Here is a 52325-nt window from a genome sequence, read left to right as displayed (position 1 = left end):
CTGCAGCCGGCGCACCGCGCTGATCCTGGCAGGAGCCAGGAGCCAGGTGCTTTTCCTGGTCTCCCATGGGGTGCAGGGCCCAAGCACCTGGGCCATCCTCCACTGCACTCCCTGGCCATAGCAGAGAGCTGGCCTGGAAGAGGGGCAACCGGGACAGAATCCGGCGCCCCAACCGGGACTAGAACCCGGTGTGCCGGCGCCGCAAGGTGGAGGATTAGCCTATTGAGCCACGGCGCCGGCTACATCTTTCTTTTTTAAGACACAGACAGCTCCCGTCCACTAGTTCACTTCCCAAATACCTGCAATGGCTCGGGCGAGGCTAGGCCAGGCCCAGGCTGAAGCTGGAAACCAGAAACCAGTCCACGTCTCCAAGTAGGCAGCAAAGAATCAACCAATTGAGCCATCACCACTGCCTCCCAGGGTCTGCATTAACAGGAAGTTGCAATTAGAAGCTGGAACTGGGAATCAAACCCAGGCATCTGATTTGAGACGTAGGTATCCCAATCTGGGTGTTAAGTGCTAGGCAAAACACTGGCTCCACTTCTAAGGCTTTTCACCTAAAAAGTTCTTTTGCATACTTTTTGTTTATTATGCATTTTTTTGTATCTTTTCTCTTTCTCTTCTCCATTCATCCTCTAAGAGACATAGGTAGTTCCCAAAGAACAAGTGCTTTTTGAATTCTAAGGGTGATTTATAAGTACACAGAAAGTAATTTTAAGCCTAAAATGTCTACACAAAAAAGAATATAATTTCTCATACAATCTTGTGCTTATTGAAAGGCCAATAACTTTAATTCCATTGCATTTTTCAGAAATCTCAATCGTAATCCTCTGAAAAACGTTGAAGATTCGTATCTTTTTAAACTGCCAGCATTAAAATATCTGTAAGTATTAAACTAATTCTTTTTTATTTTCATCAAACATTAAATATTTGAGATTGAGGCTAAAAAGTCATGATTTTAAATTAGGTTACTGAAAAAAATAAATTAGGTTACTGAAAAAAAGTTATTGACTGAGGCAAGAACTGAGAAAGAATTTATCATGGGAAAGACAGCTGGCAGAGGGAGACAGTGTTACATGCAAATACATGTTAGGAATACCATCTATCCCAAGCAAAGAGGTATAGATGTAAATTTTTTAAAGAAAAAAATAAGAATTAAAAGAGGTCAATGTAGTATAAAATGAAAAATAAGACAATGGCAGAAAAAGGTGTAGGTTCCACTCTTCAATGCCAAGGTCATTAATCTGATGATGCAAATAGTAAAGTCATTTCAACCAGGGCTTTCTGGAACTGTCTCCATGACAAACTCTTGAGCTGTCTTGCTTTATAGAGAAGCCAAAACTGATGTAACCACATCTTCCTGAAACAACCTTTTTAAAGACAGATCTTTTTATTGAGGTCCATACCATGAATGTTTGGGCTTTCTCCTTCAGAGACTTGGGAACAACACAAGTACCACTTACCACAGTTGAGAACATCCTCATGATGACTCTTCAATTGGAAAACCTGTAAGTTATCTTTTTCTTAGGTTTATTTCCATGTAAGTCTGTAGACGTGTTTTCTTAAGTCAGGCTTATGGAGGTATAATTTTTATGTATTTCAATTCACACTGTAAAGTTTGCTGAGTTTTGGCAAACACGTGGTTATGTAACCACCACCAAATTCCTGATGTAGAACATTTCTATCAACCCAAAAAGGTCCCTCATGGTCCTTTCCAATCAATCGTCTCCTCCCATCCCCAGACCCAGGCCCTGCAAACCACTCATCCTGTTTCTATTCTTGTAGTTTTTCCTTCCACAGTGTCTTATAAGCAAAATCATGTAGTAAGTGTAGCCTCTTGTGTCTGGCTCCTTTACTCAGCATAATCCTTTAGAGATTAAACTACTATTCATGTTGCTGCCTCTACCTATTGCTAAGTAATATTCCAATTGTGTAGTTACACCAGTTTATCCATTTCATCAGCTTATAGAACTGTGTTTTCCAACTTTTTGCAATTATAAATAAAGCCACTAACAGCACTCACATGGAGGTCTGTGAGTGGATATGTGTCTTCATTTCTTTGGTGTAAAGATCTAGGGGTAGGACAGTTCATTACCTACTAAGTGTATATTGAACTGTTTAACACACAGCTAAACTGTTTGCCAAGTAGCTGCTGCAGTCTGCACTCTCACCAACAATGTTCGAGAGTGGCACTTGCAACATGTGTTGTCCCAGTCCTCAGATTTCAACTTTTTTAACAAACATTTAGAAACTGGACATTGTGGCACAGCATTAAGATACCACTTGGGGGGCCAGCACCATGGCTTACTTGGCTAATCCTCCACCTGTGGCACCGGCATCCCATATGGGCACCAGGTTCTAGTCCCAGCTGCTGCTCTTCCAATCTAGCTCTCTGCTGTGGCCCGGGAAGGCAGTGGAGGATGGCCCAAGTGCTTGGACCCTGCACCCGCATGGGAGACCAGGAGGAAGCACCTGGCTCCTGGCTTCAGTTCGGCGCAGCTCTGGCGGTAGCGGCCATTTGGGGGGTGATTGGGAGGTGAACCAATGGAAGGAAGACCTTTCTCTATGTCTCTCCCTCTCACTGTCTGACTCTACATGTCAAATAAATAAATAAATAAATAAATAAGATACCACTTGGGATGCCTACATCCCGTATCAGAGTGCCAAGTTTGAGTCCCAGCTACTCTGCTTCCAGCTAATGTGCACCCTGGGAGGTAGCCGATGGTAACTCAAGTATTCTGGTCTCTGCCACCCATGTAGGAGACCCACACATTGAGACCTATGTCCTTGGCATAGTCCTGGCCCAACCCTGGCTGTTATCAGCATTTGGGGAAGTGAACCAGCAGATGGAAGGTCAATCAATCAATCTCTTTCTCTCTCTCTCTCTCTCTCTCTCTCTCTCTCTCTCTCGTTCTTTCAAATAAGTTAAAAAATAAAACTTTTTTTAATGTAGCTCTTCTGCCAGTAGATAAACAGTGGAATCTCTATATGTTTTTTTAGTATTTAAAAATAGTTACTAGAGAGTCAATCAGTTCTCTCATCAAATGCCACCAAGACCAGCATTGGGCTGAAGCTGGAATTGACAGCTGGGAATTCAACCCAGATCTCCCATGTAGGTGGCAGGAACCCCAGTTACTCAACCAAAGAAAGGCAGAAGAACTATATTAGCAGGAAGCTGGAATCAGGAACCAGAGAGAAGAATCAAATGCAAGTGCTCAAATGCGGGACTCAGTCATCCTAACGCTGGCACCTTGGGTACACTCACTGCAGTTTAAACTTAGACTTCTCTAATAACTGACGATACTGTTGTGCAAATATCTTTACCAAGTGTCTATTCAAATCTGTTCCCATGTAGTAATTTGATGGTAATCTTAGGGAGTTTTAAGAGTGTTTTATATGCTCTGGGTATGAGTACTTTCTCTCAGATGTATGTTTAGTAAATATCTTCTCTCTGGTTGTGAGTTATCATTTCACTCTACTAAGTGTACCTTCTGAAGAGTAGAAGTTAATTTTTTTTAATGTTGATGAGCCTATAGCAACTTTTATCTTGTATGGTTTGTCCTTTTATTGTGCCTTTCCTGAAAAAAATCTTTCAAATAACCCATTGTCTAATCTAAAGTTACAGAGATTTTCTCCTGTTTTCTTGTAGAAACTGTAGAGTTACATTTAGGTCCATGATCCTTTCTAGTTAATTTTCATGCAGAGTTTGAAGTATCTCAAGTTTTGAAGTTTTAAAAAGGATTTCCTTAGAGCCCTATTCTGACATTTTACCATAAACTCACTGCAACTTCCATTGTGACCTCCCCCCTGCCAATTGGACAAGCTAAACAGAAACTATGATAAGGCTAGTTGAGCGGACTCCACAAGATAAGAATGGGGAAAGGCCTCTCACAGCATACCCTGCCCTAATCACTTCTGTCAGATCACCTCCTTGACTAACTTTCCCACATCATCAAGTCCACTGGTTTCTGCTCTAGCCTCCTCTTCCTCAACCTTGGGCAGCATCTGCCACAGTGGATCCTCCCAGGTCAGTGAGAGGCCTTCCTCTCCAAAGAGTCAAAGCTCTCATCATCAACAAGCTTTCTCAGTTAGCCAAGGCTGTGGTGTTCTAGCTGCTTTTTTCATACTTGACCATCAGTGGACAGGAAAAGTGCTAGCATTTTCTGGAGCCATGTGCAATCAAGGCTATAAAAACCTGAAAGCAATTGTTACACTGGAGTTCATTATTGGAAGTCCTCAGGAGTTTAGACAAAGCAGGCCAGCTCACTTGTGTCGTGACTCATAAGCGATGGTCCTTAATGCATTCTTAAAGACTTACTTATTTATTCGAAAGGCAGAAATACATGTAGGGTTTTTTTTTTTTTTTGCCAGAGTGTTTTGGCTTTCCATGCCTGTAATACTCTCATGGGCTTTTCAGCTAGATCCGTGTGCCTTAAGGGCTGATTCTGAGGCCAGAGTGCTGTTTAGGACATCTGCCATTCTATGGGTCTGCTGTGTATCTCACTTCCCATGCTGGATCGTTCTCTCCCTTTTTTATTCTATCAGCTAGTATTTGCAGACACTAGTCTTGTTTATGTGCTCCCTTTGGCTCTTAGTCCTATCATTATGCTCAATTTGAACAGAAATTGATCACCGGAACTAGTGAGATGGCATTGGTACATGCCACCTTGATGGGATTGAATTGGAATCCCCTGGTATGTTTCTATGTGGGTGCAAACTGTTGAAATCTTTACTTAATATATGCTAAACTGATCTTCTGTATATAAAGAGAATTGAAAATGAATCTTGATGTGAATGGAAGGGGGGAGGGAGAGGGAAAGGGGAGGGTTGCGGGTGGGAGGGAAGTTATGGGGGGGGAGCCATTGTAATCCATAAGCTGTACTTTGGAAATTTATATTCATTAAATAAAAGTTAAAAAAAAGAAGAAAAAAGAAATGCAGAAATACAGAGAGAGAGAAAGATCTTCCATCTGCTGGTTCCTAGCTCAAAAGACCACAACAGCCAGGGCTTGGCCAGGCCAAAGTCAGGAGTCGGAGCTTATTCTGAATCATGTGGGAGCAGGAGCCCAAGCACTTGGACCATCCTCTGCTGCTTTCCCAAGTGCATTAGCAGGGAGCTGGACCAGAAGCGGAGCAGCTGGGACTTGAACCAGTGCCTATAAGGGATGCTGACACTGCAGGTGAAGGCTTAACCTGCTACAGCACAGCGCTGGCCCCTTTATTGCATATTAATGTGCAATGGTCTTTAATACTTAAATATTATCTAGTAAGAATAAGTTATACCTCAGGTCATTAGCAATTTCAAAAGATTTTCCAATATTTTTTAAAATTTTATTTATTTATTTGACAGATAAGAGTTATAGACAGTGAGAGAGAGACACAGAGAAAAAAGCCTTCCGATGGTTCACTCCCCAAATGGCCACAATGGCTGGAGCTGCACTGATCGAAGCCAGGAGCCAGGTGCTTCTTTCCAGTCTCCCATGCGGGTGCAGGGCCCAAGGACTTGGGCCATCTTCCACTGCTTTCCCAGGCCATAGCAGAGAGCTGGATCAAAAGCAGAGCAGCTGGCACTAGAACCAGCGCCCATATGAGATGCCGGTGCTGCAGGTGAAGGATTAACCTACTGCACCATGGTGCCGGCCCCAGATTTGCCAATATTTTTGAAAATAATGATTTGGGGCCCAGCGCTGTGGTATAGTGGGCTGTCTCCACCTGCGGTGCCAGCATCCCATATGGGCACCAGATCCAGTCCTGGCTTCTCCTTTTCTGATCCATCTCTCTGCTATGGCCTGGGAAAGCAGTAGATGACCTAAGTGCTTGAGCTTCTGCACCTGCATGGGAGACCCGGAAGAAGCTCCTGGCTCCTGGCTTCAGATTGGCCCAGCTCTGGCCATTGAGGCCATTTGGGACGTGAACCAGCTTAAGATGGAAGATCTTTGTCTCTGTCTCTCCCTTTCTGTGTTTGTAACTCTACCTCTCAAGTAAATAAAAATCTTCTAAAAAATAAATATTTTATCACTGACATCATCCCTAGTGCATCCATTTTAGTAAGCAGCAAAACTACAACATTCTCTATGCAAGATGCAGTGTTCCTGCCAGAAATGGTCCCTAGTGGGGCTGGTGTTGTGGCATAAGGTGAAGTTGTCTGTGATGCTGGCATCCCATATGGGAGTGCCAGTTCAAGTCCCAGCTGCTCCACTTCCCATCCAGCTCCTTGCTAATGAACCTGGGAAAGCAGCACAGGATGACCAAAGTGCTTGACCCCCTGCCACCCAGGAGAGACCTGAATATAGTTCCTGGCTCCTGGCTCCTGGCTCCTGACTTCAACCCAGCCCAACCCCAGCTGCGGTGGCCATTTGGGGCATGAACCAGTGGCTGGAAGATTTATTCACGTTCATTCTTTCTCTCTCTCTCCCTCCCTCTCCCTCTCCCTCCACTCATTCTCTCTCTCTCCTGCACCCAACCATCACTCTGCCTTTCAAATAAATAAAACTTTTTAAAAAAAATCTTAGCCACTCAAAAAAATAAATGTTCCCTGGTGATTATATTCAGTATTGGTCTTAGAAGGATAAATTGAGGTGCATGCTGTAAAACAACTGATTTGAATGCCTCAAAAATCCCAATGCCATGAAACACTGCAAAAAAGGAACAGTTCTAAACTGAAGAAAATTAAAGAGCCATGAAAATAAAATGCAATGCCTGATTTAAAAGTAGCCAAGACATGTTTGGGACAACTGAGAGCACCTGCATGTGGACCACAATAGACGGTGATGTTAATGTTAAAGCTGACTGGGTGATAATAGTGTTGTGGATATGCAGGAGAATGCCTTTGTTCTTAGGAGACGCAGACTTCAGGTTTAGCAAGAAAAGGTCATCATATCTACAGCTCATTCTCAAATGGTTTGTCCAAGAAGTGCATAGAGACACACACGTGGAAAGTGAATGTGGCAAAATGTTAGCAACAGTTGAATCTAAGTGAGAGAACATGTAAACTCATGACACCAATCTTTCGGATATTTTTGTAGGCTTGAAAATTTTCAAAATACGAAGTTAGGGGTAGAAAGGACTTAACGAAAATTTCCTGTTAGAATTGAAGTCTAGTAAAACACTAGCTTAGCATTCTGAGTGCATTCTTTCTTTTTTGTTTTGTTTTGTTTTGTTTTTAACTTTTATTTAATGAATATAAATTTCCAAAGTACGATTTATGGATTACAATGGCTTCCCCCCCATACCGTCCCTCCCACCCACAACCCTCCCCTTTCCCACTCCCTCTCCCCTTCCATTCACATCAAGATTCATTTTCGAATATCTTAATATACAGAAGATCAGCTTAGTATACATTAAGTAAGGATTTCAGCAGTTTGCTCCCACACAGAAACATAAAGTGAAAAATAATAGATGATTTTTTTAAATGATGATGAAATCAGATCAGACCTATTGTCATGTTTAATCCCAGTGAGAGTCAAGTTGGGAGTTGATAATTTCTTTTTTTTTTTTTTCTTTCTATATGAAGCTTTCCCTGGACCCAAAGAAGTAACATTAGTCATCTGTAACAACTCAACCATTGGTTATTCTATTGGTTAGAAAGAGCCTGGCCCACTACGTGTAACCTACCATAGTTTATCTATTCACCTATTTGTGAACACTTAGGTTGTTCCAATTTGGGGGTATTAGAAATGAAGCTGTTTGCACTTACCCCCCCCTGTAGGAACTCTGTCCTTAATGAGCTGTACTATGAGAATTAACTGCAAAACTTGTTCTCAAACAGTACTTTTTATGTTGTGGGGTGGGGGGTTGGTGCAAAGTGTTGAAATCTTTACTTAGTATAGAGTTGCTCTTTTGTATATAAAGTCAATCAAAAGTGAATCTTAATGAAGAATGGGATGGGAGAGGGAGTAGGAGGTAGGACGGGAGTGGGGGTGGGAGGGCAGGTATGGAGGAAAAAACACTATATTCCTAAAGTTGTACCTATGAAATTGGCATTCATTACATAAAAGCTTTAAAAAATAAAACAAATAAAAATTAAACTGTTTACGATGGCAGGCATTTGGTGCAGCCGTTAAGCCACTACCTGGGATACTCCAATCCCACATCAGAATGCCTGGATCCAAGTCCCGGCTCTGCTCCACCCTAGCTTCCTGCTAACATGTACCCTGGAAGGCAGTGGGTGATGCCCCAAGGACTTGAGTTCTTGCTCCTCACATGGAAAACCAAACTAGTTTCTGAGCTCCTGGCTTTGGCCTGGCCCAGCCCTGCATGTCGCAGACATTTGGGGAGTAAACTACCTAATGAAAACATGTGGTCGGCACCGTGGCTCAATAGGCTAATCTTCCGCCTTGCGGCGCTGGCACACTGGGTTCTAGTCCTGGTCAGGGCGCCGGATTCTGTCCCAGTTGCCCCTCTTCCAGGCCAGCTCTCTGGTATGGCCCGGGAGTGCAGTGGAGGATGGCCCAAGTCCTTGGGCCCTGCACCCGCATGGGAGACCAGGAAAAGCACCTGGCTTCTGGCTTTGGATCAACACGATGCGCCGGCCACGGCGGCCATTGGAGGGTGAACCAATGGCAAAAGGAAGACCTTTCTCTCTGTTTCTGTCTCTCACTGTCCACTCTGCCTGTCAAAAAGAAAAAAAAAAAGAAAAGATGTGTTTGTGTGTGTTTCTCTCTCTTCCTTCCACAGAAACTTTCGAAATGATACATTTGAAAAAAAAATATAATGAAAATAGACTGACAGTTTCTTAAAAACACACACCTACCATAAGTTGCAGTCTTTCCATTTCTGGGTATTTAGGGAAGCACCACCTGACACATCCCAGGGCACTCCCTGGCAGGAAACAGGGATCAGAAATGGAGCCAGGCACTCCAGAAGTGGATGTGCTTGTCCCAAGCAGCATCTTCATGGCTGGGCTAAACACCTGCCTGGTCAAATTACTTTCACTCACCCATCAGTGAGCGAGTGTTCCTTTTTCTCCACATCTTTTCCAACAATTACTGCAGTCAGTCATTTTTCTGGGACCAGAGTAGTTTCTAATAGTGAACACTTCCAACAGGGATGGAGAAGAGTACTCCAGAGGTTGGGGGAAGTCCTCCTGTGCACTCCCAACCCACAATGAGACTTGTGAACTGGAAGGAGACACCCCTGAGTCAAACGACAGATCCATGGTGCCCAATGCTCACCCTGTTGACTTTATTTTGGATACACCACACCCACTTCCATGCCTATGCCTCCTTGGGCCACCTCTCCCTCCTTCCTTTATTCTCATATTCAAGACCAACAATTGGCCACCAGGCTCCTACCCAAATGTCCTGGCCACATACCTCAAGAACTCCTTTGCTGGCACCTTGGCTCACCTGTTTGACCCACCCAAGGAACCCCTTTACAGGTAACTTAATTCTCTGTCTCTATTCATAGGATCTTACCTAGCCATATGGCCTGCTGCCTCTGCCAATTTAAACATACTATCGAGGTTGTCTGCAACACCGTCAAGCTTCACTGTGACAATGAATGCCTGCCAAATACGACACATTGCCGTGAGTCGGAACTTCCTGAGGATCTTTTTTTAATTTTTATTTGTTTGAAATTTCTTATTTTAAAATTTTAGGGTCAAGTTTAAAGTAACAATGTAATTAATTGCTGAATTTTTATTCATTCATTCAGATTTAAACTCCCTAAATTGCTACACTGCTCCCTTGCTGAAAGTCAGGTTTGCAATCACCGCTATGTAATTTAATAACATAGTTACCGCTATGTAATTTACATATGCACAAAGGATCATGGAAAAGAGGTGGAAGGGGAAGGAAGCAATGTTGGGAACCACACACGTGGTGTTCTGTGCTCTTGGGTGCTTTGCTTTTCAATGATAACTCATTTGCACACAGTCTATAAACTGGTTTTCTATGTGTTGGGCCTCAAGGGCCCTCTGTCTTATAGAACAGGTCTACACTGCTCACCGCGGTTGTTTGTTTTTGCACTTGTATAAAAGAGTACAAGTGATGCTGTTTTATTTGGAGCCGGGGAGTTTCTGGTTCCATAACCAGAAATGGCTGCCTGACTCCTCTGATGGAGTCGGAAGGCTCCTCCATGCACTTGTAGACTGTCCAACTCTGAACCTGCTCTGAGTCTCACGCTTTTCTATCCACAGAACACTCGGGTAATTTTAAGTATCCTTCTGTAGATGAGGGCTATTACCACTGATGTCGTGACTTCCAAAATGTGACCGCTTTCTTCCTTAGACAGCTTGAATTCGGATCTCAGTCAGGGATCTGAGGCATTAGCACAGTGATAACTGTATACCCATCTACACAGTGTTGCTCACCTTCCAGACCAGTTTCCTACCAATTATATTATTCCCTTCGTCTCAAGAGGTGAGAAGGACAAGCATTGTTAATCTCCCTTTACAAGGGTGGGAAAGAACACACTGAGGTGAGGAGCAAGGCCCCTTGGCTTGACCACCTCTGCCCTCACTCCCCTTACATGCCTATCTCTTGCCATGGACACCTGTGATGGTAGCAAGAACACAGGGCCACAGGGAGGGAGGGAGGGAAGGAGGAAGCCTGTGCTCCCTCAGCATGAGGCAGGACTGTAGAATGATGTGGCTGAGAAGCAGGGGCAGAGCCACAGAAGGGGCAGCTGGGTGGGGCCATTTGTCCTCCAGCCTTATTCTAAGCCTGGAGTGGTTGGTCATTGGAAACCAATGAAATAATACTGATCATAGTTACTGCATTTTAACACTGCGAACTCTTTGAATGCCACTCTCAAAAATATCTTTTTCTCCTTTGTTGTTGCCATTTCATAGGTTTGAGTTTGGTTTTACTTTTCTCTCTAAAGTCTCAATGGTACCCCAAATATTGGATTTGACTCCTAATTTAATTGATCAGAGTGTAGGGCTGTGGACTGACATAAAGCTGTCCCATCAGTCTTCTGTGCCTAAAAGCAGTCTCTTCTTTTTTTGACAGTTGAAGAAGCATCTATAGGGAACCCAAAGGGGGCATTCATGAAGATATTGCAAGCCCGGAAGAACAACACCAGCAAGCAGCTGACTATTGAGCCAGGGAACCCAGTATCAGAGAGAAACAGTGTGGACTTCCCAGGCCGCATGAGTGAACAGCGGGACTTCAACAATGAAAGTGACATTATTAGTGCACTGAATTATATATTGCCTTATTTCTCAGAGGAAAATCTACAAAATGTAGAATCAACATTATTGCCATTCATTACACTGCTTTTTTCAAATGTGCAAGATAGAGATAAGTCCCTGAGCTACGTGAAAACCCACATAAGAAGGCCCTCTCATCCTTACAGAAATAAGTTGAGAAAGCTCTATTTTCTGGAGAATTTGTTACATGAAGTAATTCAAGAAAAAAATCGATAAGGTTAAGAAGGAAGAAAAGGCCATGCTTATGCAGCCTATCCTGTTAGGTCATCAATTTAACCCTCAAATCCTCCAAAAGAAATCAGAAACTGCCCCGTCACAGGAGAACAGCCTGGCAACCATGCCAAGTGTGGGGTACAGGCTGCAGAGAGTGAAAAAAGTCATCAAGGGGCCAAAGGGCTTACGGGAAAGGCACCTCCAGGAGATGAGGAAGAGCCTCGGGAGGAGACGGGGCACCTGGCCCTTTGCGGAGAGCATTGGGGGAAGAAGGCTTGGGAGAGCAGGCTCCAGGGAGCTGAAGGAGCTTCAAGTGGCTCAGAGGCCCAGGCAGGTGGCCGGAAACTCCTTGCACACGGAGCCCTTGCTCACAAAGGAACATGAGGCTGCAGCCTCCTCTTTCCTGAAGAAACACATCCTGGGCAGGCCTTCTACCTCCCCTGCAAAATCTCTCTCTGAGATCAACAACAAAGGAGGACTTAACCTACACCATTTTTGTCTTAGAAGATGCAAATGCTAGAGCCAAAAATAAGGCGGCAGGGAAACCAATCTGGCATTCCAGACAGAATTACCGCTTTCATAAAACTTGCTCTCACCTGGTCCTCCGAACCCCCAAGGCCAAACTGAGTCGAAAGTTCAGAAGGAAAAATTCCCTCAACAGGCTGACGGCTGGGAAGAGGCCTCCGTTCCCTGCACTGCGGAGTCTCATAAACTCCCCCTCCGGAGAGGCTTTCTCATCCCCTGGAGGCCTGCATTCTCAGGGGAGTCCTCCTCTGAGAGAACCTTCTATAGAAGACACTAGGGAGGAAAACCATTCCGGAGGGCGTGTTTTCGAAGAAAATGTTTTGACAGAAAACACCACTGCACATGAAGAAACGCTCCCTGGCGACAAAATGCACACAGATCCTTCAGCTACAGATTCTGCTGGGACCGAGTTCGACCTAATGCCGACTGTGGACCAAACCAAGGAAACACAGTGGGAATACCCCAGCGAGGGCACTGAAGCCCCCACCACGCCCGCAGGCTTCACCTACCCCGTGATGCTGTCCCAGGGGCAACAGTTTGAAATTCAGCTGAATCAGCAGCTACAGTCCCTCATCCCCAACACTGACGTGAGAAGGCTCATTTCTCACGTCATCCGCACTCTGAAAATGGACTGCTCTGAGGCCCAGGTGCAACTGCCCTGTGCCAAGCTCATCTCCAAAACAGGCATCCTGATGAAGCTCCTCAGTGAGCAGCAGGAAGAAAAGATAGCCAAGAAAGAATGGGACACAGAGCAGTGGAGGACCGAGACCTATATCAATGAGAGTACAGAAGCCCCGAGTGGACAGAAAGAGCAGGAGTCGAGTAAGGTGAGGACAGGAGACCTGCACTTTCCCATCACTTAGGAGACCCCACGCGGGAAGACCAGGGGCTCCCAGTCCAGATCCCTTGGCTCTCTGAGCCCTGGTCTTCCCACTCCTTGAATGTCCCACCTGAATCGCCTGACTCGCTCACACCCATGGCAGACCCTGGCGGCTTTGATGACCTGGGGTCTTCTGCTCCCTCCCGGGTGCTGGCCTCGCCTCAAGAGTCCACTGTGAGTTTGCTTCCTTTTTCTGGAACTGCCCCCAGAGCCAGAACAGCTTGCTGGTCCTGGTCCGTACCAGTATTTCAATAGGTTTCCTCAACAACAGAGGCTACCAGAGGCGATTCCCGTGCTAGACGGGGATCAGGATCAGCCTCCGGCTCTGCCTCCTCGACTGGAAGGAAATGCTCACCAGTCATTGGAAGCACTCGTTCCGCCTCTAGACAGTCAGAGTTCACAAGGAAACAAGTTGATTGTTTCACCCCTGACCCCCAAGAAAGATCTAGCTTGGCGTCGACGGCTTCCTAAGGTTGGTGTTGGAACTCCAGACAAAGCGGCCAAGCTTCAGGGTCAAAATCAAGTTTTGCCGGCTGACTATGGGGTCTATCCTGGTGGTTTTCCTACAGAATCCCAGGAGAACCCAGGAGAACCTGCACAGCCCTCTGAGCAGGCTGAACCATCTCAATTCCTGATGGAAGGCCAGACTCAAAATCCAGAGACTCAGGAGCCCATCCAATCCTCCTCTGCACAGCAAGAAGAACAAGTTCCGCCTCCACAGCCCGTTGAACCAGATGAACTTTCTTCACCCCAGCAAGAGGGCCCAGGTGCAGACCTGCAGCAGCCCGAGGAAGAAGCATCTCCGTTGCAGCAGGAGGCCCCCGCTCAGAATCCATTTGCTACTGCAGAAGTAGTAGGTCAGGCATCAGTGAATCACAATCTTAACACTCCATCCTCACCTCAGATTGTAGCTCTCCAAGCAAACTTCCCCAGCGTCACACTGAAACCTGCAGACATGGAGCTGACAGAAGCCTCAGGGGTAGGTGAGGAAGTTCAGTCTACTCCAAGCACGGAGCAGGCTCCAGCTCAGCCTCTGGGGCATGCTGAGGGAGTGGGACTCCCCTCAGCCCAACAAGAGGCCCCAGTGCAGACTCCGGAATTCCCTGGGAGGGTGGAATCTTGGACTCAAGAGGGTCTAGCTCAGACCTCAGATCTCCCTGAGGAGACTGGACCTTTCTCTACCCAAAACGATGCCACAGCTCAGCCCTCAGAGTATGCTGAGGAAGTCAGCCCATCTGTAGACCAGCAGGGGGCCCCAGCTCAGCCTCCAGGCCTGCCTGTGAACACTGAATATTCCTCCAGCAATCAGAAACAGCCTGCTCAGCCTTCTGAGTCTCCAGAGATCGAACCTTCTAGAAGCCAACTGGAAGCCCCGGAGAAGCCTTCGGCACTCCCTGTGGAAGTCAAATCTCCAGTACAGCAAGATCCCCGAGCTCAAGCGCTAGAATCTCCTGAAGAGACTATCATAGCTCAGACTCCACAGATGCAGAAGGGGACGGACTGGTCTCCAGATCAGAATCAAGTTCACCGTTATAACCTGCCCAATGTTACCATCAAGCCTGCAGATGTGGTGCTGACCATAACTCCGGAGCCCACCATGGAGCGGGACTCTTCTCCAGTGCAGCAGGAGGGCTCTGCTCAGACTCCGGGCCCTTCTGTGGAGACAGAACCCTATATTAGTGATCAGGAGCAGCCCACTCAGTATGTTGAGTCTTCTGTAGAGAACAAACCCTCTCCAGCCCAGCAGGAGACCCCATATCAAACTCTGGGCCCTTCCCTGGAGACAGAAGCTTCTCCAGCCCAGCAGGAACCCCCAGAGCCGACTCCGGTCCCTTCTGCAGAGACGGAACCTTCCCCATTCCAGCAGGCACCCAGAGCTCACACTGCACGCCCTTCCGTGGAGGCAGAACCTTCTCCCCGTGAACAGGAGCAGATAGCTCAGTATGCGGAGGCTCTGGTGGAGACTCAGCCTCCTCCAGGCCCTCCCGTGGAGACAGAGCCTTCTCTCAGAGAACAGCAGCAGATTGCTCAGTACGCGGAGGCCCTGGTGGAGACTCAAGCTCCTCCAGGCCAGCTGGAGGCCCTAGCTCTGACTCCAGTCCCTCCTATGGAGACCGAACCTTATATCAGTGAGCAGGAGCAACCAAGGCAGCCCTCTGAGTCTTCTGAGGAGGTTGAATCTTCTGGAAAGAAGACAGAAGTCCCAGCCCAGCCTCCAAGTCATCACACAGTGACCACTTTACCTCCCGGTCACCATCAAGTTCAGCAGTACGACTTGCCCAATGTGACTACTAAACCTCCAGACCTGCAGCTGACCCTAACACCAAAACCTGCAGCAGAAGTGGAAACATTTCCAGTCAGCCACGAGGTCACAACAACTCAGGCCTCAGTCCCAGCTCTGCCTCCAACGCCTCTTGAAGAGGTTGAACCACTGCCAATTCAATCTCCAGAAGTTATGCAGGATGAGAAACCCTCTATGACCCAGCAGGAGGAAACAGCTGAAATTTTACAGGCCCCCGAAGAGGCTGCACCTTCTCCAATCCATCAGGAAGCCCAAGCTCATGCCTCAGTGTTCCCTACGGAGCATGAGCCTTTGAAAGACCAGGAGGCAGACACAGCTCAGCAGCCAAAGCCCCCAGAAGAGGATGAGCACTCCCCACTTCCAGGGGTCCCAGCTCAGCCTGAACAACTGAAGGAACCTTCACCAAGCCAGCAGGGGATTTCCGTTCCACCTCTAGAGCGCCCCGTGAGTGCTTACCAATTACCACTCCAACAGGGAAACACAAACCAGCCTTCAGATATCTTCCCAGAGATGAGTGATGCTATCCCAATGAATATGACATTTTCACCTCATATTCCAGAAGAAATACTCAGAACTCAGCATTTAAGGATGTCTAAAACCAAACCAAAACATGTGGATATTGACCTTACCAGAACCCTAAAGCCCACTCCAGAAGTTTATCCTTACTGGAGTCAGCAGGAAGGACCTGCCCAGCCTACAGTTCCCACCAAGCAAGTTGAATTTTCTCCAACCCAGCTTGGGCCTCCTCTTGCCAAGCCTCCAGCACTGCCTGAAAAGATGGAACTTTCTCCAGCTGAGCCTCTAGAGCCCCTCAAGAATGCAGAACAAGCTCCAGTGCAAAATGTAGCCCCAGCCAAGCCACAAGACTTCCCTGACACTCAATCATCTGTAACCCAGCAGGAGCTTCAAACTCAGCAACCAAACCTGACCAAAGTCACAGGTCAACCTTTGGATGTGGAACTCACCATAACTACACAACCTGGAATGGAAGGCGGACTTTCTCCAATCATGCAGGAGGCCCCAGTTCAGCTTCCAGGGCCATCTAAGGAAGGTATAGCTCAACCCCCAGGATATCAGGGGGTGACAGTTCCAACACCAGCTCAGGATCAAGCTCCGTTTCCAAAATCACCCCGCATCACATTTCAACCTTTTGATCTGGCACTTACAATAACTCCACAGCCCATTACAGAGGCTGAACTTGCCACAAATGTGCAGGAGACTCCACCTAAAGAATCTGTAGCTCAGCCACCAGTGCATCATGAGGGTCAAAATCAACCTCCACTATCACCCAGTGTCACAAATCAACTTTTAGACCTGGCACTTACCATTACTACAGAACCTACTACAGAGGCTGAGCATCCTGCAGACCTGAGCAAGACTACAGCTCCATCTCCAAACCTGACTCCAGTCACAACTCAACATCTGGACCTGGGACTTACCATAACTCCAGAAACCAGCAGTATGGTGACTGAACCCTCTACAGACATGCAGGAGACCTCCAGTCAACCTCCCATGGAGGGTGTAACCCAATCTCCAATACATCAAGAGGTGACAGTTCCAACACTGGGTCATAATCAAGCTCAATATCCAACATTGCCTCACATCACAGTTCAGCCTTTGGACACAGTGCTTACCATAAATGCAAAGCGTACCAGGAAGGCTGAACATTCTACAGCCCTGAAGAAGACTAAAGTACCTCCCGTGCTCCATGAGGGGGTACTTTCACAACCAGACCAGGTTCAGGCTCAGCATCCAACCCTGACAGAAGTCACAGTTCAACCTTTTGATGTAGAACTTACCCTAACTCCAGAATCCATTGTGGAGGGTGAACCACTCCCAACCATGCAGGAGACTTCAGGGCAGCCCCCAGGGCCACATAATGAAGTGGTCTATCAGCCTCCAGTTTATTATGAGATGGTAGTTCCAAAACCAAGTCAAGATCAAACTCCGCATCCAATGTCACCCAGTGGCACAGCTGAACCTTCGAAGTTAGAGTCAACCATAACTCAGGTACCCACTACACAGGATGAACATTCTACAGCCTTCAAGTCTATATCTCCTCCTCCTTATCCAATGTACCCTGAGGTGACATTTTCACCTCCAGTCCAGATTCAGACTCAGTATACAAACCTGCCTCAAGTCACAGTCAAGCCTCTGGACCTGGAAATTACCCAAACTCCACAACGTACTACAGAGGCTACACCTTCTACTACCATGCAAATGACCCTAACTCAGTCTACAGAGCCACTAAAGGAGCTCGTAACTCAGTCCCCAGGGGACAATGAGATGACAGTTCCAACAGCAGGTCAGCATCAAGCTCAGCACCCAACATCACCCAGTGTCATAGCTCAGCCTTCCAAGATGGAGCTAACCATAACTCTGGTACCCACTGCAAAAGCTGGCCATTCTCCATCCCTGAAGAAGACTACAGATCTACATCCAGGCCAGGTTCAGACTCAGCACTCAACCCTAACTGAAGTCACAGATCAACCCCTGAATGCAGCTGCCACCATAAATGTCTGTGAGCTCTGCACCTGCAAAGATGAGACACTTTCATGCACTGGCCTCAGCCCAGTGCAGAAGCTTCACAGAGTTCCTGTACCAGAGCCCAACAGCTACAATGGCACCTTCAGCATATTGTAAGAATCTCCCTTCCTCATGGTTCCCTACAGCCTGCCTGTCTCAGCAGCTTTTACCCAAGATCTTCTGAGCCCTCCTCAAGTCCCCACCTTATGTTGACTCTGTGTGTGTGTATGTGTGTGTTTTGGCAGACAGAGTAGGACAGTGAGAGACAGAGAGAAAGGTCTTCCTTTTTCCGTTGGTTCACCCCCAAGTGGCCACTTTGCTTGAGAGCTTTCCTGATCCTCCTTCTCTTATTCTCTTCTGTCTCTTCTACAGTCTCATGTGATTGCCCTTACTGCTTTTCCTGATTCATTATTTATTGACATTCACCATGTTATTACCTCATTGCTTTAATCCCACTCTTCAACACAGCCCTCATCCCGACTTATTAGAGATGATACAACAGATTTAAGGATAGATTCTGGAGCCAGGTTGCCTGGCTTTGAACACAGGTCTCCCAGTGATTAGCTTTGTGACTTTGGACAAGTTATTTAGCTTGGATTCAATATCCTCATCTGTAAAGCTGGCTTAAATAACTGTGTGATGGATTGTAACAGAAAATAAAAATGCGTGACTCCACAGTCTTTCCCTGGATGACAGCGAGAATGATGGTGGTCTATAAGGCAGAAGCACAGCAGTCAGAAAGAAGAGCCCGTTAGTGGGAGATGTGTTCAGTGTTAGGCACTTTTTATTGATGAGCATAAAGTAACCCGAGAGGACATATCCACCAGGCAGGTGAGCATACAGGTATCTGTTTTATTGCTGCTCCTGCTTCCAGGAAAATGTGTACCTAAAACAAATAGGTTCATTGTTGCTGAGGAGTGAGGACAGAGTTAAAGCTAAGCACTCACAGCAATTCAAAGTTGAAGCTAAATATAAGTCATTTAACAGCTTCTTGTAAACAAGTATCGATTATGAGCACCTTTCCACTTTTTAAAAAGTGCACAGAATGTAGGATAAAATGTGAAAGTATGAACCCCCACACACCCTCATCATCCCCTGGTCCTCACTCTATTACCTGTAACCCAGGTGTGCGTCTTTCCTTCCAACCTCCTCTCTTTTTTTTTTTTTCCTATGGAGGTAATGCTTGGCTCCTGGCTCAGTGATCGGCACTTTTACCCTATGCTGTATTCCAAAAGGCTTTCCACATCAGCATATTAGTCCCTCTGATTTTAAATTGTCTGTATCCATTCAGTACTTGGAAAGATTTCAGCAGAGGGCGCTTGGCCAAAGCACTAGTATACCTGCATAGGTTTTCATTATTCTTATTGGTGACAATACATTTTGCCCATTTTTTCTTGAATAATTTATCCTTTTCTCACTGATTTATAGAAGTCAGTGTAGACACCTGAGTTATTTTGGTGAAAATACTTAATATTCAAAGTGATTGACTGTCTTTACTGTCAAAGAGACTGGACAGAGACGAAGTTAAGCTTCTGAGAGGATGCTTCATTGTTTATGTCAGTGGCCCCTCATTATTTATTGAGTGAGCAAACTGGGAAGCAGAGAGCTACGGAACATAAAAGCACTGGTATTTATTAGAAAGCTGATAATATTTCTGTATTTCAATACTCCCCCATGAGGGTGCCATGATTTTTTTCCTCATTCTGTTCATTCTTTTCCAACCCATTCAAGGATGTGAACTGTGTTCCTTTACAGAAATTTCCAAGGAAACTCGATTTCTTTCATTGATGAAAATGTATGGAAAGCATACCGCTGGGCTGAGACACTGTGAGTACACGCTCCCAAACATGAATACACAAAACTAACTGCATTGTAAGAGCTTTCTTGTTCTACTATTTTGAGGTCAGTATGTCAGAAAAAGTATTCCCTCTCCATGTCACAATCAGCATCTGTTGATTATAATTCTATGGTTGTTTTAACAAGGCACAGAATTTGAAATAAGAAACTACTTCTATTTATTTGCATTTTATCAGTAATACCATTACATTCTTAGTAGATAAAAAGTGATAGGGATAGTGAAGACCTTCATTGTGTCCTAACTCCCTACCTATGAGGTAATAATTACTGCTCTGAGTTTGGCATATATCCTTCCAAAAAATTACCTACAAACATATTTACATAGAGCATAATGGTTGTGTTGTGTGGTTTCTTTCTTTTTTTAACCTAAATAGTAACATCCTGCAACTTGGTTCTTTCACTTCATGGTTTCTTCTGGATTTCTTTCCCTCCTAGTACTCAGTCAGTTACCCTATTCATTTAACTCCTGCATGATATTCTATAGTATGGATGGCCATTTCACAGTTTACTTAATAATCCCTCTATTGATGGATTTTCGATTATGTCCACTTCTCATGTATTGCTGCAAGGAAAATCCTTGTGCACACTTGTGAACATGGACAAGCATTTTGCAAAATAGAAGTCTAGAAAGAAAATGGGGCAGCTAGCATTGTGGCATAGTGGGAAAAGCCTCCACCAGCCATGCCAGCATCCCATATGGGCGCTGGTTTGAGTCCTGGCTGCTCCACTTCTGATCCAGATCTCTGATATGGCCTGGGAAAGCAGTGGAAGATGGCCCAAGTGCTTGGGACCCCGCACCCATGTGGGAGACCTTGAAGAAGCTCCTGGCTCCTGGCTCCTGGCTTCGGATCAGCACAGCTCTGGCCATTGTGGCCAACTGGGGAGTGAGCCAGTGGATTGAAGACCTCTCTCTCTCTCTCTGCCTCTCTCTCTCTCTCTCTCTGCCTCTCCTTCTCTCTGTGTGTAACTTGACTTTCAAATAAATAAATAAATCTCAAAAAAAAAAAGAATGAAAATGGATGAAGACTACAGAAATAGGAAATTTTAATTGCCCTCAGAAAAGCTGTGCACACTTACTTACACTCCAGCTAACAGAATATAAGAACATTCATTTCCCTTCATCCTTTTTAAAAAGATGTATTTGTTTACTTGAACTATGGGAGTGGGGGGAGGGGGAGATGGAGCGAGAGCAAATGAGAGAGTGAGAGAAAGAGAGAATCTTCCATCCACTGCTTTATTCCCCAAATGCCCAAAACAGCCATGGCTGGGCCAGGCCAAAGCTAAGATCTAATACTTGATTCTGGGTCTCCCACAGGGATGACGAGGAATCAAGCACTTGGGCCATCATCTGCTGCCTCCTAGGTGCACTAGCAGGCATCTGGCTCAGAAGCAGAGGGCCCAAGACTTTAACCAGGCTCTCCAATATGGAATTTACGCTTCTCAAGTGACGGCTTAGCCTGCTATGCCCCAACACTGACTCTTCCCTTCACCTTTTCACCTCGGGATGCTCTTTGTCTTTTTGCTAATGTGACTGGCAAATAAAAGGGTTCCCAGCTGAATCTGGATTTCTCTGATTACTCATAAATTTAAATGTCTTTATATACTTATTGAACATCTATGTTTCGTTGAGGTTTTGTCCACTGTCCATTTGTTGAATTATCTTTTCCTTACTGATTTTTGAAAGGAATCAGTTTAGACTCCCAATTTTGGGGGAGAATACTTAACATTCAAAGTAATTAACTAAAAATAAAAATCTATCATGTCACCTAGGCCAGTGAACTAGAAATTTTGAAGTGCTGAGTGTAACATAATAAAAAAAAGGAATTAATTGACATTTTTCACGACAGTTTGCGTGTTATATCACTGGGACAACTTGTACAGACATCATAAATTATTTCTGAATACAAACAAGACATATAACAGACAAAGGAGAAGGGTTATGATCACTTTAAGATAAATTTTCCCAGGGCCTGTGCAGTGCTGCAGTAGTGCAGTGGGCTAAGCTGCTACTTGCGGCGCTGGTATCCTGTACGGGCACCAGTTCTAGTCCCAGCTGCTCCACTTTAAATCCAACTCTCTGCTATGGCCTGAGAATGCAGTAGAGGATGGCCCAAGCACTTAGGTCTGTGCACCCATGTAGGAGACCCCAAAGAGGCTCATGGATCCTGGCTCCTGGCTTCCAATTGGCCCAGCTACAGCCATTGCAGCCATTTGGGGAGTGAACCAGTGGAGAGAAGACCTTTCTGTCTCTCCTTCTCTCCATCTGTAATTATAACTCTGAAACAAATAAATAAAATCTTTTTTAAAAAAGATAAAAGTTTCCCCTTAGCCTACTATCTCATTTCTGATGGGAAAATGCTAGAATCAGGCAGTTGTGACTTTTAATTTATGATGTTTCTTAAATACAATACACGCAGTTTGTATATATTTTGGTTATGCTTCATTTAAAGATGTCCCAAACTTGTAAGAAAAATCAAAGTCAGGGCTGGCACTGTGGCATAGTAGGTAAAGCCACCACCCACAGTGCCAGCATCCCATATGGGTGCCGGTTCGAGTCTCAGCTGCTCCACTTCCGATCCAGCTCTTTGCTATGGCCTGGGAAAGCAGTGGAAGATGGCCCAAGTCCTTGGGCCCCTGCACCCACATGGGAAGACCTGGAGGAAGCTCCTGGCTCCTCATTAGCACAGCTCCAGCCTTTGTGGCCAATTGGGGAGTGAACCAGCGGATGGAAGACCTTCCTCTCCCCTCTCCCCTCTCCCTTCTCCCCTCTCCTTCTCTCTGTGTGTAACTCTGACTTTCAAATAAATAAATAAATCTTTGGAAAAAGGAAAAATCAGAGTCATCTGACACAAAAGTAAATAACACTAGTTTCCTCTGAAGAGTGAAGACGGGAGTTGGAAAGGCTAAGGGATAAAGGGAAGGGGAAGAAAATTTAATTTTTCTTATTTGAGAGGCAAAGGCAGCATGCTATCATACACTGTTCACTCCCCAGATGCCTGTAGTGGTGAGACTGGGTCAGTCAAACTCAGGAACCTCAAACTCAGTCTTGTTCTCCTACATAGATGGCAGGGATTTAAATACTCAGCCATCATTACTGCCTCCCTGGTCAACCTTAACTTGTAGCCCCGGCATACCTCAAACATGGGGCTTCGGTAGTAGGGCTTGGGGAAAAAACAGAAGGAAATGGCAGTTCTGCCAATCTTGGTGCCTCCCAGTGTTAGGTTCTAACAGGGACATTGTGACCTACAGAGCAGACATTACATTTATGATTTGGTGGGAAGGACGGATAGGTGTATAGAGATGGACAAAAAAGGGAGAGTGGGAAAAATGGTTTAAATTAAAATACAACAGACATTGCCACCCTAGAAGTAAATTAGAATCTGGGTATTTAAACAGCACCATTACCAAAGTTTCCTCTACATACAGAGTTAGTCCTATGAAGCAAACAGCTGCAGTTGTCATTTTGATTCAGAAGTACCTCTTTCATTTTCCAGAATCCTCAGTGAAAATGACTTGACTGAATTACATAAGGACTCATTTGAAGGCCTGCTGTCCCTCCAACACTTGTAAGTCAGTTAATCATACTTATTTATGAGATTTTAGTTACATTATCTAGAAAACAAATATGGGTCCCAGCTGGATAATCTCCAAGGTTTCTTCTGGAAGTCTACACTGTAGGGTCTCATATCTCTAACATGGAATACCTACTATGTGCTTTGTGGTTTTTTTTTTTTTTTTGACAGGCAGAGTGGACAGTGAGAGAGAGAGAGAGAGAGACAGAGAGCAAGGTCTTCCTTTGCCATTGGTTCACCCTCCAATGGCCGCCGCGGCCAGTGCGCTGCGGCCGGAGCACCGCGCTGATCCGATGGCAGGAGCCAGGTGCTTCTCCTGGTCTCCCATGGGGTGCAGGGCTCAAGTAGCTGGGCCATCCTCCACTGCACTCCCTGGCCACAGCAGAGATGGCCTGGAGGAGGGGCAACCAGGACAGAATCCGGCGCCCAGGCCAGGACTAGAACCCGGTGTGCCGGCGCCGCAAGGCGGAGGATTAGCCTAGTGAGCCGCGGATTATATTTGTATTTAATTTACAAGCAATGGATGAAATTGGATCCAAGGTCTGTCTTCATACAGGTCCTAAGTTAAGAATGAGTTTTATATTTATAAAGGACTGTAAAGAGAAACAAAGAAACAAGAAAATACAACAGAGACAATATGTGGCCTACCAAGTCTCAAACATTTATCATCTGGCCTTTACAAACAAGGTTTGAACAAGTTGGTTTAATACAACAAAGGGAAGAAAACATAAACCAACAACATTAATTTGAATGCCATCAACTGAAAGTTGTTAGATGATCTAATCTTGAATAAGTTAACCTTTAGCCATTAAGTGACTTGCTAAACAGGTAAATTATATAAACAATATTATCAAGAATACTAAGCTACCAAGAGAACAGATTTGGCATTAATGATTTCCATTAAGGAACTATTATACCCATGTTGGAAATAGATAATTAAAACAATAGCTACATAGTATTGGGAAGTGTACATCATTAATCCTTATTAGGCTAATTACTGGGCCTCTTCAGCAAATAGATTCTTGTCTCAAAAGTACAAGGCTTAAGGAACATAGCATGTGATACTCACAACACTCCTTTGAATGATGATCAGAACTTCTAGGCCATACGGGGACAACCACATCTGCATGGTTCCTCTTGAGCACCTTTCCCATCTGGGCTCCGGAACCTTGCAAACATGGTTTGGAGAAAAACAAATGAGACTACTGCTGGTAGAATAGGCCCTTCATTGTTTCTGCTGGAAAATCCTTTGTAGCCTAATTAGTTTATGCTAGTGTATGTATTCACTTCATTTTCAAAATGCCAATCAATTGTCTAAAGCTGAAAGAGAAAGCCAAACACTTTGCCTAGTACTGGAGACACATAAATGAGTAAGACAGGATCCCACCTTCCCAAGAGCTCACAATCTTGCAGGGGAAACAAATACACAAGCTCAAACCAATACCCAATAAGCACTATGTAGCTGACAGAGTGCTGCAGAGGGACCAGGGAATAATAAAACCACACTGCTTTTTAAAAATTCACTTTTCCTTCTTCTACCTACTCAACCATTCCTTCATTTAATAAACACCTGAGTCTATTTCCATGAGTCAGTTTTAAACATAGTGGGCAATGTAGATGAGCAAGGCCAAATCCATGCTTTCAAGAAGTTTATGCTCTGGGGAAATGGAAGGCACAAGTAACGATATCAAAAGAAATGGATATAGAGTCCAGACGAGGGAGAAGACTTTGGGCTGGGTCAGGGACGATGGAACCAGGGAGCAATGCCAGTTGAACAGGACTTCCAAGGGGGCAGTGGGCATCATCAGACGTCTTGGAGAGAATATCGTGGGAGAAAGGGAAAACATGGAAGCTTCTGAGGCACAGAGATGCAGGGAAAGCTGGAGGGTGAAGCCAGGTCTTCCAGGCCTTTGAATGCTGAGCAAGAGTCACCACGGGGAACCATGCTGTCACAGCAGTGCTCTAAAACAGACTTGAGCTTGCACCACAGTTACCTGGGGCTCTGAACCCTACCCCCACAGTAACTGCCTGAGTCGGTCTAGAACAGGGCTGAGAATCTGCCTCTTCTGTAAGCACCTAGTGATGTTGGCCTCGGAGAGTCACTTAGGGCAAGTCCCACTGGTGACTGCGCGTGGGACAGGTGAGAGAAGGAGATTCTAGAGATGGAGCCACCAACAGATGAGTTGCAGGTGAAAAGTGAGGGTCAAATTGTAATCAGTGGAAGTAAGAGTCCTCTACCACCAAGAGTGTTTTCAAGTGGGAATCCAGTGTCGTGCTGTTTTCTGACGGTTCTATCATGGCTTTCATGGACTATCAAGCAACAAGCAACAAATAAATTTCCTTTAGTATGACAGAAAGTGTAATTCTGAATCAGTTCAAAATAATGAATTAATTAGAGAACCAATTTCATTTCAAATGATTCAAAAGGGCATCTTTTTTTCTGGTATTGAATGAAGTTAGAAAACTAGGACTAAACCAGGAAAGATGTGAAAATGTGAGTATTCTTTGGAATATTAGACATCAAAAATGGAGATGACAGCTTTGCTCCTTGTTTCAAATGGATGAAGACTATGAAAGTTCATCTAATCAATTCTGCACTCAGGAAAGTTTACCACCACAATCTATCAAGATCTATAGTTGTGTATGTCATTGATGAAGGTTCTAACAGTGAGACTGTTAGGAGAGGTTGTAAGAAGGAGTAGTATCTCCAGAGGGTCAAATACAAGTCCAAAGCTTTACAGTTTAGGTAAAAACTGCATATCCAACATTATCAAATGCAAATTTTATTATCCCCACTGACTATATAGGTAATAGCTAACCAAGGCAATGTTTTCCTTTTCCTAGAGATTTATCCTGCAATAAAATAGAGTTTATCGAAAGACGTGCATTTGAGTCACTCCCTTTTTTGCAGTCTATGTAAGTTACAATTTCATCACATTTGGAATTTTAATAAATCTTCACTGTTCACCTTGAAATAGGGTTAAGATTCTACTTTACATTTGTAGTAGAAGGTTGCTAAAATTCTGTAACAGGTCCTTTTCCTCTCTAGCAAAAATACTATCAGGTACAAAAGTCAGAGTGAATCCCACAGAGCAGGGCTTCTCAGCCAACATGATTTTGCATTCAGGTAACAGCTTGCAGCCCTGCACGTGCTGCTGACACTGCGTGAGCTAAGCCCAGCCTGCTGTTAAGCCACTTACTATGTACAGGACAAACCTCCACAAGAAAAGCATTATCGAGTCCAAAATGTCAATAGCATTCAAGTTGTGCAACTCTGTTCCAGAGAAGTAAAGATCACACAGTACAAGTATGTCATGTAATATGAAAATAATATGATGAAATTTAATGTAAATGTGCAAGTATAATTCAGAAACCAAATCTTCCAGTACCAGTAAATTCTTTAGTGTGTAGATAAAATGTGGAAGTATTGTTTCATCTATAAAAATTAGAATCACTCCTGAAAGAGGAGTATTCTGAAAATATTTCTTTTTTTCTTCTTCATTCTCTTTCACTCGTGTCTTTTTTTGTAGAAATCTTGGTTGCAATTTACTGACAGAACTGAGCTTTGGGACATTTCAGGCGTGGCATGGAATGCAGTTTTTGCACAATGTGTAAGTGCAATAGATGATGAATACATATTTAAAAACCATTTGTGTATAAAAATGGTATATAGTTATGCTTATCTGGGTATTAAGCCCTGTATATAAACTCTGCAAAGAAGGTCTTCATTTCCATTTTTTTTTTCCAAAAATCTAACACAAAGTACTCTGGGAGAAAAAGGTTCTGGTGCTTTCTCAGGGTTACCTGCTTTTAAATCCTAATGCAAAAATAATTCCTGGGACCCAGCCAAAGGGCACATCTCTCCCCATCACCCACCCAGATCATAAGCTTTTTCCAAAATGTATTTAGCTCTCAATTTATAAATTATCTGTGGATACTAATAACTTTTGAAATAGGAAGAAGTGGCATATATGTTAAACTGTAGTGTTAAAAAAATAAGAAAATACACTGCTCTAGCCTAATCCCACATATTTTGTCCTGACTAAACTGCAACAGAAAGTGAGTTTTATTCACTTTCAACTCAACAATTCTGTGATGTTCAATGGCCCAAGGGAATTTTAGATTCAAGATACAGATTCTCCACTAAACCTGATGTTGAAAGACTATCCACCTGTTCTGTGGTTCAGAATCCCAGCCAAACACAATTCATTCTGGTTATGAGGGAAGGTTTTAGGATGTGTTGGGGATGGACCAACAGTGCCTGCAGATCTTGAGGAAGAACACTGAGAGTCTGTTTTTACTTCACCCACACACCGGGAGCTGGTTCCTGGAGCCCCAACACCAAGTGGTTTTGGTAGCATCAGTAAAAATGGCCTCAACATATATCATTCCATTAGATTCCCTCCTAAGGGGCCGAGTTCCAGTACAGTTTTCTGTAGACAACACAGGGAGAAAATCTGTGGAATCACAGTGGATGAAAAGTAATGAATTCATTTAAGAACATTCACTGAGTGCCAGGCCCACCGAGTGCCAGGTGCTGTATTAAGTGCTGGGGGTACAAACTGGAGCAGGACAGAAGCTTTGTCTCCAGAGACTTTCATGCCAGCAGGGGGAAGTTGGACATTGATGGGAAAATGAGTGACAGCCATGCTAGCATCTGTGCAGCAAGGCCAGAGAGATGAGCTGAAAAAGTAGGAGCAGAGCTAGGGATGGCGCACAGTGCACGAGGCACCAGTTCATTTATCTCAAGTTTCTGTGTCCATCTTAAGCCAAAGAAAAAAAGCATTTGCTTCATGGTGATGCAAAAACCAGAGCTAGCTGGTATTGGAAACTAATCCTCTTATCATGCGATCTGAACATATCTAACTCATGGTTGCTTCAAAAATTGGCACAATGGCTGTAATACACCAAGTGTGTGTTGGGAGCGGGTCTCCTTTATTTGGGGACATATTCTTTTATTAGACAAAGCTAATCTGCTTCAAGGAAACTTTTGCTATCCCCGTTGCCCCAGGAAGACACCAGTGATCTTATGACCAAAGATGAGGGTTTTTAAAGTGAAAACAATGCTGTTCACTGCATTACAGAGTCCAGAAAAGAGTGCCAGCTGAGCTGGATTCATCATGAACTGGAGCCTAAGCTTCAAGGCTTTACGCTTGCACGTGCCCCTTCCAAGGTCCTGGGAGGGGCTGGAGCAATTTTTATATTCATAATTCTGCATGTTTCATTATAAGGGATTCCCCAAATTGGGTTAGGCTCATGCTCAGCAAAATCTGCATTCACCCTTACTTTGCATGTACTACATGCAGCCCAGTAAACATTCTTCTGAATGAAGTCTCTGTGTAAAACAGCAGTGTGGTAGGATCAATCTATTGTGAATATGAAATCTACCTCAAAGACATGCCAAGAGCTTACCAGTGACATAACATTCTTTGAATAGTAATACTCATCAAATCATTCAGTGAAATCAGAAATGAAATATATTATGGAAAATCAGCAGTAATTGATAATTCTAAACATTAAGTATACTTTATTTCTTCTGCTTCATTCATTTATGTCGCTCCCCCTCTTCGTGGAGGAACGACACAGGACCCTGCATTGTTCTTTCGTCTGCTCGGCCCTCCCCAGGTTTGCTGCTGGTTCTTCCCGGGTTGGCTACCGTCCCTTCCACCTCCGTGGAAGGGCAGTTCCCCCTGCCGCTTTCCCCACTTCTGCGGGGGAGCAGCACACCGCCGGCCGGCTCTCTCGGGGGCTGCACAGGTGTTCCTTCAGATAGATGTTCCTGGTGCATGTTGTCTCTCTCCTCCTTTATAGTCCTCTTCCACCAATCCCAACTCGGCTACCCACACGCCGAGTACGCTGCTCTCCTCCAATCAGGAGCAGCTCCTGCAGCTTGTCAAGTTGGTGAAAGGCAGCTGGGTAGAAGCTGTTTGCTCCTCTCCCAGCGCCATATTGTGGGAGAGCAGATGCATAGAATAAGTCTTAATTCCAGTAACTTAGTCTAGTCCGAGTTGCTCCCAGTTGCTCCCCACAGATCCCCCTTTCTTTTTATTTTTGGCGTTGATACGCGCCTGTCTTCGGTGCCCCGCAGCACACACACTGCTCTGCTTGCTAGAGTTGCCCACAGGTGCTTACAAGCCCTACCAATCAGGCAAACTGAATCCGGGTCCTCTCTTCGCCATGTTGTGAGGAGGTTTTTAGGCGCTGATGCGTGCCTGTGTTCGGTGCCCTGCAGCGCATGCTCTGCTCTGCTAGAACTGCCTGCAGGTGCTTACAAGCCCTACCAATCAGGCAAACCGAATCCAAGCCTTCTCATTGCCGTATTGTGGGGAGACTTATTGATGTTAATTCGTGCCTGTCTTCGGTGACCTGCAGCGCATAAGCTGCTAGCTGCCCGCAGGTGCTTATCGTCTTATTAATCAGGCAGACCGAATCCAAGCTCTCTCATTGCCGTGTTGTGGGGAGGCCTTATTTTTCTCTATTTCTCTACCTCCGGGCATTCCTATTTCTCCTATTTTACTTTTATCTGCCAGCATTCCTATTTCTCTCATTTTACTTCTAAACTTGTTTCTCTTATCCCCGCGGTTTCCCAGCGCCCGCCCCGTGGCTGTTTCTCGGCGTCTCCCCCGCGGTGGCTTCCCAGCTCTGTGCGGCTTCCCGGGGCCCGCCCTGCGGCGGCTTCCCGGCTCTGCGCAGCTTACCGGCTTCTATTCGCACCCCGTGCGCTCTCCCTGTTTGTGCCCCGCGCGCTCTCTCTGCGCGTGGCGGCTTCCGCGAGTCACACAGCCCAGCTCACGTTTCCGCCACCGGCATTCAGTCCAAGTTCCCCGGGCTAACCTGGTGAATTCAACCTAGCTCACATCTGCGCCCCCCAGTTTGGCTTCCCGTCTTTTGCTCCCCGGGCTAATCTGACGGATTCCAACCTGGCGGCCCACGTCTCTGCCTCTGGTTCCAGATTTTCGCCTTTTGCTCCCCGGGCTGACTTGAAGAATTCCAAGCTAGCTTACGTCTCCGCTTCAGCCTGCCCCCCCCCCGCGGCTTCATCCTCCCTAACATTTTTCTCTACCTGGTATGTTTCCTAACTTTTCTTCCAACAACAATCCCCTCTCATTTCTCCTGGCTTTTCCCCACAGTCCGTATCCGAGTCTAAGTTTCTTCTAGGTTTCACTTTCGCTTTCAACCTGCAGTCCATATCTGAGTCTAAGTTTCTTCTTGCTTTCACTTTAAATCCTAACTTCTTTCCCACAGTCCGTATCCGAGTCTATGCCTAGGCTTTCAATAGCTTCTTCCGGCACCTTTTCCATCTGGCTTTTCCCTAGGTTCTTTGCTAGTCTCTCTCTCCGGTATTTTCCCACTTCTTCCCGTTTCTTCCCTCTTCTTCCCTCCTAGGTTTCCTATCCGAGTCACGGCACCATTATGTCGCTCCCCCTCTTTGTGGAGGAACGACACAGGACCCTGCATTGTTCTTTCGTCTGCTCGGCCCTCCCCAGGTTTGCTGCTGGTTCTTCCCGGGTTGGCTACCGTCCCTTCCACCTCCGTGGAAGGGCGGTTCCCCCTGCCGCTTTCCCCACTTCTGCGGGGGAGCAGCACACCGCTGGCCGGCTCTCTCGGGGGCTGCACAGGTGTTCCTTCAGATAGATGTTCCTGGTGCATGTTGTCTCTCTCCTCCTTTATAGTCCTCTTCCACCAATCCCAACTCTGCTACCCACACGCCGAGTACGCTGCTCTCCTCCAATCAGGAGCAGCTCCTGCAGCTTGTCAAGTTGGTGAAAGGCAGCTGGGTAGAAGCTGTTTGCTCCTCTCCCAGCGCCATATTGTGGGAGAGCAGATGCATAGAATAAGTCTTAATTCCAGTAACTTAGTCTAGTCCGAGTTGCTCCCAGTTGCTCCCCACACATGTACATTAAGTCTTAACTCATTGGCTTCTTTCTAAAAATTGTTTTAGTCACTTCATTGGTCCTCACAAAACAAGTTTCATAGTTTAGTAGTGGAAGGACTCTAGAGTGTAGAGAGGGGCTCCCTTATCCAGACAGAGCACATCCACATGCTCACTCGTCTGTTACTCACAAGCACTGTGGGTGACTAGGAGGAGAGTCCAGGCTTTCTCCCTCCTCAGATATTCGCCCCACTGTTGACACTGTAGGTGAGCTGGGTGTGGTCGTACACTGAAGGTCAGCCATGGGCATAGCCTCCTTCAGGCAAGCTGTGGATACACCTGCATTTGCACACTGCTGGCACAGTCCTCCCTCTGTGGTGTGTCCTGGAATCCAAACAGCATCTCCCCAAACTCAGAGAGAGGCATAAACCTTACAGATGAAGAGAACAACTCAGGTCTGCCCTTTGGGGGTGTTTTGTAAGGGTTCACAAGTTTTCACATTGTCACTTCCTGCAACTATTACACTTTTCTTCTCATAATCTTTTCATCTGCACCATATTCTCATCTGTGTAGCAAGAGGTCTTCTTTTCTCTTAAGGTAATTCTTCCTCTGCACCGTATGCTTCTCTTAAAGTATTCTCTTCATTGGCTTTAGGGTTTTTTTGTTCTTTTACTTTTTTCTTTAAGATTTATTCATTTATTTGAAAGTCAGAGACACGGCTGGTGCTGTGGCACAGCAGATTAAAGCCCTGGCCTGAAGCGCCAGCATCCCATATAGGTGCCGGTTTGAGACCTGGATGCTCCACTTCCAATCCAGCTCTCTGCTATGGCCTGGGAAAGCAGTGGAAGAAGGCCCAAGATTCTGACAGCTCACTGGGATGCACTTTGGAGGAGCTCAGCTTCATTCTGCATGCTCATCTCCATTCATTTTCTTTTTTCTTTTTTTTTTTTTTACAGGCAGAGTGGACAGTGAGAGAGAGAGACAGAGAGAAACGTCTTCCTTTGCCGTTGGTTCACCCTCCAATGGCCGCCGCGGCCAGCGCGCTGTGGCCGGCGCACCGCGCTGATCCGGTGGCAGGAGCCAGGAGCCAGGTGCTTTTCCTGGTCTCTCATGGGGTGCAGGGCCCAAGCACCTGGGCCATCCTCCACTGCACTCCCTGGCCACAGCAGAGAGCTGGCCTGGAAGAGGGGCAACCGGGACAGAATCTGGCGCCCCGACCGGGACTAGAACCCGGTGTGCCGGCACCGCTAGGCAGAGGATTAGCCTAGTGAGCCATGGCGCCGGCCCTCATCTCCATTCATTTTCATTCTCTCTCTCTCTCTCTCTCTCTCTCTCTCTCTCTCCCCCCCTCCCTCCCTCCTTCCCTCCCTCTGTCCCTCTGTCCCTCTGTCCCTCTCCCTCACTCTCTCTGATACTGGGCATACAGGCTATTTTTTTTTTGGAGAGTTTGAGGTTTTTTTGTTGTTGTTGCTCATTTTACACATACTTCTCTTTTCTTATTATAATTCCTGATTTGGTTCAAATGTAGACAAAATAACTTAGACAAAGTTCAAACATTATCCAATATTCACATGGTTACATATGACTGTGAGTATGCAAGTAATACATCTCATAATTTTAAAAAATTTTGAGAAGCAACAAATTAAAAATAAAATTAATCCACAATCCAAAAACCTAAACCCAAATATTGCTAAGACATCAGTCTATTCCTAAAGCAGATGTTTCTTTTTTTTAACTTTTATTTAATAAATATACATTTCCAATGTACAACTTCTGGATTATAGTGGCTTTTTCCCCCCATAACCTCCCTCCCACCTGCAGTCATCCCATCTCCCATTCCCTTTCTCATCCCATTCTTCATCAAGATTCATTCTCAATTATCTTTATATACAGAAGATCAACTTAGTATATACTAAGTAAAGATTTCAGCAGTTCGCACCCACACAGAAACACAAAGTATAAAGTATTGTTTGAGTACTAGTTATACCATTAATTCACATAGTACCACACATTAAGGACAGAGATCCTACATGGGGAGTAAGTGCACAGTGACTCCTGTTGTTGATTTAACAATTGACACTCTTATTTATGACGTCAGTTATCACCCGAGGCTCTTGTCATAAGCTGCCAAGCCTATTTTTAAGGCTACCACTGAGCTTGCCAGGGAGGAACTGTCTAGGGCAAGTTAAATACACAAAACCCACACAAATCTCACTATTCTTAGAGAAAGTCAGCCAATTTTCTTGAGTAAATGCCCCACAGGTGGCTGCAAGCCTTTGGTTAAATTTCCAGAATTATCAAAAACTTGATTCTGACCACTTTTACCATTTTGTTGTTCCCTTTATGAAGGGATAAATTTTCAGATGTTCTCACTCCACTGTTTACATAGGTTTCCACTGATGTCACCTACAACATGCTGTTAAATCTCTAGTCTCAATGACTCTGAGCTAAATATCTAATTGTGGGATAAGATTAGGGAAAAGGAATAAAAAGAGAAACTAATTTTCATGAGCGCTATCCTGAGAAGGTTGATGAAATTTTCAAAGTACTTCTATATTTAGTCATCTCAAGCTTCAGATTAAAGTGACAAATATTTGGACCCTTTTCTGCACACATATTAGACACAGTCTGGGGCAGGACTGAGCTCCAGCTCCAGCTTTGCTTCTTACAAGTGCAGTGACCTACAACAAGTTACACAGCCTCTGTGACTCAGCACAATATATATCACAATAGGCTACTGGGGTACAATACCTATCACAGAGGTTATTGGGAACATCCAGTGTTGAATGCTGAACACAGATGCTTGGCAGCCCAATCAATATCATCTGTAAGAATTATTATTTTCACAGTCTGTAACAGTACAGTACGTTTTTGAGTAGAGTTAAACTAAAGGCAGTTTTTTTTTTACCTGTTTTTGTTTTTGTTTGCTTGCTTTAAAAACTTTAAAAATCTATTACAGCATTTAGGAATGAAATTTCCCACAACACGAATTTATTCATTGTATTGGTATGGAAACAAAATGTGATTTCTTTACTCAACAAATATTTATTAACCATGCAGTAAATTTCAGGCACTATGCCACACACAGGCATAACAAAGACAATAACATATGTTCCCTGCCCTCAAGGGGCTAACAGGCCAGGAGACTGACAGGCCAACAAGCAACGTAACAAAGACTGTGATGTGATGTGATGTGATGCAATGTGACGTGATGTGATGTGATGATCAGTGTGATGTGATGTGACGTGATGATGTGGTGTGATGTGATGTGATGTGATGTGATGTGATGTGACGTGACGTGATGATGTGGTGTGATGTGATGTGATGTGATGTGATGATGTGTGATGCGAAATGAGAACACCAGTGGAAGAACGTGACAAGAGTATGGCTTTGACGTGGGTTCTTTTTCCATCAACTAAATGAATTAAGTCATGGCTTGTTTAAAATTTCTAAAGATGAAAGGCAAGCACCTTGAATTATGGAGAACACAGGATTAGTGTTTCCTACACAAAAAAGGGCTTCCCTATCAGTGTGGTCACTTCTATACATCTTTCTTTTTTAAGACACAGACAGCTCCCGTCCACTAGTTCACTTCCCAAATACCTGCAATGGCTCAGGCGAGGCTAGGCCAGGCCCAGGCTGAAGCTGGAAACCAGAAACCAGTCCACGTCTCCAAGTAGGCAGCAAAGAATCAACCAATTGAGCCATCACCACTGCCTCCCAGGGTCTGCATTAACAGGAAGTTGCAATTAGAAGCTGGAACTGGGAATCAAACCCAGGCATCTGATTTGAGACGTAGGTATCCCAATCTGGGTGTTAAGTGCTAGGCAAAACACTGGCTCCACTTCTAAGGCTTTTCACCTAAAAAGTTCTTTTGCATACTTTTTGTTTATTATGCATTTTTTTGTATCTTTTCTCTTTCTCTTCTCCATTCATCCTCTAAGAGACATAGGTAGTTCCCAAAGAACAAGTGCTTTTTGAATTCTAAGGGTGATTTATAAGTACACAGAAAGTAATTTTAAGCCTAAAATGTCTACACAAAAAAGAATATAATTTCTCATACAATCTTGTGCTTATTGAAAGGCCAATAACTTTAATTCCATTGCATTTTTCAGAAATCTCAATCGTAATCCTCTGAAAAACGTTGAAGATTCGTATCTTTTTAAACTGCCAGCATTAAAATATCTGTAAGTATTAAACTAATTCTTTTTTATTTTCATCAAACATTAAATATTTGAGATTGAGGCTAAAAAGTCATGATTTTAAATTAGGTTACTGAAAAAAATAAATTAGGTTACTGAAAAAAAGTTATTGACTGAGGCAAGAACTGAGAAAGAATTTATCATGGGAAAGACAGCTGGCAGAGGGAGACAGTGTTACATGCAAATACATGTTAGGAATACCATCTATCCCAAGCAAAGAGGTATAGATGTAAATTTTTTAAAGAAAAAAATAAGAATTAAAAGAGGTCAATGTAGTATAAAATGAAAAATAAGACAATGGCAGAAAAAGGTGTAGGTTCCACTCTTCAATGCCAAGGTCATTAATCTGATGATGCAAATAGTAAAGTCATTTCAACCAGGGCTTTCTGGAACTGTCTCCATGACAAACTCTTGAGCTGTCTTGCTTTATAGAGAAGCCAAAACTGATGTAACCACATCTTCCTGAAACAACCTTTTTAAAGACAGATCTTTTTATTGAGGTCCATACCATGAATGTTTGGGCTTTCTCCTTCAGAGACTTGGGAACAACACAAGTACCACTTACCACAGTTGAGAACATCCTCATGATGACTCTTCAATTGGAAAACCTGTAAGTTATCTTTTTCTTAGGTTTATTTCCATGTAAGTCTGTAGACGTGTTTTCTTAAGTCAGGCTTATGGAGGTATAATTTTTATGTATTTCAATTCACACTGTAAAGTTTGCTGAGTTTTGGCAAACACGTGGTTATGTAACCACCACCAAATTCCTGATGTAGAACATTTCTATCAACCCAAAAAGGTCCCTCATGGTCCTTTCCAATCAATCGTCTCCTCCCATCCCCAGACCCAGGCCCTGCAAACCACTCATCCTGTTTCTATTCTTGTAGTTTTTCCTTCCACAGTGTCTTATAAGCAAAATCATGTAGTAAGTGTAGCCTCTTGTGTCTGGCTCCTTTACTCAGCATAATCCTTTAGAGATTAAACTACTATTCATGTTGCTGCCTCTACCTATTGCTAAGTAATATTCCAATTGTGTAGTTACACCAGTTTATCCATTTCATCAGCTTATAGAACTGTGTTTTCCAACTTTTTGCAATTATAAATAAAGCCACTAACAGCACTCACATGGAGGTCTGTGAGTGGATATGTGTCTTCATTTCTTTGGTGTAAAGATCTAGGGGTAGGACAGTTCATTACCTACTAAGTGTATATTGAACTGTTTAACACACAGCTAAACTGTTTGCCAAGTAGCTGCTGCAGTCTGCACTCTCACCAACAATGTTCGAGAGTGGCACTTGCAACATGTGTTGTCCCAGTCCTCAGATTTCAACTTTTTTAACAAACATTTAGAAACTGGACATTGTGGCACAGCATTAAGATACCACTTGGGGGGCCAGCACCATGGCTTACTTGGCTAATCCTCCACCTGTGGCACCGGCATCCCATATGGGCACCAGGTTCTAGTCCCAGCTGCTGCTCTTCCAATCTAGCTCTCTGCTGTGGCCCGGGAAGGCAGTGGAGGATGGCCCAAGTGCTTGGACCCTGCACCCGCATGGGAGACCAGGAGGAAGCACCTGGCTCCTGGCTTCAGTTCGGCGCAGCTCTGGCGGTAGCGGCCATTTGGGGGGTGATTGGGAGGTGAACCAATGGAAGGAAGACCTTTCTCTATGTCTCTCCCTCTCACTGTCTAACTCTACATGTTAAATAAATAAATAAATAAATAAATAAATAAATAAGATACCACTTGGGATGCCTACATCCCGTATCAGAGTGCCAAGTTTGAGTCCCAGCTACTCTGCTTCCAGCTAATGTGCACCCTGGGAGGTAGCCGATGGTAACTCAAGTATTCTGGTCTCTGCCACCCATGTAGGAGACCCACACATTGAGACCTATGTCCTTGGCATAGTCCTGGCCCAACCCTGGCTGTTATCAGCATTTGGGGAAGTGAACCAGCAGATGGAAGGTCAATCAATCAATCTCTTTCTCTCTCTCTCTCTCTCTCTCTCTCTCTCTCTCTCTCTCTCTCGTTCTTTCAAATAAGTTAAAAAATAAAACTTTTTTTAATGTAGCTCTTCTGCCAGTAGATAAACAGTGGAATCTCTATATGTTTTTTTAGTATTTAAAAATAGTTACTAGAGAGTCAATCAGTTCTCTCACCAAATGCCACCAAGACCAGCATTGGGCTGAAGCTGGAATTGACAGCTGGGAATTCAACCCAGATCTCCCATGTAGGTGGCAGGAACCCCAGTTACTCAACCAAAGAAAGGCAGAAGAACTATATTAGCAGGAAGCTGGAATCAGGAACCAGAGAGAAGAATCAAATGCAAGTGCTCAAATGCGGGACTCAGTCATCCTAACGCTGGCACCTTGGGTACACTCACTGCAGTTTAAACTTAGACTTCTCTAATAACTGACGATACTGTTGTGCAAATATCTTTACCAAGTGTCTATTCAAATCTGTTCCCATGTAGTAATTTGATGGTAATCTTAGGGAGTTTTAAGAGTGTTTTATATGCTCTGGGTATGAGTACTTTCTCTCAGATGTATGTTTAGTAAATATCTTCTCTCTGGTTGTGAGTTATCATTTCACTCTACTAAGTGTACCTTCTGAAGAGTAGAAGTTAATTTTTTTTAATGTTGATGAGCCTATAGCAACTTTTATCTTGTATGGTTTGTCCTTTTATTGTGCCTTTCCTGAAAAAAATCTTTCAAATAACCCATTGTCTAATCTAAAGTTACAGAGATTTTCTCCTGTTTTCTTGTAGAAACTGTAGAGTTACATTTAGGTCCATGATCCTTTCTAGTTAATTTTCATGCAGAGTTTGAAGTATCTCAAGTTTTGAAGTTTTAAAAAGGATTTCCTTAGAGCCCTATTCTGACATTTTACCATAAACTCACTGCAACTTCCATTGTGACCTCCCCCCTGCCAATTGGACAAGCTAAACAGAAACTATGATAAGGCTAGTTGAGCGGACTCCACAAGATAAGAATGGGGAAAGGCCTCTCACAGCATACCCTGCCCTAATCACTTCTGTCAGATCACCTCCTTGACTAACTTTCCCACATCATCAAGTCCACTGGTTTCTGCTCTAGCCTCCTCTTCCTCAACCTTGGGCAGCATCTGCCACAGTGGATCCTCCCAGGTCAGTGAGAGGCCTTCCTCTCCAAAGAGTCAAAGCTCTCATCATCAACAAGCTTTCTCAGTTAGCCAAGGCTGTGGTGTTCTAGCTGCTTTTTTCATACTTGACCATCAGTGGACAGGAAAAGTGCTAGCATTTTCTGGAGCCATGTGCAACCAAGGCTATAAAAACCTGAAAGCAATTGTTACACTGGAGTTCATTATTGGAAGTCCTCAGGAGTTTAGACAAAGCAGGCCAGCTCACTTGTGTCGTGACTCATAAGCGATGGTCCTTAATGCATTCTTAAAGACTTACTTATTTATTCGAAAGGCAGAAATACATGTAGGGTTTTTTTTTTTGCCAGAGTGTTTTGGCTTTCCATGCCTGTAATACTCTCATGGGCTTTTCAGCTAGATCCGTGTGCCTTAAGGGCTGATTCTGAGGCCAGAGTGCTGTTTAGGACATCTGCCATTCTATGGGTCTGCTGTGTATCTCACTTCCCATGCTGGATCATTCTCTCCCTTTTTTATTCTATCAGCTAGTATTTGCAGACACTAGTCTTGTTTATGTGCTCCCTTTGGCTCTTAGTCCTATCATTATGATCAATTTGAACAGAAATTGATCACTGGAACTAGTGAGATGGCATTGGTACATGCCACCTTGATGGGATTGAATTGGAATCCCCTGGTATGTTTCTATGTGGGTGCAAACTGTTGAAATCTTTACTTAATATATGCTAAACTGATCTTCTGTATATAAAGAGAATTGAAAATGAATCTTGATGTGAATGGAAGGGGGGAGGGAGAGGGAAAGGGGAGGGTTGCGGGTGGGAGGGAAGTTATGGGGGAGGAGCCATTGTAATCCATAAGCTGTACTTTGGAAATTTATATTCATTAAATAAAAGTTAAAAAAAGAAGAAAAAAGAAATGCAGAAATACAGAGAGAGAGAAAGATCTTCCATCTGCTGGTTCCTAGCTCAAAAGACCACAACAGCCAGGGCTTGGCCAGGCCAAAGTCAGGAGTCGGAGCTTATTCTGAATCATGTGGGAGCAGGAGCCCAAGCACTTGGACCATCCTCTGCTGCTTTCCCAAGTGCATTAGCAGGGAGCTGGACCAGAAGCGGAGCAGCTGGGACTTGAACCAGTGCCTATAAGGGATGCTGACACTGCAGGTGAAGGCTTAACCTGCTACAGCACAGCGCTGGCCCCTTTATTGCATATTAATGTGCAATGGTCTTTAATACTTAAATATTATCTAGTAAGAATAAGTTATACCTCAGGTCATTAGCAATTTCAAAAGATTTTCCAATATTTTTTAAAATTTTATTTATTTATTTGACAGATAAGAGTTATAGACAGTGAGAGAGAGACACAGAGAAAAAAGCCTTCCGATGGTTCACTCCCCAAATGGCCACAATGGCTGGAGCTGCACTGATCGAAGCCAGGAGCCAGGTGCTTCTTTCCAGTCTCCCATGCGGGTGCAGGGCCCAAGGACTTGGGCCATCTTCCACTGCTTTCCCAGGCCATAGCAGAGAGCTGGATCAAAAGCAGAGCAGCTGGCACTAGAACCAGCGCCCATATGAGATGCCGGTGCTGCAGGTGAAGGATTAACCTACTGCACCATGGTGCCGGCCCCAGATTTGCCAATATTTTTGAAAATAATGATTTGGGGCCCAGCGCTGTGGTATAGTGGGCTGTCTCCACCTGCGGTGCCAGCATCCCATATGGGCACCAGATCCAGTCCTGGCTTCTCCTTTTCTGATCCATCTCTCTGCTATGGCCTGGGAAAGCAGTAGATGACCTAAGTGCTTGAGCTTCTGCACCTGCATGGGAGACCCGGAAGAAGCTCCTGGCTCCTGGCTTCAGATTGGCCCAGCTCTGGCCATTGAGGCCATTTGGGACGTGAACCAGCTTAAGATGGAAGATCTTTGTCTCTGTCTCTCCCTTTCTGTGTTTGTAACTCTACCTCTCAAATAAATAAAAATCTTCTAAAAAATAAATATTTTATCACTGACATCATCCCTAGTGCATCCATTTTAGTAAGCAGCAAAACTACAACATTCTCTATGCAAGATGCAGTGTTCCTGCCAGAAATGGTCCCTAGTGGGGCTGGTGTTGTGGCATAAGGTGAAGTTGTCTGTGATGCTGGCATCCCATATGGGAGTGCCAGTTCAAGTCCCAGCTGCTCCACTTCCCATCCAGCTCCTTGCTAATGAACCTGGGAAAGCAGCACAGGATGACCAAAGTGCTTGACCCCCTGCCACCCAGGAGAGACCTGAATATAGTTCCTGGCTCCTGGATCCTGGCTCCTGACTTCAACCCAGCCCAACCCCAGCTGCGGTGGCCATTTGGGGCATGAACCAGTGGCTGGAAGATTTATTCACGTTCATTCTTTCTCTCTCTCTCCCTCCCTCTCCCTCTCCCTCCACTCATTCTCTCTCTCTCCTGCACCCAACCATCACTCTGCCTTTCAAATAAATAAAACTTTTTAAAAAAAATCTTAGCCACTCAAAAAAATAAATGTTCCCTGGTGATTATATTCAGTATTGGTCTTAGAAGGATAAATTGAGGTGCATGCTGTAAAACAACTGATTTGAATGCCTCAAAAATCCCAATGCCATGAAACACTGCAAAAAAGGAACAGTTCTAAACTGAAGAAAATTAAAGAGCCATGAAAATAAAATGCAATGCCTGATTTAAAAGTAGCCAAGACATGTTTGGGACAACTGAGAGCACCTGCATGTGGACCACAATAGACGGTGATGTTAATGTTAAAGCTGACTGGGTGATAATAGTGTTGTGGATATGCAGGAGAATGCCTTTGTTCTTAGGAGACGCAGACTTCAGGTTTAGCAAGAAAAGGTCATCATATCTACAGCTCATTCTCAAATGGTTTGTCCAAGAAGTGCATAGAGACACACACGTGGAAAGTGAATGTGGCAAAATGTTAGCAACAGTTGAATCTAAGTGAGAGAACATGTAAACTCATGACACCAATCTTTCGGATATTTTTGTAGGCTTGAAAATTTTCAAAATACGAAGTTAGGGGTAGAAAGGACTTAACAAAAATTTCCTGTTAGAATTGAAGTCTAGTAAAACACTAGCTTAGCATTCTGAGTGCATTCTTTCTTTTTTTTTTTTTTGTTTTGTTTTGTTTTTAACTTTTATTTAATGAATATAAATTTCCAAAGTACGATTTATGGATTACAATGGCTTCCCCCCATACTGTCCCTCCCACCCACAACCCTCCCCTTTCCCACTCCCTCTCCCCTTCCATTCACATCAAGATTCATTTTCGAATATCTTAATATACAGAAGATCAGCTTAGTATACATTAAGTAAGGATTTCAGCAGTTTGCTCCCACACAGAAACATAAAGTGAAAAATAATAGATGATTTTTTTAAATGATGATGAAATCAGATCAGACCTATTGTCATGTTTAATCCCAGTGAGAGTCAAGTTGGGAGTTGATAATTTCTTTTTTTTTTTTTTCTTTCTATATGAAGCTTTCCCTGGACCCAAAGAAGTAACATTAGTCATCTGTAACAACTCAACCATTGGTTATTCTATTGGTTAGAAAGAGCCTGGCCCACTACGTGTAACCTACCATAGTTTATCTATTCACCTATTTGTGAACACTTAGGTTGTTCCAATTTGGGGGTATTAGAAATGAAGCTGTTTGCACTTACCCCCCCCTGTAGGAACTCTGTCCTTAATGAGCTGTACTATGAGAATTAACTGCAAAACTTGTTCTCAAACAGTACTTTTTATGTTGTGGGGTGGGGGGTTGGTGCAAAGTGTTGAAATCTTTACTTAGTATAGAGTTGCTCTTTTGTATATAAAGTCAATCAAAAGTGAATCTTAATGAAGAATGGGATGGGAGAGGGAGTAGGAGGTAGGACGGGAGTGGGGGTGGGAGGGCAGGTATGGAGGAAAAAACACTATATTCCTAAAGTTGTACCTATGAAATTGGCATTCATTACATAAAAGCTTTAAAAAATAAAACAAATAAAAATTAAACTGTTTACGATGGCAGGCATTTGGTGCAGCCGTTAAGCCACTACCTGGGATACTCCAATCCCACATCAGAATGCCTGGATCCAAGTCCCGGCTCTGCTCCACCCTAGCTTCCTGCTAACATGTACCCTGGAAGGCAGTGGGTGATGCCCCAAGGACTTGAGTTCTTGCTCCTCACATGGAAAACCAAACTAGTTTCTGAGCTCCTGGCTTTGGCCTGGCCCAGCCCTGCATGTCGCAGACATTTGGGGAGTAAACTACCTAATGAAAACATGTGGTCGGCACCGTGGCTCAATAGGCTAATCTTCCGCCTTGCGGCGCTGGCACACTGGGTTCTAGTCCCGGTCAGGGCGCCGGATTCTGTCCCAGTTGCCCCTCTTCCAGGCCAGCTCTCTGGTATGGCCCGGGAGTGCAGTGGAGGATGGCCCAAGTCCTTGGGCCCTGCACCCACATGGGAGACCAGGAAAAGCACCTGGCTTCTGGCTTTGGATCAGCGCGATGCGCCGGCCACGGCGGCCATTGGAGGGTGAACCAATGGCAAAAGGAAGACCTTTCTCTCTGTCTCTGTCTCTCACTGTCCACTCTGCCTGTCAAAAAGAAAAAAAAAAGAAAAGATGTGTTTGTGTGTGTTTCTCTCTCTTCCTTCCACAGAAACTTTCGAAATGATACATTTGAAAAAAAAATATAATGAAAATAGACTGACAGTTTCTTAAAAACACACACCTACCATAAGTTGCAGTCTTTCCATTTCTGGGTATTTAGGGAAGCACCACCTGACACATCCCAGGGCACTCCCTGGCAGGAAACAGGGATCAGAAATGGAGCCAGGCACTCCAGAAGTGGATGTGCTTGTCCCAAGCAGCATCTTCATGGCTGGGCTAAACACCTGCCTGGTCAAATTACTTTCACTCACCCATCAGTGAGCGAGTGTTCCTTTTTCTCCACATCTTTTCCAACAATTACTGCAGTCAGTCATTTTTCTGGGACCAGAGTAGTTTCTAATAGTGAACACTTCCAACAGGGATGGAGAAGAGTACTCCAGAGGTTGGGGGAAGTCCTCCTGTGCACTCCCAACCCACAATGAGACTTGTGAACTGGAAGGAGACACCCCTGAGTCAAACGACAGATCCATGGTGCCCAATGCTCACCCTGTTGACTTTATTTTGGATACACCACACCCACTTCCATGCCTATGCCTCCTTGGGCCACCTCTCCCTCCTTCCTTTATTCTCATATTCAAGACCAACAATTGGCCACCAGGCTCCTACCCAAATGTCCTGGCCACATACCTCAAGAACTCCTTTGCTGGCACCTTGGCTCACCTGTTTGACCCACCCAAGGAACCCCTTTACAGGTAACTTAATTCTATGTCTCTATTCATAGGATCTTACCCAGCCATATGGCCTGCTGCCTCTGCCAATTTAAGCATACTATCGAGGTTGTCTGCAACACCGTCAAGCTTCACTGTGACAATGAATGCCTGCCAAATACGACACATTGCCGTGAGTCGGAACTTCCTGAGGATCTTTTTTTAATTTTTATTTGTTTGAAATTTCTTATTTTAAAATTTTAGGGTCAAGTTTAAAGTAACAATGGAATTAATTGCTGAATTTTTATTCATTCATTCAGATTTAAACTCCCTAAATTGCTACACTGCTCCCTTGCTGAAAGTCAGGTTCGCAATCACCGCTATGTAATTTAATAACATAGTTACCGCTATGTAATTTACATATGCACAAAGGATCATGGAAAAGAGGTGGAAGGGGAAGGAAGCAATGTTGGGAACCACACACGTGGTGTTCTGTGCTCTTGGGTGCTTTGCTTTTCAATGATAACTCATTTGCACACAGTCTATAAACTGGTTTTCTATGTGTTGGGCCTCAAGGGCCCTCTGTCTTATAGAACAGGTCTACACTGCTCACCGCGGTTGTTTGTTTTTGCACTTGTATAAAAGAGTACAAGTGATGCTGTTTTATTTGGAGCCGGGGAGTTTCTGGTTCCATAACCAGAAATGGCTGCCTGACTCCTCTGATGGAGTCGGAAGGCTCCTCCATGCACTTGTAGACTGTCCAACTCTGAACCTGCTCTGAGTCTCACGCTTTTCTATCCACAGAACACTCGGGTACTTTTAAGTATCCTTCTGTAGATGAGGGTTATTACCACTGATGTCGTGACTTCCAAAATGTGACCGCTTTCTTCCTTAGACAGCTTGAATTCAGATCTCAGTCAGGGATCTGAGGCATTAGCACAGTGATAACTGTATACCCATCTACACAGTGTTGCTCACCTTCCAGACCAGTTATATTATTCTACCAATTATATTATTCCCTTCATCTCAAGAGGTGAGAAGGACAAGCATTGTTAATCTCCCTTTACAAGGGTGGGAAAGAACACATTGAGGTGAGGAGCAAGGCCCCTTGGCTTGACCACCTCTGCCCTCACTCCCCTTACATGCCTATATTTTGCCATGGACACCTGTGATGGCAGCAAGAACATAGGGCCACAGGGAGGGAGGGAGGGAGGGAGGAAGCCTTGGGCTCCCTCAGCATGAGGCAGGACTGTGGAATGATGTGGCTGAGAAGCAGGGGCAGAGCCACAGAAGGGGCAGCTGGGTGGGGCCATTTGTCCTCCAGCCTTATTCTAAGCCTGGAGTGGTTGGTCATTGGAAACCAATGAAATAATACTGATCATAGTTACTGCTTTTTAACACTGCGAACTCTTCTGAATGCCACTCTCAAAAATATCTTTTTCTCCTTTGTTGTTGCCATTTCATAGGTTTGAGTTTGGTTTTACTTTTCTCTCTAAAGTCTCAATGGTACCCCAAATATTGGATTTGACTCCTAATTTAATTGATGAGAGTGTAGGGCTGTGGACTGACATAAAGCTGTCCCATCAGTCTTCCGTACCAAAAAGCAGTCTCTTCTTTTTTTGACAGTTGAAGAAGCATCTATAGGGAACCCAAAGGGGGCATTCATGAAGATATTGCAAGCCCGGAAGAACAACACCAGCAAGCAGCTGACTATTGAGCCAGGGAACCCAGTATCAGAGAGAAACAGCGTGGACTTCCCAGGCCGCATGAGTGAACAGCGGGACTTCAACAATGAAAGTGACATTATTAGTGCACTGAATTACATATTGCCTTATTTCTCAGAGGAAAATCTACAAAATGTAGAATCAACATTATTACCATTCATTACACTGCTTTTTTCAAATGTGCAAGATAGAGATAAGTCCCTGAGCTACGTGAAAACCCACATAAGAAGGCCCTCTCATCCTTACAGAAATAAGTTGAGAAAGCCCTATTTTCTACAGAATTTGTTAGATGAAGAAATTCAAGAAAAAATCGATGAGGTTAAGAAGGAAGAAAAGGCCATGCTTATGCAGCCTATCCTGTTAGGTCATCAATTTAACCCTCAAATCCTCCAAAAGAAATCAGAAACTGCCCCGTCACAGGAGAACAGCCTGGCAACCATGCCAAGTGTGGGGTACAGGCTGCAGAGAGTGAAAAAAGTCATCAAGGGGCCAAAGGGCTTACGGGAAAGGCACCTCCAGGAGATGAGGAAGAGCCTCGGGAGGAGACGGGGCACCTGGCCCTTTGCGGAGAGCATTGGGGGAAGAAGGCTTGGGAGAGCAGGCTCCAGGGAGCTGAAGGAGCTTCAAGTGGCTCAGAGGCCCAGGCAGGTGGCCGGAAACTCCTTGCACATGGAGCCCTTGCTCACAAAGGAACGTGAGGCTGCAGCCCCCTCTTTCCTGAAGAAACACATCCTGGGCAGGCCTTCTACCTCCCCTGCAAAATCTCTGAGATCAACAACAAAGGAAAAGACTTAACCTACACCATTTTTGTCTTAGAAGATGCCAATGCTAGAGCTAAAAATAAGGCGGCAGGGAAACCAATCTCGCATTCCAGACAAAATTACCGCTTTCACAAAACTCGCTCTCACCTGGTCCTCCGAACCCCCAAGGCCAAACTGAGTCGGAAGTTCAGAAGGAAAAATTCCCTCAACAGGCAGATGGCTGGGAAGAGGCCTCCGTTCCCTGCACTGCGGAGTCTCATAAACTCCCCCTCCGGAGAGGCTTTCTCATCCCCTGGAGGCCTGCATTCTCAGGGGAGTCCTCCTCTGAGAGAACCTTCTATAGAAGACACTAGGGAGGAAAACCATTCCAGAGGGCGTGTTTTCAAAGAAAATGTTTTGACAGAAAACACCACTGCACATGAAGAAACGCTCCCTGGCGACAAAATGCACACAGATCCTTCAGCTACAGATTCTGCTGGGACCGAGTTCAACCTAATGCCGACTGTGGACCAAACCAAGGAAACACAGTGGGAATACCCCAGCGAGGGCACTGAAGCCCCCACCATGCCCGTAGGCTTCACCTACCCTGTGATGCTGTCCCAGGGAGAACAGTTTGAAATTCAGCTGAATCAGCAGCTACAGTCCCTCATCCCCAACACTGACGTGAGAAGGCTCATTTCTCATGTCATCCGCACTCTGAAAATGGACTGCTCTGAGGCCCAGGTGCAACTGCCCTGTGCCAAGCTCATCTCCAGAACAGGCATCCTGATGAAGCTCCTCAGTGAGCAGCAGGAAGAAAAGATAGCCAAGGAAGAATGGGACACAGAGCAGTGGAGGACTGAGACCTATATCAATGAGAGTACAGAAGCCCCGAGTGGACAGAAAGAGCAGGAGTCGAGTAAGGTGAGGACAGGAGATCTGCACTTTCCCATCACTTAGGAGACCCCAAGCGGGAAGACCAGGGGCTCCCAGTCCAGATCTTGTCTCGGTAATGTAACTTTTGCCAAGACAGTGACACTTTGTTAGGAGGCAGACCTAACACACTGTAGAGAAAATGAGTAATACCAAGATTATATATAATACAGCAGATTTTGTATGGTCTTTTAAGATCTTTTACGCCACTCACCTGAAGAACGGGGTTCTGAATATTTAGCATCCATATTTTCCAGCTCTTTATTCTGTCTTTTTAAACTGTGCTCTTTCTTAGCTCGCAAAAGGAGCTCAAGAACACGGCTATCACAACAAGCTCATCGTGGCAATATCTGTGACGGCAGTGGTCACAATGCTGGTTATCATCTTCTGTCTCATTGAGGTAGGGACGACTCATTCAGGTTGCCAGAGTGCATCCTTCCTTTGTAATAGATTCGGAATCCACAGACTGTACATCAATGCCACTTTCCACGTACCACGAGCTGACCTTCCTCTTTAGTCACCAAGACCGAGATGCGCTTTACTCTTTCCCTTGAAAAGCACATTCCACAGATTTTTAAAGGAACCCCACTTGTGGGAAATCTCTGTGCAACTGGAACCGAGATAACAAGGGACTGGACATTTGGAGAGGTTAAGTGTAAGAAGGCCAGAGTAAAGTGGCAGAAGTTCTCCAAAATTGTGTCAGGGATTTGATGTACTCTCTTCTACCACTGATTTCTTTCCTCATTGCTGAAACAATGAGATTATATACTCTCCACCCTCGAGGAACTGTCTCTGCCCTTGGGAGAAAGGATGCAGCCAAAAGACAAAAGTATTGTCTTACAGAGTCATTAGATCTACGTAGCATCCCACTGCTCCAATGTCTAAGACTTTGTCTAAATGAGTTCAGCTGATGCACTGCAGCTGATTCCTGCATCAAGCTGCTCTAAGATGTGTTCCCTCCCTGGAGCTTGCCTGCACCCTCCCACACAGCCCAGTGTTTTCACAGTCCCACCACACAAGGCTCCCACAGCCACAAGCACCCAGCCCCCTGTCAATTCTCCCAGAGTCTGGCATCTCCTCTAGGTTGGTTTCTGGGTTCACGGTCACTAGCTGGAGCAGCTGTTACATATCTCCAAAATGGTGCCTGCCCTCTCTTGGCTAGTTACAGCATGCCAGTGCCTGAGGTCGGGCAGAGAGAAACGTGAACTCCCCCACTTTTTTTTGCTCTAGGTTGGCAGGTACATCATCCCCCACAGAGCTCCAAGCCAGACCCATGCCAGGCTTTTCCCACAACTTTATTGCCAGTGGCTTGAGCTGTTGCAGTATGGTCTTGCCTCATTCCAAAGCTGGTGCTGAGGCTCTCAGCTGCTGGGGTCTCAAACTGTGCAAGTCCACACCCTCCACATAGGTCCACAGCGTCCATCCAATTTGCATGGAGTTTCCTCTACCATTTTCTCCCTAAACCTTCCCTGAGATTGCACTCCTTCCACTTTTTTTTAACTATCCACCCCTAGACTAGAGCAGCAAGCTGCCTCCCTATGCCACCATCTTGAAAAATCCCTGAGATGTGATGATTTTAAATAGCCCTTGTGTGAACTGTTGAAGAACAGTGAATTTTTTTCTTCATACTAGTTGTTGAACATTTTACTTAGTGTAGGGTTAATCTTATGAGTATAATGTTAACTGAAAATAGATCTTCATAAAAAATAAGAATGGAAATAGGAGAGGGGGGAAGAATAAGGGATGGGAGTGTGGGCAGGAGGGAGGGTAAGGTGGAAAGTATCACTATGTTCCTGAATCTGTATACATGAAATCTGTCTATCTTCAATGAAAGTTTTTTAAAAGACATGTCTAGCCACAAGAAGTAAGTGATCACAGCATAGAGATGAGAAAGAGACCAGCATGGGCAGTGCCCACCCTAACACTACACAGTTTCAGTGTAGGGCAGCTCCTGCTTCATAAATTTAGTAGTTTTTATCATCTATTTTTTCCTAAAAGATGGCAGCTGGTCAGATTTTGTAAAAAGTTTTCTTGGGGTTTGAGTTAAGTTGCCTTGAATTTGTAGATTAATTTGAGAACTGACATCTTTATGATACCCTAGAAACATGACATTTTATGGACTTCAGAAGAGCATCCTAATCACATAAATCTTACACAACTTTCGTTGAGTTTATTCCAAGATAGTTTATTCCTTTCTATTGCTATTAAAGAAGGGCTCTGTACTCCATTTTCCCTCTAGTCACTGGTGGTGCACAACAAACAGGAGATTCACTGTACTACTCTCCTGACTCAGCACCTAGTCACCTCCCCGGACCCACATGTTACGTCCAACAAAATGTCAGCTGATTATCTTGGGCTTTTTTTTTTAGGTTGTCCACCATCTCCTATGCAAATGATGACAGTTTTGTCTCTTCCTTTGCAGTAATTATACCCCATTTATTTTTCTTATTGCACTAATTTCAGCCTTTTCAACAATGATGACTAGTAGCAGTCTAATAAGTATCCTACTCCTGTTCTTGCCTTTAAAACACCATTGTTTAGGTTTCTGGTCCATACTTTCAGCAGGTTAAGGGTGTTTCCTACTACTCCACTTTTTTTTCTTCCAGATTTTTTAAATTTTGTTTAAGGACTACAACTTCCATGTTCCCAAATTAGTATAGATTAAATGCATGACGCTGCACTCCCATTCCACTTTTAAGAGGACTCACTGATGACTGGCTGTCAATAGAATGTATTAAGTCCCAGAGGCATTCAAGACCAAGGACTGTGGAAGAGTGAGAACTATTAACAAGACAGAATTCCTGTCCTCAAAAAAGTTATCTTATTGGGCAGGCAAGGCTTTTAGAGAAAGAAAGGGAAGGTAAATGATTTGGAGATAGAATCATTATGGTGAATAATGATTGCTTTTCCTTACAAAAAAGATTTACTCTCATAGAGGAAGAGGAAGAGAAGACATAGAAAAATCTTCAACGTAAGTATCAGTCTGACAATTGTTAGAAAAATCTTCAACGTAAGTATCAGTCTGACAATTGTTACATTAGAATTTTAGAAGTAGAGGAGTACTGAGAACTCATCTATTTAAACCTGCTCATTTTAGAATGAGGACATTGCCAGAGGCAGAAGACTATCCATCTGAGTGTTTTGCCTGATTCCAGCAAATCTGGTCCCCAGCCATGGCTGGGGAGACGGCACCAGCACGGACACATGTGCTGTCAGTGGTCCTTCCGAGACACAGCAGCTAGGGAGGGGCTTTGTTTGTGCTGTTCCTGCTGCTGGTGGCATCTGGCCAGTTCAGAGGCCTTTCCAGAGGCTCGGAGAAGGGCTATGGAAAGACACATGACACTGGGGGAAGGGGGACAGTCGCCCTCAAGGCTGCTGGAGAGTAAAACGTATGAGGTGGCTGGAAAACTTACTGGTTTCCAGACCCCCACTGCCTATGCCTTTTATTCACACCTTCTCAGACCGTTTGTCTCTCCCTGTTATGGTAAGGATACAAGGAGAAAGGGACAATACTGGTCCCATAGTCACACTGCCAGTGAGTATTACAGAGAGGAAGGTTCCTCCCCAGCCAGGGACTTCTCCCTTGGTCATAGTGAGCTTGGGCTGTGTGCTACAATTTCTATTGCAAATCAATACCCACACGCTCTGTAGACACAAGCAGTTGCTGAAACAATGCACTCTTTTTCTGTTTTAATCATATTCAAAAAGGGTACCTTGTATTTCCACGCTGGTTTTGCCCTTTAAACTGGTTTCACAACTCAATCTTCCATCAGTGACAGACACCCTGCAGTGAGAAAAATCTTTGAGCTGGGTAACGTTGCTATTGGACTCGGGCATTGCTTCATAGGATTCAATTTATAGGGGACTAGAGCAGCTATGGAAACACAAGCATTTTCTCCCTACACCCCAGTGAATGATGCTTGTGAGGCTAAATCCTAAAGGGGCAGGTGTCAAATGCCTCTGGAGAGAGAAAATACTTCTGCCCCGTGTGGTGGTGCAGTGTGTCCCACTGCGCAAGCACACTTGGCTGAGAAAGGCACTGGGACTGACAACAGACAAAAGTCTCCCCAGAGACACTGCAGGTCTGTAGGGACAGAGGGCTCCTGGAAGCCCAGCGCCCTGGGTACTGCATCTGAGACCCCAGGCTTGTAGTGAGCACTCACTGCAGTGATGGCTGAGGTGCATGTGTCGTCCCAGGAAGACCGGAGATGCACACTGTGAGAAGTGAACAATGGCACTCATCTCTAATGGTCTTGTGTGTGTTTTTCCCCAAGGAGCTTTCACCAATCAGTGCCTAGAAAGTGTTCGGAAGATGAGACTCAGGTAAATGGGAGGAGGCTGCAGTGTGTGGCTGGAGACAGCAGGGAAAATGCTCAATTCACATGTCTTTTTGTCTTTCCTAGGGCTTCTTCCGGCTGAGGTGGCCACTCTGGCTGAGGCGTCTGCTCAGCCCTTTCGGTGGCACACGCAAGAAAGCCAAGGACTTGCCCCCAGACAAGGAGCCTTCCGTAAAGGAAGAGTTTCCTGACAAGGACGCAGGGTCCTTGACAGGGCCACTTCACCGTACTGAGTTTGGGGAGGCGGGGAGAGTGGCAGGAGTGGAAGCCTTGCTCTGCTCTCTTCCCACAGGGAGCTCAGCGAGGCCCCCGCCAAGAAAACGCCCCCTCCAGAGTCCTCGGCAGAAGGTGAAGAGAGCGAAGCCCCCGAGGAAAACACGGAGTGACCGTCCCGCCTCTGTCACCTGCAAGTCCTGTTTTCTGATATTGGCATCTCAGCGGTGCTTATAAAATACTTAATTGCTTACATTCATGGGTGTGATATTCGTAAGCAATTCTAGCCAGGTGGCGAGAAATTAAAATGTTGTCAAATATTTATTGTATGCAGTAACAGGGGCCACAGGCAAGAAAAGCAGGACTGCTTCTAGAAGCCTCCGAGGGAGTCAAGCCCTCCCCAGGGGCACAGCACCAGCAAGAACTCTCACCTCTCTTCTTCCATTAAGTCAGTCTCCAAGAACCCGAAAACACATCCCCAAGGTGTAGACTTTTAAATCAAATACCGGGTGTTCTGGTGCTTTCTTTCCCCTGGATCACTGAGAACCAATCAACAGAGGGGGATTAGACCTCCAGCTCACAGAGGACCCGCTTCCTCTGGTCGGTCTCGGAGGGCCTTGGGGTGGTCAGAATATTTGGATCTTAATACCTCCCAAGTCACTGTCCAAAGTTTGTCACTGGGAGTGAGAAGCACTTCAGCAAGCTACCAGTATTCCTGAGTCTAAAATATAAGATGAAATGGTACTAATAACAATGAGCAGAGGCCAGCGCTGTGGCGTAGTGGGTCAAGCTGGCACCTGCAGTGCCGGCCTCCCATATGGGAGCTGGTTCA

General features: G+C 44.9%; 2 protein-coding genes across 2 annotated transcripts; both read left to right on the top strand.

Moving 5' to 3' along the window:
- Positions 1 to 12404: 12404 nt before the first annotated feature.
- On the top strand, positions 12405 to 29867 carry LOC138845948 (leucine-rich repeat-containing protein 37A2-like). Its single transcript, XM_070059997.1, has 4 exons — positions 12405 to 12536; positions 13041 to 13626; positions 13855 to 16530; positions 29617 to 29867. Exons 1-4 carry the CDS (start codon positions 12405 to 12407, stop codon positions 29865 to 29867), a joined length of 3645 nt encoding a protein of 1214 aa, XP_069916098.1.
- A 14361-nt stretch (positions 29868 to 44228) lies between these two features.
- Positions 44229 to 51813, top strand: LOC127489830 (leucine-rich repeat-containing protein 37A2-like). The gene is given in 3 exon segments (XM_070061789.1): positions 44229 to 46036; positions 46039 to 51266; positions 51347 to 51813. Coding segments are annotated over 2 exon segments (1758 nt in total). The 5' UTR covers positions 44229 to 45210; the 3' UTR covers positions 46971 to 51266; positions 51347 to 51813.
- The last annotated feature ends 512 nt before the right edge of the window (positions 51814 to 52325 follow it).

The sequence above is a fragment of the Oryctolagus cuniculus genome, chromosome 17 (assembly GCF_964237555.1).
Source record: "Oryctolagus cuniculus chromosome 17, mOryCun1.1, whole genome shotgun sequence".
In the NCBI taxonomy this organism is placed as follows: Eukaryota; Metazoa; Chordata; class Mammalia; order Lagomorpha; family Leporidae; genus Oryctolagus; species Oryctolagus cuniculus.
Note: the sequence above shows the minus strand (reverse complement) of the source record. Positions and strands in the feature narration are given on the sequence as shown.

What these genes read in the sequence shown, in the direction of transcription:
- LOC138845948 (XM_070059997.1), top strand. Translation starts at nt 12,405, where the DNA reads ATGCTGTCCCAGGGGCAACAGTTTGAAATTCAGCTGAATCAGCAGCTA. An exon ending in TGGACTGCTCTGAGGCCCAG is followed by an intron (nt 12,537 to 13,040) that starts GTGCAACTGCCC and finishes CCTCAACAACAG; the next exon opens with AGGCTACCAGAGGCGATTCC. An exon ending in CATAACTCCAGAAACCAGCA is followed by an intron (nt 16,531 to 29,616) that starts GTATGGTGACTG and finishes GCGGTTTCCCAG; the next exon opens with CGCCCGCCCCGTGGCTGTTT.